This window comes from Gossypium arboreum, chromosome 7 (genome assembly GCF_025698485.1).
Source record: "Gossypium arboreum isolate Shixiya-1 chromosome 7, ASM2569848v2, whole genome shotgun sequence".
Taxonomy (NCBI): domain Eukaryota; kingdom Viridiplantae; phylum Streptophyta; class Magnoliopsida; order Malvales; family Malvaceae; genus Gossypium; species Gossypium arboreum.
This window is the reverse complement of record NC_069076.1, coordinates 99,388,183-99,460,271: the sequence shown is the minus strand read 5'-3', so window position 1 is coordinate 99,460,271 and position 72,089 is coordinate 99,388,183. Positions and strand designations below refer to the sequence as shown.

Here is a 72,089-nt window from a genome sequence, read left to right as displayed (position 1 = left end):
TTTTACATAGTATCTATTTATTGGTTTATTTCAGGTTCTATTATTCTTTTGTTTTTTTTTAGTTTTTACCTATTATTTTTTCCTTTTATAGATTCTTTGTTTTATTTCTTTATTTCATTTTATTTTCATCATTGTTTTTACCATTCGCATTACGCATTTGTTATTCTGGTATGTATTTTAGTACCATAAATTTTTTTCATCAAATTGCATTACATTAACCTTCACCCGATTCATGGAATTTTGTTTTAAAATAAAGGCAATATTCCGTATTTAGAAATTTGAGAAATTGTGCCCTAACGTACTGGGTTTCGGTTCTTCGTTTGATCTAAATAATCGAATACCCTTTTGAAATTGAAACACATGCATTTCAAATTAAAAACTTATTCTCGAGAATTCGAGATGTTGTGTCCTAACTTACTGGACGTGACATTTTGTTGTCTCGAGGTAAGAATTTCTAAGAAACAAAAGACAATCTTATTCTCAAAGGTTTCAAATGTCGTGTCCTAACTCACTGGGTGTGACATTTTATTTCTTCGAAATAAGAAGTCTTAGCATCATCCAATTCGATTTATTCAAGTTTTCTTTTAAATAAAAAGGATCGTATTTTAAAATCTTTTCAAATTTTCGACATTAAGACATAAGTTAATCAATTAGGTACCAATTTTGGGCATTACGAGAGTACTAATCCGACTCCCGAATCTGTTTTCTTGAATTTCGTAGGCTAAAATCGATGTTTTAATAAAACAAAATGTTTTATAAGGTGATCCGATCACACCTAAACAAAAAGTATTGGTGGCGACTCTATTTTTCATTTTAAAGTCGATTCCTATTTTCAAAATAAAAATGGTTTCGACACTTCCGATAAACAGAAAAGCTTTACAGTTTGGCATACTATACGCAACTGTAGCAAATGGGTAAAAAGAGAAATGGAAGAAAGTGATTAAGTAACAAACTATATACCTAACAGGCCTAAAACAATTAAATACATTAAACAATGGCCTAAACGCGTCTGTCCTCGAGTCAATTCATGCAAATTGATATAAATGGCCATATCTTAATGCTTCTTATTTTATATTGATTGTAGCTTTAATGGGGAAAACCGCTGATACTAGTTGACTTGAAACCAAAGCAAAAAAACCATTGTCTTCTTCCTGATCGATAACATAATAACAACCCCAAATTTTATAATTACCTTGGGAGGAGGATGCTATGGTAGTGGCTGTAAGGTGGTCGAAAAGGAAGAAAATGCCTCCCGAAGAATCACAGTCTCGTGCGCTTCCGGTTATTCCTTCCGTTCAGTTTTCTAGTACTGTGGCATCAGGTACCGGCCCGAAATTGGATGGAGCCGCTAGAAGGATGAAATTTCGGGGAAAGAAATTACTTCCGGTGCTTGTTTTCATCTTGTCGTCCCTTTCCATTCTCAGATTACTTAAAATCGCAATTACTACTACTACTTCACATTCTTCACCTCGAGCTGCTGCGTTGTCATCATCCATTCAACAAGAATGTTCATCTTCTGAATGCAGTGAGGTTCAATCGAATGCACCAGGGGTCGAGTCTGGTCCACGTAAAACCGTCGCCAATTCAGCCTTTCTCATCCCTAAGGAATTCGTTTTTCTTTCAAATCTCATTACCAACATAGCACCTTGCAATCTCCTTGTTTTCGGTCTTCAAACGCAGTACCTCAACCTATCATCTATAAACGCAGGAGGCATCACTGTTTTTCTCGAAGACGACCCTTACAAGATAAGCCTAAACAAAGCGGATTCTAATGGGACTCGGGTTTATAAAGTTAAGTACCAGGTACCAGCTAAGAAGGCATACAAGCTGCTCAAGCATGCCAGGGAAAACCCTGTTTGTGCACCGAGTACAAGTCTGCTCCAGCAATCAAGTTGCAAATTGGCATTGAGAAATTTACCACAAGAAGTATATCAGCTTAAATGGGATGTCGTGGTGGTGGATGGACCTACTGGGGACGCACCGGAAGCACCAGGCAGGATGTCAACCATCTACACTGCTAGCATATTAGCAAGGTCTGGGAAGACGACCGATGTTGTAGTACACGACGTTCATCGGATGATTGAAAAATGGTTTTCTTGGGAATTCCTCTGCGAAGAGAACTTGGTTTCAGCTAAAGGAAGATTCTGGAACTTTCGGATCTCCAATCAATCGAATGATACAAGGTTTTGCTCTTCTGAGACGGTTCGGATAGAGTAATAGCCTTCTTTTTATATCTAACCAAAATCAGAGTGCCACATGAGTGTCATCTATGAATAACATAATTATCCCTCCGCATAGCTAACAGTGGAATTCAGACGAATTGGATGTTGTCCATCCGTGTAAATGAAGAACAATAGACACACTCCGTCAGTCAGAATTGAAGGGTGTTTGCCCTGCTCCATTTTCTCTTTCATGTGTGTAAATTTAGATAAAAAGGAAAGAATATTGTATTATTGTCGAAAGCCGTAAAAAAAATAATAAAAAAAGAACTCACTCAAATAAATAAAGTTTTATAGTTGAATTCATAGAGACGAATAATAATTTTTCCTTCAATTAAAATAAATAAATAAAATAAAAGGTGTTTTATTTCTAAAAAACTTAAAATTAAAACTAAAAATGGAAAGAAACTAAATTGAAAACTTACAAAGAAAACAATAAATAAAATTTGAAAAAATTAATTAGATGGAACTTTAGTTTAAGCAAAATCTACGTTTGATTCGAGGGTTTGATAACTAATAAAAGATGATTTTCTATACTTTTAAATAAATTAATTATAGTTACCGATGATTACTTACTAAGCTAATCACTTCTTACCTTTTCTTCTTGATAATCAAGACAGTCGTCATTAATAACTTACTTTATTGGCAAATAACCTTATAATAATCTTTAGGATTTAATTTATCAATAACATTAAAGAAGCTCAATTCTAACCAACAAACAGACAATCAAAATTTATTTAAATTAAATCGCATTTCCACACTACCTGATCTTAAAATACAATATGAAAAATTACGCAATTTATCACAAATATTAAAAATCAATCAATCGACTAAATCTCTAACTGACAAGGTAACTATTCTAAGCTATCAAATGCCTATCAAATATTTAACAAACCTGAATAATTGTAATTCACCAAAAAAAAACATGCAAATGCTAAACAACGAATAAAAAATTTAGAAACAATTCAAGCTCACAAACTTTATACAATCAAACTTCAAAATTTACTTTACAAGCCATAAAATAAGAAAAACACTAAAAACAATAAAGCTACAAGAAGTTCCTCTTCTCTCTTGTCTAAAAGATATTATTTATAAAGTTTATTTGACTTAAAATTAGGGCTCCAATACTTTCTTGAAAAAGACAAAAATGACATTATTTTAGTCACCTTGTTTCCAGACTCTTGCACATACCTCAAATAATGTGAACATTGCGAATTTAGAAGGTTGAAACAAAGGCAACTTGAACTAACGACGCTAAAGTTGTAGATTTTGTCGAAGTCTCACATTTTTTCTAGGTTCGACATGCCAAGAGCACTTACTAGTGACTGAGGTACGCATTTTTTGCAGTAAAGTGATGGAGGCTTTAACCAAAAAATTTGACTACGGCATATCATCCACAAACAAACAGGCAAGCAGAAGTCTCCAACAAGGAAATCAAAACTATTCTCAAAAGAGCAATCAATCCAAATAAGAAAAAGGCTATAAAACTCATATATGTATGTTCCCTTACCGGCTAATATTTGGCAAACCATGTAACCTTCCTATTTAGCTAAAACACAAGGCATATTGGGTCATCAAGAATTGTAACATGAGGATGGGAGACTGCAATTGCAAGAGTTAGATGAAACTTGAAACGACGTCTCCAAGAATTCATATGGACAAAACCAAAGCCTTCCACGACCAAAAGGTTTCCAAAAAAGACTGGACAGAAAGTTTTACTTTTGTGGTTTCTAATGTCTCTCCTTATGATGCAGCGAACATTAAAGCTCCAAATAAAACCAAAATTTTCAAGGTTTAAAACCTTTGTATGGAAGTTTTGAGAAACACAATGTTGAGACCATTGATCTTAAAATCCTAACCTACAAGTCTTGATAGGAGCATTCCGTCTAGCCAAAGACATTAAAGAAAAGCACCTATGGAGAGAACTTCAGATTTTATTTTCGTTTTTTGCTTCGTTTCCATTTCAATATTTCTCTTTCATTTCACTTCGATTTTATTTATCTTTATTTCCTTTCTACTTTATTTTTATATTTTTATTTTTCGACTAGAGTTGAGGAACAACCGTTGACATCGATTTAAGGACAAACAATCAAAAAAATGGAAGTTCAACAAGACCCTGACACCAGGAGAGCCGTGCCCCAACTCTAGTCGAAAAATAAAATAAAAATAAATTAAAAAGGAAATAAAAAATAAAATCAACAATAATAAATAAATATATAGAAGGGAAAAAGGAAATGAAAACAAAGCGAAAAACAAAAATAAAACTCGGAGTTGCCTCTCCGTAAGTGATTTTCTTTAACGTCTTTGGCCAGACAAAATACCCCCATCAAGTCCCATAGATAGGGATTTCAAGATTAGCTGTCTCAACATCATGTTCCTGAAAACCTTCATAGAAAGGTCTTAAACAATGACCATTAACCTTGTAGATTTTGGTCTTGTTTGGAGCTTTTATGTCCACTGCACCATGAGAGACATTAGTAACTATAAAAGGTCCTTCCCATTGAGAACACAATTTACCAGTAAATAATTTTAAACGATAATTATGAAGTAAAACTTTTTGTCTAACCGAGAAATCTTTCCTGAAAACCTATGATCATGGAAGGCTTTTGTTTTATCCTTATAAATTCTCGAATTCTCATAGGCGTCATTTTGAATTTCTTCTAGATCTTGCAATTGCAGTTTCCAATGTTTACTCGCCTCATCCATCCTCATGTTACAATGCTTGATGACTCAATATGCCCTGTGTTCTAGTTCAACAAGAAGGTGACATGGGTTGCCAAATATGAGCTGATAAGGTGACATACTTATAGGAGTTCTATAAACCATCTGGTAAGCCCATAATGCATCAATGAGCCGCAAACTACAGTCTTGATGATTTGGATAGACCGTTTTCTCGAGAATAGTTTTGATTTCCTTGTTAGAGACTTCTGCTTGCCCGTTTGTTTGTGGATGATATGCGGTGGCTAGGGCTCCAGATTTGGTGCCGCGACTCCAGATCTAGGGCTGAGGCTCCACAGTTTTGAGCTGCAGCCCACTTTTCCTTTTAATTCTTCGTGTTTTGCTCATTCGTTTCACTTCCATGGGTCCTCAAACTTGCATCCCAAGTTCATATGCACCTAATTAGAGTCATGAAACACCAAATTAATTAATAATACTAAATCATATAAGATTAGATAACAATGCTAATATATGCAAATGTGACACTAAACATGCAAATGAAGCTAAAACATGATATTTTACTTGAGAAGCAATGAAAAGCAATAAGGATCCAAAATATATGAATTATGGGTACTTATCAATTACATGACACTTGGTAAGGTTTTGCCAATTATGTATAATCTGGGTGCCAAAGCTCGCAACCCATTGTTCCAATTCAAAACAGCACATCTAGTTGCTTCAGAAACACAGATATACATACATTTGTGAGACAGGTAAAAGAGTAGGGGACATGGAAAATTATTTATTATGCTGTAAAGTATACACTATTTTCAGAGTTGTGATAAGAATACAATGATGGAATAACTACAGTTGCTAAATATCTTAGGGTGAAATCACCATGAGTCCATGAGCTACTCTTCTCTTTCCTAAGTTTCGCATTGTGAAACTTTCAATTCACCATAGAGGAGTAAAACAAAAGAATACTTCTTGATTATTCAACCGTAAGCTTCCTGCAGTTGTCTTTCCTTTGTGCAATTACTAGTCATCATTCACCAATATCTTTTCGCTGCCAAAAGGGGAAAAGGTAAACAGCGTAAATTTAGAACCAATATAATACATAATGAAATCATAATTAATGCCATTAAACACCAGAGCTAGTTAGTTGCATCTATCCTTTTAACAAGAAGAAAGTTTCTTCCTAGCAAATACTCAAACTAAAGTCAATCATCAAGATGCAGTTAATAGTTGCAATTCTAAGCAACCTAATGACATTCTACAAACAGACCCTTTTGTTGCTGACAAGATAACTCAGAGACCACTTTGGCTGACTTTTTTTTTGCCATAAGTTCTGCACTTTTATAAATAATGCATGTTATTTTACCCTGATGAAAATCAAACAAACTGATGGCTCAAGTGAGAACGCAGAATAGAGCACATTTCATAATCACATTTCTATCTATTGAGACACTAGCCTTGAGAATGACATGGTATATGAAGATGTGTGCTTACCATTCGTTTACTGATGTAAGGCTGTATCTTAACTGGCATCTCAGAATGGCTTTCAACCTTGAGGAACTTATGTTTTTCAATATCAAATTCTTTTCTAGATTCCTTTCTGCTACCTGACTGCCAAACTCTACCAAAATTAGGAAGCCAGTTAGCATCACAATCACTCTCAACAATCTCCCCTCTCTTCTCTTTCTCCAGCTCCATCTTTCTCTTTTCAGCCCAAGCAGCCCCAACCCTTTTTGGGTTCAACTTATGGGATTTCTGTGACTTGTTTGATGAAATAAAACTCCTTAAAGCTGGCTTTACTTGATTGTTTAGCAAAGTCTGATCAGCAGCTTCAAGCCAAGGAGGGAGTGCTCCAGAATGCACATTTCCTCCAGCATCTATGGTTGAAATGGAAGACACTTGAGTTAAGCTCTGCAATCCTGAAAAAAAGAGATTGTCATAAGATAATGAATAAAAACTTGTTCCTTGGAGCATCCCTCCACTTTGCAACCAGAAAACCTTTAACCTAGTTTTAGTAGCATATTAACCATTTACTTTTTAGTTTTTACACTGATTTGGAATGGAAATAGAATTATATGAAACCAAAATGTAATTACACAATACCCTGGGAACTGCTTTCTCTGCTCACCATACTTGCATTCTGATACACTTGGCAACCCTGAATGAGAATAATTTGCAAAAAATATAATTAAATATCATGCAAGAGGAAACTACTTCGTGGAGACACAAAACTCAAAACAAACAATAAGGTGCCCCATAGACGGGCTTCTTGTACATTAGGCATGCAGTATTTTATTCAAAGTTCAAAACCATAAGATAATTAGCTTCACTGAAAATTTTAAATAGTAAAGACCCAGTACGGAGAAGCATGCATTCAAACACATTATTGAATGTATTGCAAAAGACTATGATACACAAGACCTACGCATGTTTTAAAAATTGAGGCAATTGATTCTCTTGTAAATAAATATTGAAGACAGCATAATCACAAATAAAATTAGTATTGAGGTTTATCTTTCTAAAAAAAACACACACACAAAGTGGTTAAGAAAACCATTCCGTTTCTTACTTTCCTATAAAACCTCTATTCAAACAACAACAAACAAAAAAGAAAGAACTTCTAAGATGGCACAGTCACATAACAATTTCTAGGGAACAATTAAATAAGATCAGCTGCAAGGTAAAAGTGTGGGAGAATAAACTTACGCCAACATCACTGAGGTAAGCATTTCCTGAGCATATTCCATTGTAAAGAAGATTTTGTTGGCCACTGCTATTAGCTGGAAAATCCCAGCACAACGCAGACAAACAAAACTAATAAGACAGTTTATTCTGTTTTTATACAAGAAACTTTCACTGAAATATCAACAAAATAACTAAAACTAGATTGAATGAGAAAATATATCAAATAACCAGATATTGATACCTTTCAAATCATTCGAGTTCAACAAACTTGTATTCGAAAAGTTGGCCTCATGAAAATTTGAACCAAAGTGCGAAACTTCAGGGAATCTTGAATTAGATATCTGATACTCATTTGTATTGTATTGTAAAGGCAAAACAACATTAGAATAACTTGGTTTGACACTGTTAAGAGTATTTTGTCCAAGATTATTAATTTTTTCAATGTTGACATTATAGTGGATATCATTTGAAGCTCCATATTTAAGTCCAGATCCTTCAGTAGGAGCAACCATTGCTTCAACCTTCAATGACTCACACTTCTTCTCCCACTGCAATGACCAAAAACGAAATCGTCACATGATTAACCTTCCAAGCTTTTGTTTGAACAAACTAACAGTCATACCTTAGTTAGATCAGTTTCCGATATCCTATATTTGTCCAGTTGGTCCATCTTACCACCATATTGCCAAAGAAAATGCTTCAAATTCTTCAGGTGATGCCCACCCGCCAAGTGATTAATAGCATTTTCACTGTTCAATGAACCAAAAACACTAAAGCTTGCTTACAAAAAGCACCATCACAATTAAATCACAAAAAAAAAGCAAATGAAAAGCAATGCGATCTTTTTTGAATTAATAAATTTGGTAATATGCCGCCAGTCCCTGTACTTGAAAAAATTTCACATTTAGTCTATATACTCAAAAAAGTAAAAAGAAAAAAAATCCTCCTACTTTTCCAATTTAAAAACCCTAGTGCAATGGTTGATATTGTTAGTATTCTTGGTTTAGATTTTCCATCCATGCAATCATACCAAACTCAAAATCATAATTATGATCTCAATAAGCACACTTGATAGTAAGCAAATTTTGACATAAAATACTAATAATGTCAGTGGTTGGATTAGATAAAGAACTTGTAAATCGAAACATAAGATCCAATGTTGTAACTTAAGTACATGAACTAAATATTAAACTTCGCCAAAATACAGAGACGGACAGCATATTTGAACCTAAATTTCACTCATTAAATCCAAACTTTTAATTTCCAATTTCCCTTGCGTTCTCTATGTAACTTGATCTTAAAATTGCTGTAAATCCCAAATTACTTGAACTAAGTTGAACCAAGCTTCATAATGATTCATTATATACAAAATTTTACAAAGCAATTCAGTTTTGTAATTAAAGGCCTTACCAAGCGAAAGAGCTATCGAGCTCGTCAACATCGGTATCGCAGAAGACACACCAAAACCGATTGCGATCCGCGTGCTCAGGTCGAAGAACTTTAGGGTTTCTCAAGAAGAAACGAACGTCATTGATCTTGTTTTGGAATCGAGATAGGAAAGAGGAGAGAGCGGTTTTGTGGTTAGGGAAATACTTGTGACGTGGCCCTTGGTTGTGGTTCAGCTTACAGACCTTGCAGAACTCAAATTCACACTTTTTATCCTTCTTCTTCTCCTCCTCTCTCTTTGTAACGTTGTGATTTTGGTTCGTAAAGCTCAATCTAGAGTTAGTGTTTGGTTTCACTGAATGATCCGCCATTGTTGTATGGAAACAACAATTGGTTAACTGATAATCCCTAATGCTAAAAGCGTTGCCACGATTTTGAGTAAGGAAAAAATTTGAACCGCCCTTTTTGAACTATTTAGTTAAAACGCACCGTTTAACCTTTGTAAGCTCAGTGTCATTGTTACCTTTGAAACCGAACAATTGATTAAATCTAATTCAATCAACCTAATTGTTATAATTGTTAAATCGATCTCAATTAAATAATTTATAAAACTTAATTTAATTGGTTCAATCATTAGTTTAATCGTATTTTATTTTGATTCAACTAATTCGTAAATTATCAAAATTTTTCTTTTATTCTAAATTAATATACTGATCAATTCACGTTTTAATCGGTTTAACCGTTCAATCTGATTCAATTTCAACAACCTTAATTCACTTAATTAAACAATTCACTTATAAAAATTTTGGTTGAGTTTAAACAAAAGTTTTTTTTTTTATTTTTATTTTAAATCAACTCAATTTTAATTCAAATAAAATATTTTTATTTAAATTTAAACATCAATGCCTAATTTTAGGCTTAAGAACGTAATGGTCTTAGCTCTCCACAATGTCCAATTCCTTGCTCTAAGTCCAAACATATTAGAGTCTAATTAAATGTATTGATTCAAGAGTTCGTAATAAGAGACCTTAAAGAAAGTTGTTTTAAAAGTTTAAACATTCAAAACTCTATTTTAAAGCATACTTGGCCCATGCAGGCTCAAAAGTTGAACCTAGTTAAAAATATATTGACTTTGGAATAGTTAAAGTATTGAAGTGAGCAGCCCAAACTCATACTCTCTTGAAGATTCGCTCATTTAGGTCACTTGAAAATTTAACTATTTTAATTTTTTATTTAATCTTTCAATGATGGAATTAGTAAATTTATTTTTATGCTTGAGTTAATTTGTTTTCTTGCAAATTTGGCCCATGGAGAATTTACATAAAGCTGACCAAATTCACTTACGACTAATATAGTGTGCTTGATGTAAAATATGAGTGTTATGTTAAAACTATATCAAGATGTTTGTTTGTTTAGAATTATGATTTATTATTATTATTGTTATCTTCTGTTTGCTACTAAGTAAAATGTCAATGTTATTTATGAATGTATAATCTTAATATTGCATGTAGTAATCATTTTCTTTTTCCTTTTTCTTTGTAATATGGGTTAGATCCATCATTTATTAAGCTTTTAAATGTGGAAACTTTTATAAAGAAAAACATATTTTAAATATATACTCAATTTAAAAGATAGCATTCATGCGAAAAATAGTTTCAATTAAATCAAGGGTATGTGTAATAATCTGATTTTCGTTGGTGTCAAAAAATTGGTTTAAGATTGAAATTTTTAAATTGAAAAATTTTAAAATTGCAAATCGGTTTTAAATTATTTGTCACATATAAAACAAATAATGGCATATAAACATGAAGAACAAATGGATTGCTATGTCAACAAAATTAATGTTTTAGTCAGCATTACTATTAAAAATTTAATTTCATTCTTTTTAAAAAAATTAATAGTTAAATTTAACTAAAAATCAAATTGATAAAAATATAAATATTAAAAATTAAATTTAATATTATTTAAATCCTAGATTTAATAGCATTAATCCAATTAATTTTTGGTGTCAATATACATCAATGGTATTATTTTCAATTGCGGATATGTCGGTTCAATCAACCAATATGATTTATATATATTTCATTCAAATGATAATATTCTTGACCATAATAAATTAAAGAAAATTATGTGACACCAAAGATTCTTCTAATAATAGCAGAATTGAAAATTTCCATTTTCAAATAAAGAATTTAACTTTATATTATAATCTATATCTATATACTAAAGGAATGTCCAAAGTACATTCCTCCTTACGACACATGGCTTACACCCATTAGCTCCTTTTGTTCATTTTCTAAAAACTGTTAATTTTCAATTTTGGTCTTTATAAGACGCATAAATTTGATATTTAATCCTTAAACTTTAATTTCTATCATAATTTGGTCTTTATATTTTTATAAATTTATTAATTAGTTGAAATAGTTAATATCGTTAGCTTTTCAATTAAAATATTACGTCGTTATATGTAATTTGGAAATGGATTTTTAAATCTATAAAGTTGAGAGATTGGATTCTTGAAAATAAAATTTCGAGGATTAAATTCTAAATGTACGAAGTGTAGAAATTTAGAGTCATGATTGTTTGAACCGGTTGGGATACCAGTCTGGAGAAAGGCATTAGACTGGTTAACCTGAAAACTGGTACGAGCTGGTAAAACTAAGCTGAAAATTTGAATCGTTTTTTTATTTTTTTAAATACTTTTATTTTAATATTTTTAATGATTTATTTAATCGAACCATGAAAACTAGTGGTTTGTCCAGTTCGACTATCATTTTGATTCTAAAAACTTTTCTTAGAATATGTTTGACCTTTAAATTTTTATTCTATATTTTAACACAACCAAAAAATTAACCCAACGTGAAGAATGAATGGACCATACTTGTTATTATTTTAAAGTCATAATTAGAAATAGGGTTGTGGGGGACATGGGAATTTTTTCTTTGTTATGATTAGTTTTAAGTCTTTCCATGCAGGTCCCCATCTTGTTTTGATATAAACCCTAAAATTCTCTCTACTTTGTATCCACTGATATGATATTAAACAATTTTTTTTTTTTTTGAGATAAATTTCAAAATTATACTTTATCTTTGATTCAATGTACAATATGATACATGAATTTTGATTTGGAGCAATTATACACAAAACTCTAATTATGGTTTAAATATATGCATGAAGCTTTAGTTTTGATTCAAATATACACATTTAAAAAATAAATATATCAAATTTTTTATATTAGATAAATATAATTATTTGAGTAAGCAATATATAACTATAAAATGATGTTATATTGATGATTGTGTTAACATCTCTGTGAATTGGATTAAATAAAATTTTATGTATAAAATCGCACAAAATTAAAATTATTGTATAAAATTAAACATTAAACTGAAGTTTATGTATAGTTCTGAAATTTATTCATTTATTTCTATTCTCTCTCCATTAAGCCCTGAATCCCTATACTCTTTCAAATTTTAAAATTTATCTCTACTTTTAATTTCGAGAATTCAGTCTCTTTATTTGTTTGATTATATTAAAGTCTAATTAATAATATTATTAATGAATTTCGATTAAATTTGAATACGTGACATTTTAATTATTCAAATTAAAAGTAAAGAACCAAATTTCAAAAGTTTAAACAGAACATAAACTATTAGCGTAATTAAACCAAGAAAAACTATGGTAAGGGTTCACTTTTGCTAATGTTTTCGAGTATAAGATACGATTACAAAACACTAAGTATATTTTTCTAAAACTCGAATAAAATCCGGCATCATAACCAGTAATACAATCATCTTTGAAAGCATGAAACTTTGGATATTCAAAAGCTAGAATGTTTAAAATGACACATATTCGAATATTCATGTTTGATATTAGTGTTCATCATGGTAAAAGTATTATGAAGGTCATTATATTAAGATTTAGATTGCATTTTATCCTCTTTACTAAAAATAAATAAATTAATTCCTATACATTAAATTAAAGAGTAAATCGCTCGTTTCTATTAAAAATTTCATCCATTTTACTATTAAAATTAAATTGGTATAGTTAATAGAATAACCAAACAATACACATGACGTGTAACGATATCTCAAGCTAACATATAAAATCAATTTTAATAATAATAATAATAGATATAATTTTCAATAAAAAGACTAATTTATTTTTAATTTAACATATAATAATAATTTATTACAAAATATGAAAACTCCTAATTTGATAAACCAATAAATTGATGAATCTCTTTGTTTATAGTTGATATTTAACAAAGATTAAGCAGAAATCTGCATCAAATCACTATAATTTATGATGGAAGAACAGGAGAGATAAAAAAAACAGTATCAAATGATGATAGTTAGTGGACAAATGTGAAAAGACAAATGTTAAGGTTTTGTCATGATGACAAGTTTGATTGTTTTGGGTAGGGATGACCCTACATCCTTTATACTGCACCTTCAACTTTATGGTTAAGACATTGATATGTGGTTGTTTTGCAATTCTATGATTGTAACCAAATAAGCAATACAAGACAAATGAACCTGTATTGCAAGTGGTCTTATGTCAGCCCATGGTCTCCCATCCATATGATTGTTCTCTTTCTCTTTCTTTTTTATATGATATAATCCAATCAAACTTCAATTTACAACTCATTTTCCCCTTCTTACCACTTTCTTATTCACTCCTTAATTTGCTCCATTGCCCTTTGAAATCCCATCACTAGAAAATTGTATGTGGATGAGTTGATTCGGTTGGATTCAGTTTGATTTAGTTATAAATAATTATTAATAATAACTTTGTTAAACCAATTCAACTTAAAATTATCCGTTAATTAAATTGATTTGATTCAATTTTTATTTGTCCCTCTCTCTTTATAAATGTAGAAGTTATATAGATTTTTTTTTTTTCATGTTCTAGTTTCTTATTACTAAATCTATGCTGCTCGAATTCAAGTGTGAGTATCGACATTATATTGTTTTTTTGAGTTTTCCATGTGTTTGGAATCCTTTGTAAGACCACATCTTTATACCTATATGCTTCGAACACATATGTTAAACGCATGGGCGAATTCAAGGGTAGGTAGGCAAAGGCCTTGGTGCCTCAAAAATGAAAGTTTGCCTTTTAGTTACTTTGTAAATGTTAAAATTAGAAATTAATATACGGTAAAATTATATTTTGAACCAAAAAATTATAAATTCATATATGATAAAATTACATTTTAACCTCTCAATAAATTATAATTTAATTCTGACCCCTTAACAAATTTTAAGCTTTGACCTTAATTGAACATAGATACTTCGAATAAAAATAAAGAGTCAAAGTTATGTAGGTTTCAAGCTATGTTACTTGGAGTTAAGTACAAGAATATGACAATCGAAGGATCATATTTTTATACTCATATCTAAAAATGCATCATATACGAGAGATGAACACAAATACTTTTAAAAAAAATGAGAAATCAGAGCAATATAGACTTAAACAACCAAAAAATCACTTTTGAGATTGCATTTGTGATCAAAGTTGCTTTTAGTGGCAAAAGAAAAAAAGGGAAGCTAAATTGCTTTTAGATCATAAATTAGGTTAAGTGGCATGGAAGATTCTTGCAACCAAAAAAAGAACTCAAAACTAATAATTAAATTAATCATTTAGGGTAGTTTTCTTTCTTCATGTATATATAATTTTCCTATCTCTTTGAAAAGAAAGAAAAGAAAATGTACTTTTCATGAGGGTCTAATTTTGAAACTCTAATGGTCCTTTGCCCCCACTAGTTTATGTCTGTAACACTGTTGATAGTCTTTTGAAACTCATCAAAGAAATCAAATCAATGCATTAAATTATTGAACACTGTTTTCCTTTTCTTTTTTCTTTATAATTTGGTTATATGAGAGTAATGTTTGGAGGTGGCTGACAAGAAACCAGCTAACTCCATTTTCACTGATATTAGGGTAAATTACAAATTTAGTCATTTATGTATGATTTAGATTACATTTTGGTTATTGAATTTTAAAAAGTTACGATATAGTCACTAATGTTATCAATTTGTTACATTCTAGTCACTGAACCGTTAATTATAATTACCAGTGCAACAACAAGCAAATGTGGCACGTTATATCATCATTAAAAAAAAAATCTTAAGTCAAATTGTAGAACTGATCCCTATTTTTTTCTTTTTGAGCATTTTAATCAGGGGCAAAGTAAAAAAAAAAATTGCTTTTAGGGGATTAGAAATGAATCATAAATTTGGGGAGGGGCAAAGTGTAAATTTACCATTAAATAACTTGTAATTTCTTACATTTTGAAGAGGCTACAAAGCAAATTCATCACTTCGATCCACGCCTCTAATTTTAAATAGAACACGTAACAGTGTTAACTATTTGTATCTACGATAGCATTATAATATAGGGACCAAATTATATCAAATTAAAGAATATGAACTAAATTTTAAAATTAAACATAGTAAAAAGGACCAAAACTATAAATTGACAAGAAAATGTCTGGTCAATTGTGTTGGGATCTCAGTTCCAGACATGAGTAGTGGGTGTTTGGTTTCTTTGAAGAGCAAAAAAGTTGAAAGAAGTTGAATATACAAATGGCATACAGGCTATTCTGTCTTCTTGTTGATGAAATTTACCTAAACTTTTTGTTCCCATTCATTTGCCTTTCTATCTATATCAAGTTTCTGAAAATTGACCTCTTTAATGCCAGCTTTGACTCATCAATATGCAAAATCTTGTGTACCCAATTTGTATACACTATCTTAAAAGTTTGATTAAATTACAGTATTCTAATTTATTTTCATTTTTAATTATCTAATTATAAAAAGTTATAAAATGATCATTCAATTATTTAATATGGTCTTTTTTTTGTCACCCAACTATCTTAAGTTATTTAGTGTATCCATTTTTACATTATTCAGTAGGTGACTAAAAGAGACAAAATTGAAAAGTTTGGTAACCATTTGTAAATTTTCATAGTAGGGTGACCAAAAAAAAAATACTAATAATTAGATGATTTGTAACTTTTTATAATTAAGTGACAAAAAAATTCTTAGTTAGGTGACATCTACTATAATATAAAGAGTTATGCAAGTTTTGTTAGCACAATGGCAGGTGCCTCGCATTTTTGTTATCAATGTTCCTATATGTTGCTTGAGTAGGTATCGGATACGAGTATTTTTTTATATTTGTATGTTATTTATAAAAAGGTTTTTTTTTTCATATATTTCACCAATATTCAAGTAAATGTCAAACATGAATATGAGTATACAGGGTAGAGTCAAGGGAAGCTGGCAGGAGTCCCAATCCCTCCTAAAGTGGAAAATTTCCTTTTAGTCTATTTATAGTTTATAAAATTTTAAATTAGTAACAGTAAAATTATATTATCATAGATCATTAAAATGATTAAATTATATTTTTACTATCATAGAAGTGTACAACTTAATTCCAATCTCCTAAAAATATTGAATTCACAATAATATTAAATATGAATATTAATATATTTAGAGGATTATACTTTACACATATTTTATTATGCAATAAAAATATTAAACATGATTATTTTAAAAAACCTTAATTTTTTTTGTACTAAAATCGACTCTCTTAACAAACCCTTACATTTTTGTTATCAATGATCACATATGTTGCTGGAATAAGAATTAGATATAAGTAGGGTAAAATATGCTACTGGTTTTGTATTTTTTAACTTAGAATTTAGTTTTATATTTTTACTTTTAGTAATTTAATCCTTCTGTTTTTTAAAAATTTTAAATTTTAGGTTCAATTGTTAATATTGTAATTTTTTTGTTACATTTGTTGATGTGATTTTTTAAATAAAAAATATTCACTTAGTAATAACATAATTAAGAAACTGACATTTTAATAAACTTGAATTTAACAAAATAATTTTAACAGTGTTAACAGTTGAACTTGTATTTTGAAATATAAAAATACAATGACTAAATTTCAAATTAAAAAATACAAAAACTTATAACATATTTTACCCATATAAATATTATCTGAATATACTTGAGTTTTTCGTATATTTAAAATATTAATTATTATAACCCTAAACCATATGATCATAACCAAAAAAAAATGCACCTACAGAGAAGTCAGAGTTTGATCTTATAATAAAAAATACATAAATTTTAGGATTTTCAGCTTTTACACATTTAGTAGTGGGAATAGCATCAGTGTAAACACATGATCCAATCTTACAAAATTATAGCAGATAAGATATGCCCTGCCTGTCTGTTGATTTTGATATCAGTAGTAACTTTTTTGCAACTTTCAAAAGTTAAAACTTGCTTATTCACATATATATATATATATATATATATATATCTGACATGTATGTGCAATTGTGCTATAAAAAGTGTGTTAGCAATTAGGACAATAATGTATATCATCACCAACAAAAATATTAGGACAATAATGCAACACTGTCTCTGCGTTTGATTAATTGATTCCATATTAAGCTATGCAAGTCTATTGATTCCTTACTGGGCTATGCAAGCCTACCATGATAGCAAAGCTAAAGAAACTAAACTTCATCTTAAGATCATGTATATGATCTCATGATTAGATAGTTAAAGCAAAACCCATTGCTGGAATCTGGTAAAATTATGAAAGTTTTTGTGTTAAAAGTAAGATTGTATTTTGCTTTATTTACTCAAAAAATTAGATTAAAGAGCAAATTGATCTTTTCTGTAAAAATTTTCATCCAATTCTATTGTTAAAAATTGAGGTTACTAACAGCATAACCAAACAGTTACACGTGATGTGTCACATGTACCTCATGCTAAAGTAATTGACCAGTTTTTAACCGTAAAATGGATGAAATTTTTAATAGAATGACCAATTTAATCTTTGATTTAATGAAACCAATTTTTTTATTAGAGAAAACAAAATGTAACCCGACTACTAATACAAAAACATTTATGAAATTTTTACCCTATATACATAATTAGATATTTCAAGCAAATCCCATTTGTTGGAATCTCATAAACATTGATATATAGAATGCAAGCAAAACCTATTTCTAATCAACAAATCATCTGTTTAAACTTTGATTTGTTCTTCACATAATCGAGTAGTAAAGAGTTGTATATTTTTAAAAGTATCAGCAGTGAAAAAGAACAACACTAATAGAGATCACGTCTAATCTGATTTCACCCGGATCAAAGATGAAAAGAAAGTAAAGTGAAAGAAACCAAGTTCATCTAAGGAACTTCATGATATATGCATACATGTATGTATGTATGTATGGATGGATGGATGTATGACAATTAGAATGAAAGGCAAAAACCCATTGCAGAAACTCAAATTTCTCATTAAATGAATTGAAAAATACACACTGCATATATATATCGTTCTGATCATCATTTTATTTATTGTGTTGTTTTTTTGCTTAAATCCAATGCCCCCAAAGTTTCAAACCCTTTTAAAGAACAACTCAACCAGCCATGGAAAATATATTTAAAAAGAAAAAAAAAAAAACTCAGCTATCTTTGAATTAAACAACAAGGGTTTGATTTTTCTTTTTTTGATATTATAAAATTCAAAAATTAAAAATTAATTTTTTTTCAAGGCCTAAACCTTTGCCTGCAAGATTGACAAGTGATCTCCATGCACGTAGAATCTATCTGTTTCGTTGCTCTTTCTTTCATCCTCTCAGCTTTCTCCACTTCTTCTCTTGCTCTTTGCCACATATGTCTCGCCCGAGCGAACTCGGACTGAGCCAACTCCATCTCCCGTTTCGTTAACTCCCTAACTCGTTCCGCGTAAGCCTTTTCGATAGCCGCCAACCGGATTTGCTCCGCCGCTTGCCATTTCAACGACTCAACGCTGACACAATTCGATGGTTGTTGGATTGGGGTTAAACTGATCGATAGTTGTAAGTCGAGTGAAGGGCCTCCGTATTGATGATCACCACCACCACCCATCGCCGTCGTGGCCGCCGCCGTGGATCGACGAGATGGAATCTGGGTTGGTGAAGAAATGGGGATTGGAGTTGGGAGAAGCTGAAGTTCCTTTTGATCATCATCATCTTCCATAGCTGTAAAAAAGGAGAGTTGAGAAAAATATAATTGAAAACGGAGGGTTATATAAACAAGTTGCCGAGGGCAGTGAATTTACCTTTTTACCCTTCTTTCCCATGCAAAATGGCTTAAACCCTTACTTTAATGCTTCAAATGACCGATCCATCCTTTAGTTAGCCTTGAATTACCGTAATAAACCCCAAATAAAATGAATTAATGTTAGATAAAATATTTTAGATTAAGTTTTGTTATTAATTATTTTGCGAAAGTTGTGAATTTAGTCTAAAGATTTAATTTAATCAATTTTAGTTATAATGCTTTTCGAGTCATTTAATATTAGTCCCAATTTAGTTATTAAACTTGTTTGATTAAATTCAGTTACTAATTTTGTATACATGTATATTTGTAGATCGAATCCAATTTCTTTAATTATATCATTCTAAATCTCTATATTTTTCAATTCAAATGATAATACTTGTTAATCCATTAACTGAATTTTAATGAGTAATATGTGAAAATAATAAATTGATATAACATATCTCGAATGATATATAATACATGTGCTGTATATCACATGGCTTTTAAACTTTTAACCATTTCAATTAAATCCTCATTTGATTTTAATATAAAGTTTTATAAATATATTTTTAAATAGTTTTTTCCCTCACATCGTGGACGTGTCATAATTTAATGTTAAAGAAAATGATTTGTTATTTCACCTATAAGCAATGATTGGGTTCCAAGACAATTTTTCTAGTTTCACCTATGCAAAAGGGCTAAAACTAGTATTTACTAGTGTCAAGGATGAAGTTAAAAATTTTGTATCGGGATTAAGATAAAATTGTGAAAGTTTTTATGCATTAAAGCTGAAACTTTTATAATATTTTAATTTAATAAAAGGTAAAATTATATTTTAATTCTTAAAATAATAAAATTTTAATTTAATCTTTTAAAATTATAAAAAATATAAGTTTTAAAATTACAAAATTACATCTTAACTCTCATAAAAATATACAACTTAATTTCGACTTAAAAAATAATTTCTAAAACCTATTAATTTCCTATTAGGTCCCAACCTATTCAATTATAAATTCGAGCTTATAGACTATGTAGTGCTTGTGACGTAGCGGGAAGTGAAGGGCATTATTGTGAAATCAGTGTAAAGGCCCGTTATAGAAAGAAACAAAAGCATGAGAAGTATAACGGATCACGTTTTAATATTAGGTTATGAGTATCCTTTTTGTACTTCTATATATATATAATAATAATAATGTACTTCTCTCTCTTTTTATATATTATATATAACATACCATTTTATTATATTATTACCTTTAATTAATGTGTTTTTACTATTTTTTATTAATAATATTTTTATAAAGATTTTTTATTATTATTTTTACCTTTTTGGAGAGATGAGATGGAGGCGTCATAATTAGAGTCGCACGTGCGTTAGGGGTGATAGATAGGGTGAATTTTGAGATTTTTTTCCTTTTAATAAAAAAATTAATAATTGAAATGTTAAAAAACTTTTTTAAAAATTTTATTATAAGATGATAATTTGGGCATTTAATTTACTTAGAATTTACTATTATTTTTAGTAGTTTAGTATTTAAATTTGACATTTTTTATATGGTACTTATATTATTTTTTAATTTAATATGATATTTGTATTTGATAAAATTTATATATTTTGACATGCAAGGTTAATGGTATTTACTTTCTAGTGTTTAATTGAATTTATAAAGTTGATTTAATGAAAGTTAAATTTATAATATTATTAGGCTTAGATTTTCATGATTTTGTTAATATAATAAATTTAATGTTAATTGTAAATTTATTTAATTTTATATTTAGTTTGTCAAATATAATATGATGGGTGTGATTTTATTCTACAAGTAATATTAAAAATTAACATGTATATTTTTTAAAATATTTATTTTTAATATTATACTACACCTTATAGGATACTTGTCAACTCTCAACCCTATTCGTTATGTTGAAAAACTTCGTTGACAATGTATCAAATATTATTACTTATTATAGAGTTTAGAATATCGAATGCAGGGTATTGCTTTGCGGTAAGCTTAAAGTTAATATTTTGCATTTAATCTGAATCTATAAAAATAAAACAGATTCAAATAGTGAATATTTACATTCGTCTATATCTTTTTACAAATATTAATTGAATTGTTTGTGTTGAGGCGAGTAGATTCCTTCAGAAGAAGTTTTAAAAGTATAGTCCGTTGAGTAATATGTTGATTCCCAATAATTAAAGGTATTGACCATTAGCGGCTATAGATAAAGTATAAAAGACAAAATCTCCATTGAGAAATAATAGCTTTGATTGCTGAAAGACTAATTGGCTACTCGATAACTGAGGTAAATCTTTACCTGCTCCTCCTCAAATAAAAATTATTTTTAAATTTCCTATAAATTGATTAAATAAAAAGTTAATTTATGGTACAATTGTACTTTGCCCAAAAGAAGAAAATTATGTTTAATTCATTTTAAATGATGAAATAATAAATTAATACATTATAAAATTATAATTTTACATCCACCTAACAATGGATGGAATTTAAAAAAAAAATTCGAAAAAGTGGATAAAAAAATTCGAAACAAAAATATTCTCAGAATTTGAAAACTGGAACTCGCAAAAAAAAAAAAAAAAAAGAGTAAATGGTGGGGAGGGATGAAATTTGCTTTAATGGTAGGGCAAGGGGATGTCGGGGGCATCCTAATCCAGGGTACAAATGAAAATGGAGAGTGGCACGTGGGATGGACACAGTGGTGAGGCAGACCATGATTGTGGATACTGACTCGACCACTTGGACCGTTCATCTGGTGGGTCCCACTCTTTTTTCCTCTCTCCAATCTCCATCATGTGGGCTTGATCTAACCACCTTTCTCCTCTTTGCTGATTGAACTTTGGTATCCATTGCTATTGGGTTTTTTTTTTTTTTTCTCTTTCAAATAAATAAAATTAAACTTTAAAGCTACAAAAATTTATATTATACTAAATTTTATCGCATAATAAAAAATTATATTAAAAAATATATTTAAAGATTATTTTATACAAATTTGTTGATTTTATGATGGATTGCGAAATATTTTTTTAATTGTTAATTAGGAGATTATATAAAAATATAAAAATATGTTTATAATAATATTAATTACACTTTAAAGTAAATATACTTTAACAACACTAACTTAATTAGCCACTTTATATATAATATAAAAATCTTTTAGTAAATTTATAATTGACTTTTATACTTCCAGTATAAGCAAATCACTATCAACTCACGCATTACAAATAAGGTTATTTCTATGATTCAAACACAAAAAAATAAATTTTGGGGATGAACACACAATACCACTAGGCCAAAAGTTGGAGTTTTATAGTAATATGGGATACTTATCGACAAAAGGATTATGGAGGCCCTTATATTAGGAATCAAATTGTATTTTACTCCATTTACTCAAAAAAATTGACAAATTAGTTCATATACGTTAGATTAAACAACAAACGAGTCCTTTCTATTAAAAATTTCATCTATTTCTATTATTAAAAACTAATGTGACTAACGAAATAACCGATAGTTACACATGGTGTGCCACGTATACCATGTTGATGTACAAAGATTAATTTTTAACAGTAAAATTGGATGAAGTTTTTAAAGTAAAAAAATCATAGTTGGGTGACTACTAATGTAGTTTACCCTTTATGTACAAAATGATTATCAACTCACACGCCACAAATAAAGTTACTTTGTGGTTTGAACTCACAAAGCGAGTTTTGGAGGTGAACATGCCAAGATAGTCAATATCGTATTGGTGGTCAAATTATTTTTATACTAAAATTGGTACGTACCAGTACAAGTCTGTTTTGGTGTATCGTTTTAACGTTAATTTTGTGAAAAATATTTATTAAATATTAAATATATTAAATGAATTAGATTAAATAATTTTAAATATAAAAATATTAATTGATTATATAAATGCTTGTCAATAAACTTCACAAATAAAATTTCATCATTTAATAAATCAAAAGAAAATAAGAAAAATAACAACACACATTATACAACAAAATTATCCACAATATTATTTTTAAAAATTATTTTAAATGAAATTTTAATAAAAATATACACAAAAAATTCTGTTCTGAACCATTTAGAAATTGTCTTTTTTCTTCTTTAGTTTGTGGTTGTATAAATTCTTTGTTTATTATTATTTATTAAATTTTTACTTTAAATTTTAAAATTGTTCCTTTATTTTGGTTAAATTTTAAATTTGGTTAATAAAAATTTTAAAATTGGTAAAAATTAATTTTATCAAAATTTTAACATTCATGCATCGAATGGAGCGTAATATTTCAGTTGGATTAAAATTTTCATTGGTGCGAAAAAGAGTAGTGATTATAATGATTTATTACTAAAATGGTGTATACTGATCGATACAATCGGAATCGGTGAAGAACCGGCTATATTGGAATGCGCAATGCCATAAGCCAAAAGCTAGGGTTTTATAGTATATATAGGACATTTTATCTTACCATGTGTGAACTGTCATATGATGGATTGGTTTTAGTTTGGATTGGTTTGATGATATTTTATAATTGTTTCTACATGTATTTGTGATTTGCTGTATCTATACTAGTAAAATTTCAAAAAAAAAAAAAATTACAAGTAATGATTTAGAAAAAAAAGCATTTCACAAGCAAATTTAAGATACTATTATATTTATTAATATTTTTTATATATTATAAGAACACGTGACATCTTAAATATGTTTATAAAATTTATTTATTGGAAATAATTATAACCTCTTTTATTTATATGGATAATTATTCTATCTATTTTCAGTGAAATTAAAAAACTTTTCGATGTTAGAACATTGATGCGTGTTCTTTAAATATATTAAAATTAAAAAAAAAAACATGTTCTGTCCTAATCTCACTTGCGGAATTTTTAAATTCCACCAGTAAACAGGTTAATAATTTAATATATATTTATATAAAATCATTCGAATTTAGTGATTGAAGTGAATTGGCACCAATTCGATTAATAAAATAAAAAAACCACCTCCGATTTCATCTCATACAATAATAATTATATTAATTTGTTTTTCAATTCCATCATTGGCACGCATGGAACTAATAATAACTTAAAAATATTTAACTAAAATTATATCACGAATCAATAGACTTCAACTTAATTAGTGAAAGTATAAAAAAAATGAAGTAAAATTAATTTTAAAAATAACCATATTCTTTTTGACCATCAATATGTTTGACCACACCACCAATAATTTTTCCTCTTTTATGTATTATTAATATGTACTTTTTATTTACATCCACATTATTGATGTGTCATTTTAGTTAGTATATATATATATATAAATATATATATAATTCACAAACTATATGTGAAAAATAATTTTTTGAAAAATAACACTCTTTTCTAAAACAATTATATTTTAAAAGAAAAAGTTGTAAAACTGAATGTATAAAGTAGTGTTCTTTAAAAGACTATGAATGATTATTTTAGCACTAGTTATTTATCAAAATTTAAAATTATTTTAAAATTAAAAGTCTTAAATGCCCCTAATTTCTATTATTATTATTATTTTTAAATTTTCTTTAACTCCATTGGTATATTTAACTCATGATACCAATCTCATTCAAAAATATATATTAAAATATACATTATAAATTTTAATAAAAATGTAATATACTACAATTAACCATAAGTGTATTTTTTATGATTAATATATATAGAGTTAATTACTATTCATAAATATAAATGTTAAGTAATTTTTTTATATCTCATTAAAAGAAATATTTGTGTATTTATATATATTATCACGATTCATGATTTGACTCCACTATCCATAGGACTGACATTTTAAACAAACCTTGAGCATATTGGGCATGTGTATCATTCTGGGTCGCCTAATAAATCTCGCAGCCCACCACATACAAACTCCTTGGTTATGTGCGAACTAAGTTCTTGAACTCCCCTCGACTCATGTGAGTTGATTACGTGAACTCCCCTGACTGTCCTCTTGCTATACGTCTTGCACACATCCATCTAACAAGACTGATCCGGATCGTGAATAGACGACTTGGATCTTACATGAATTTCGAATTAGTAATCATTGGTGTATAACAATAACTTTTATGATTAATATGTGGATGACATGTGAATATTAATTACCATGTATCAAAGTCCTACAACTTTGAACCTTCATTAGAATAAACCTTATTTTCTAATTTAATTTATAATACAATAAAATATTTTTTAAATACTAGAAAAAAATAAAATACTGAAAGGAATTTTGTTTTTTTTTTAAAAAGTGATGATAAAAAGAAAAGCTAAAAGTTAAGAAGACATGCAAAATATTTTAATACTTTTTAGTAAAAAGAATGTTGGGTTAGTAGTTGAAGTGAAGATTGAAGCCATGTGCCAAAGCTTTCTATTTAGTGAACAAGTTGCATGCATTGGTGTTATATAATATACAATGCCTTTGAGATATGGAATATTCAATATATATTGTTGTAATTTATTATTGGGCAAAAGAAGAACAAATCCCCCTTTTCAAGGTTTTGACATTTTGAATTTAAAGTAAAAATAATAAAAATAAAATAAAAACAATGTGACTTTTGTGTAAGTCACCTTTTAACCATGAATTCTTTTGGGTTTATACTTTATGTTAATTATAACCATCTTACCTTTACAGTCATATAAATGTACTTTTCTAAAATAAATATTTATGTTTCACATCAACTTTTTAATAAGGATAAACTATAAAAATAATCACTTTTATTTTTTTAAATTACATTTTAGTTATTTATTTTGAAATGCTATGTTTTGTTTATTTACGTTATTGTTTTTTATCTGAAGTAATCACTCTACCGTTAAGCTCCGTTATCTCCTTGACGGCGGTTCTACGTGGCAATTCAAATGAGTTTTAAATGCCAACTTGGATATCCTACGTGACAGTTCAAATTAAATTTATTTAATTAAAAACACATTTTCATCTCAGCAACTGGACATCCAAGTTGACATTTAAGCCCATTTGGACAGCCACGTAGGACTGCCTCTAGGGAGGTAACAGAGTTTAACGGTAGAGTGATCACTTCGTAACAAAATGATAACGTAAGTGACTAAAATGTAATTTAAGGCAAACAAAAGTGACTATTTTTGCAATTTACCCTTTTAACAATGAATAACTATTAATTTTATGTGGATTTAAAAATGATGTGATTTTTTTAAGTGATATGTTATGATTGAGTTTTAGCTCAACTCATATCAATATTGTTGTTAGTGCAAGAGGACATGGATTCGAGTGCGTTGAAACATATTATTTTCTTATTTAAGCATTGGGAATGGACTATGGATAGTTCTAAATGTTACATAAAAAAAAAATACTCGATTTAAGTTTTTAAACTACATTAATTTAGGTCATATTTTAATTTAATACAACATCATTTAGTTAAGTTCATCTCATAAAATTAACAATTATTTTTCAACTATAATTAAAAAAACCATTTTATTTGTTTTTAAGTACTTTTTTTTGCTAATGTTAAATGCATTTGTATTATAATACTTGTATTATTTTTTTAAATTCTAAGTTTTAGTCTCATTAATTAGTATAATTAATATTTAAGAAAATATTTGGTACATTAGCAATAAAGTTCTTAGACTCCACAAAGTAGAGTTAGGGTTGACAAGAGTTCTATAAGGATATTTTAAAAAAAGAGAAACATGTATAATTTTTAAGATTGTTTGTGGAATAAAAAAGTACACTGCTAGTGAAATTGTTAGATTCCAAAAGCAAGCTTAAGGGGTTGACAAGTGCCTTATAGGAGAATAATAAATTAAATATTAAAAAAAGAAACATAGGACAAATTTTTAAGGTTGCTTGTGGAATAAAAAAATGCACAGTATATCAAATACTGACCCTCTAATAAATTTGAAATTCAAATCCCAAACCAACAATTAATTTGTTAAGTCATTTTTTTGGCCCAAACTTGAAAACTATTCTCACATTAGAGCCTTTTTTTTTTTTTGTCTAAGTTAGGTCCTGAACTTAAAAAATTATGTCATATTAAGGCTTGAACTTTTTTTTGTCCAAGTTCTCACATTGGAACTTGAAATTTTTTTTGTCCAAGTTAGCCTAGATATTTCTTTGAAAACCCTAAATTTCAAGTCTCTATAAAAACAATTACCAAGTTAAGGGATTAACTTGGAAAAAAAAAGTCAAGTCCCTGTGTGGGAACAAATACAAAGTTAAAACCTAATTTTGATAAAAAAAGTTTAAACCCCAATATAGACATAATTGTCAACTTTAAACCACAAATAATGATTTAACCCTAATCTTTATATTAAAAAATAAGAAAATGACTTCAAGTTATAAAAAGTAAAATCTATGTTACCCGTTAATTAATTTTTTAAGTATAATTGATTGAACATTATTGTTATTTATATGGATTCGTATTTTAAAAAAAAACACTTTGTATATTAAAAAGAAAAAGAAAATCAACACTTATATATATCATGGTCCATGTATTCATGCCACAACCTGTTCATCTCTGAAATATGTCTTTTCCTTTTTTCACTTCGGTTCCCATTCAGATGTAATGGAGACACTGTACAAACAACTAACTAATTTGACTAGGTCATTGTCGAATCAAACTCGAGGAAGTTAATATTTAATTTATGTTACTACTGAATTCCAACTCAAAGCATAAATAATCCGAGTCTAAAATCATCAAGTACGAAAATTGAGCGAAACTTGATTTGCATATTTTTCTTTCTAACTTTCATTTGAAAATATGAACTCAATCAAGTTCGGACTAGACTTTAAGTCTCGAATTTCAAATTTTAAATTAAATTTAAACCTTTCACATATCAACTCGAATGTACCCTTATTTACAACCTTTTGCATTCTTAACTATCTATAGAAAGTAACTAGAGAAGGAAATGGTCTATTCCATTAAGTCTCATATTAGCTCAAGTATGGGTTTTATTTTATGAAAATTTCTTAATAAACTTTAAAAAAATTTAAGGCATGGATGGTTCATTTGCTTGCTTTTTGACAAGCAATAGAATCTAAAACAAGTTTCTAATTTGCAAAAGAAAACTATCTACCTTTAAACTGAAACTTGTGTTTTATTTATTTATTTATTTATTTATTTTTTTTTTTTGGGGGGGGGGGTGGGGAGGGCAATTAATTAGCATTCAGAGCTTCAAGTTGCCTTCGGAGATCTTCAAGTTCATCAATAGCCGTATCCGTGGCTCCAGATGTAAGTGACTTTACAAATTCATTTGCACTCGGAAGCTCAAGGGCAAGACCTTTGGGAAGAGCATTTGAACGAATAGAGAGAGTAGTAGTTTAGGGAAATGAAATAGAGATCAAACACGAGTGATATGGCTGCAACTCTGCAGTCTTGATGAGTTTTTGGTGGAGATTTAATCCTTATTAGGGTCAGAACGGCACACTACTCGAAGATGACAAGCAAATCAAAAGTAAAATTTTAACAAGAAGATAAAAATAAAGGGCAGAACATAGAAAAAAAAAAACCTGAACTTGCGCCATATGTACACTCCAGTGCATCATCATCGACGACACTGCAAAAACAAAACAAAAGAAAACAAACGGATAAACTGGCTAATCTCCCAAAGTAAAACCATATAATGATTATGATCCAGGAATATTAAACATGCAGAAACAATCTAAAACAGCTTGTAACTTCACATAGATTATGTTAGTCAATCATTACATTATTTGCTAATCTGATCAAATATCATAATGATATAACTACAACTATGGAAGAAAAAAACCGAGAGGGAATTTTAAGTCCAGGTTTTTATAACATGTATCAACCCCTTTCCAGAGTTGTGATTTGTACCTTATGTTCCATTCATTATCGGCATGAAGCGGGGCATCAGCTGCTGCAACCGTCGCCTCGGCTTCCATCCTGGCTTTAGCTACACCGATTGGCTTTGCAAAAAGGTATATTTTTCTACAAAGAAATTAGCCATTCCATCATCAGAAGAAAACCGAATAACCCAAAGACATAATTAAAAAAAAAAAAAACTCTTTCTCTTACCTGCCGCTCCACAGGCAGCATTTGAACATTGCGGATTTGGCTTCATTGTCATAGTTGGGAAGAAATCTATAAGAAAAACAAGAGTAAGCACAAGCAGACATTAATTTCACAATATAATTCTGCGTAAGAGCACATCACGGATCATCACACACAACTTCGAATAGAATCATCTATTCTCGGGCTATTATAGACGAAGATAAAAAAAGGATTAAACTTAGAGATGAAAAGAAATCTAGAAACCCTCGGGTTCTGACCTACCCCGTGCTATAGGGTGTTCTTTTAATCGGGTTATGAGGTGGGTAAGTCTGTTTTCCAAAAAAAAAAATTGGGTTGGGTAAGGATCAACGGATCAACTTCTTCAGGAAAAGTCTTTGAAGTGTCATTTGTTAGGCAGTTGATATAGTCTTCGATAATTGTAAGTATCATCCTAGGACTCAGGTTTTGTCTCTCGACTCTACGGAGAGTCTCGAGAGTTCATGGACTGGGAGCGTCTCGATTGGTGGAGAGAATATGTATATGAAGGACGCGTAGATAATTAATTAAGGAAGTCGCATACAATGTGGATTGAACCACCAACCAAGGCATAACTAGCCTTTTCAAGGAGACATGGTACTACTTGACACTTTTTTATTGTTGAAGGAATTGACTCCTTCAGGAGAAGTCTCCAAAGTATTGTCTGCCGAGCAATTGATACAACCTCAACAATTGTAGGTATTGTCTCGAGACTCGGGTTTTGTCTCCCGACTTCACGGAGAGATCAAGGGTTCACAAAATGGGAACGCCTCGGTTGGTGAAGAGAGTACGTCTCCGAAGGACATGTAGATAATTAATCGATGAAGTCGAGCGCAATGTAGGTTGAACCACCAACCAAGGTATGACTAACCTTTTCAAGGAGACATGATACCACTTGACTACTCGACAGGCGACACTTTGAAGACTTCTCCCGAAAGAGTCGATCTTCCTTAACAGGATCGGTTTGGGTAAATTCCACCCCAATATATTTCTAAAACACCTCTTTTAATTTTATAACTATTATTAATTTTTAATTATATAATTTCTTAATCTTATAAGAATGTGTTTCGTATATTTTAATTATATAAATAATATTTTATATATTTTTATTACAATTGCTTAATGTTATAAGGTTTTACAACATATAGGGTTTAGTTTTGTAAAAATTAATAAATATAAAACATCATGTAAAATTTCAAGGCAGGGGAAATCATTTGGAGGCTGAGGTCAGTGTCGGGTGCTAAAGTATTAAATAGAAGCTCAGAGCAGGGTGGGTTTGGATGTGTGCATGCATAAGTAAAATAATTGGGTCGGGGCGAGTAAAAATAGTCCCCCTCCATTGCCATCCTAATATTTAATCTAAAGATGGGAGCATGCAGGGAGAGTTGATGAAGGATTTTACCAAGTAGGGAGAAACGTATCCAAATTTCAACAAGACCTTGAGTGTACTTGGGACCAGAAGACCAGCGACAACTCTCTGAAAAGTTAGTCCACACATGTATTCATGTGTCAGTATAGATAGAATCATTCATATTGTAAATTCATGCATACATATGGGTAGATAGATGCATTTACGTCTGTAAGTTTGTGCAGACGTGCATGCATGCGTCCTAGAGAAACAGAAAAAGATGAAGGAAACCAGAAAAGAAGAAAGGCTTACCATGGTAGTTGGCAAAGATGCGGCACAAACCCCTTTACGCTTGAGTGTTCGTTCATCCACTCCAGATGTTACAACCTACGAACGAATAAGCCGTGTTGTTTTCATATTTCGCATTCTTGATTGTGTAACTTTAAAACACACATGCACTATAGATTTCACATCTATATGAAGCTAATAGCATGTATTAATGGATTAATGTACCAAAGGAGGTGCACAGGTGAAACAAACAGTTCCTCCTGGAATCAACAACTGTATATGACCTGAAATTGCATCTCGGAACACCTGTCAGAAATTAATAAGCAGCAGAGGGGCAAACCAAGCATGTTTTTATATCTTTACTTGGAATCTTCTAGCGTATTCTTAGTGAAGTTTAATATACATATACATATGTAATCTACAAACCACTAAAAGGTCAAATGGACTACTGAAAAGGTATTACACTGCAATTTTCGTAAGTTAGATTATGTGCCAATGGTAAGTTCTAGTTTTCTCATAATTTGTGATGCCATTATAAGAATACCGAATCGATCTACTACTCAATACTCAATATGCATCCTTAAATGTGTTGTAATATTATAACCAATTTACTGTGGAAATGCATGAGGTCAGATTTCTTTAGGCTTTATAATCAATACAATAAGTCTATCAGATTCATGGAATCACAAGCATCCTTGAAAGCAAACTTCTTGTCAGATTGCAAAAGTAACAATAATAGAAGACACTTCTACCAATGACTTCAATTAGCTAATGAATTAATAAAAAAATAAGTTCTCACCAGAGTCCATCCATGTTTGATTCAACTCTGCTTTTTTATAAAAATAATCCTAAAATTTTGATTAATTATAAAAATATTCATTTTTTTTAGTATGTATATAAATGATCAGAAATGAATAATGAAAATTAGTTGGTAGAGCTAAAGAGATTGGCACCATCCACTTCTCAACTCAACTAATCATTAGCTGCTAGGATTAAAAAATTAATTTTTTTGGGTGGAACCAATTTATTTAAGGCCACTTATATAAATACCAATCTAATACCAATATATTTTTTAATATTTTTAATGATTGATTTTTTTTTAATTTAAAACTAAAATTAGTATTTTATTTGGTGGAGCCATAGAGGATGGCACCACCACCGTCAGACTTTTTATTTTTAGTTTATTATTATTATTTAAAACTAAAATTATTATTTTATTTGGTGGAGTCATAAAGAATGGTGCCACTACCTTTAATGTGTTAGATGTTTTTTTTGTACTGATTTTTTATTATGCGCCACCACTAAGTAGCAATTTCGCTTCTATACCCTAAACAAACTCCTCTCCCTTTAATTGTTTCCCCTCGAAAGCTTAGATGTAAGCTAAGTGACTATATAATAGGCTCTCTCACTTACATACTCTAACCTAATACAAGTCATGCATATATGAATAGTAAATAGGCTTGTTAAATTATAATAAATAATTATAAGTTTTTTCTGCATAAGTAGCCACATGTTTAGGTCTTCAATTGTAACACCCTATACTCGATCCAATCTTCGAATCCAAACATGTGATGTCATATTATATCGTCAAAGTAACTCAAGCTACTATAACAAAAATACATTCAATTCAATCATCAAAATAATTCATATAAAAGCATTTATACTCTCATTGATTTCATTTCGTCAATTTAGGGGGTTATACAAATTAATTTCAAAGTTAGGACTCAAATCCTAACTCAAATGTCAAAATTCAAGGTTATGTCTCAAGACACCTATCTCGAGACAAGCCATAAATTATTTTGGGATTTTTTGCTTCGAAGTCAACATGTCTCAAGACCAACCTACTTTATTTTCCTATTTTTGCTTCGATGTTTGAATGTCTCGAGACAAAGGGTTCCTATCGCGAGACTTAAGAATGATTGTCTCGAGACTATGCAAGTATGTCTTGAGACCTTTGGCTTTTGAATGCAAAATTTATGTGAAATTTGTTCTAATAGTCTCGAGACATGTTCTTTCTATCTTAAGACTCAAAGACCAAATTGTCAAAATCCCGCACTTTTAAGTGTCCAAAGCCTTTGTCAAATGAACCCAAATATACCTAAAATATACCACAAAAACATATTCAACAAATTGATCTATTTAAACATAATCAAACATTACAAATGATTATCTCATTAGGTTTAGAGATGAATTTTATTGATAATCGTATATACCATAAGTTTAGTGGGAGTAAGGTTCTATATTTGGCTTTGATATGTTAATGACATTCTAATTGTCAATAATAAGTATAGTTTCAATCAATGCCCTAACAATGTTTTTGAGATTACAAAAATGCATTAGATTTTTTACATTTTAGCAGTGGAAAGTCTAATGTACGTTCAAGTTTGTATACATTGGAATATTGTGTACACTATTGGGATGTTAGGCAAATATTTTAAGCAACCTTGGTTTGGACCATTGGATAGCATCCAAGAGAGTTATAAGGTATTTTTAGAGAACAAAAGATTATATACTCACATGCCGGAGGTCTAATCAGTTAGAGATCATTAGGTATACAGACTCCGATTTTGATGGAATATGGATACAAGATTTTGTCACTAAGGTACAAATTGTGAAAGCAAATTGCAGTCTTTTATTCCAATAGCAACAAGAGCACATCAAAGTCAAAACACATAGACTTTAAGTTCCTGGTTGTTAAAGTAAAAGTTCAGAGTTGTTAGGTGTTTATAAAGCATATTAGGAAAAACTCTATGATTGCTGATACGCTTACTAAGGGACTACACCCAAGGTTTTTCATGAGCCCATTGCTCATATGGGTGTAATATCATTTAAGGATATTTGGTTTTAGTGGGAGTTTGTACTTTTAAATGCTTTTATGTTATAGACACATTTTTAGTTATTTCAATTTAAAGATATTAAGTTTATTTTCTGCAGAAATAAAGTTTATTTGGTTTATTCACACTCTGATTTTGGTAAGGCTTGATCTCACTAAGGAGGACCAGTTGAAAATAGACATGTTTAGATTATATTGCATGTAATTTCCATGCTACACACCCATACTTGATATATGTCATTTGGTTGTGTTAATATACATGATCATGGATGGATTTAGTTACTATATATGTAACGAAAATCGCCTTGGTTCTATGTTAACATAATTAATGGACGAGATTGTTCGGAATACCTTTTGGATATGATAGTAAAATTTTGAGCTTATAAGGTTATATAATGACATGTAATTATAGAATAATTAGTATATATATGTGGTCCAAGTGGGAGATTGTTGGAAAATATGGGCATCACATATATAATAAGGGTTATTACATGTTATTATTTACTATCATGGTAGGTTAGCCCAAATTAAAAGTGATCTAATTTGGTTAAAATTTGGTTATAAATATTAGGGTTATGGTCCCCAAATTATACAAAGATATCTTTTCTAATATCTCATCATTAGGAAAGTGAGAGCAGATATTCTCTGAATTTCTTGTGTGCTAATTTGGGAGATCAAATCCCCAAGATCCGGTAGAACTTCAAGAAAATTCATGGATTCAGGTACGCTTCCGCATCTAGTTTTGTTCTTGATTTTTTCTTAATTTATTATTGATGATTTGACATTATAGATCCTGGTTTATTAAGTTTTATTTCAAATTTATTTTACAAATCTAACATATAACATTCACTTCATCATTACTAAACCAACCAATTTGCATATTCAAACTCATGTAATCAAGCATAATTAACTAGTAATCAAAAGATAAAATTCAACCAAGATAACATTATAGGTCACTTACCAAGAGTGCCAAAATTAACTTAGGCTAAAAGTCAACCAACCTAGGTGCATGCCAAAAGACTTTAAATATGTATATACATACAAAATAGGATCATAATGGCTTCCAAGCTAAGCTTGAGAGTTGGATGCTTGAACGTGAAATTTCTTTAGTTTTATTTGAGACTTGCACGTGGAAACAAAAAAATATGTATGCTAAGTAATGGTTAATCAATGGTGCTAACATAATTCTAATTTAAATATAAACATAACAAAATCAAATAAATATAAATAGCATGAAAATTCAAGTTAATGAGCTAATCATTTCACATTAATATTATAGATATGTGTGTATATATATATCAATAGTTTATTTATCATTTCATTGTATTCACAATATGTAACAGTCTAATTTAGACTCTAATCGGAATGGTGATTTCGGGACCACGAATTCGGGTCAGAAAAATATTTTAATATTATTTTTCATGTTTATTATATGTGAATTTGCATGTGTGAAAATTTCGTACAAAAATTTGATTGTTTGTGTGCTTAATTTGATAAAAGGACTTAATTGTGTAAGTTGAAAACTTGATAGTCTAAATTATAAAGGTTGGATTGATAATGGCTTTTTAATATGGAGTATTTATGTTGCAAATATTCCACTATCTAAGTGATGGCCGAATGTACCCTTATTGTATATGTTTATGTTATTATTATTATAAGGTTAAATAGGTAAAATATGTTAAAAGTTAACATATAATATATTAAAACATAAAAAAAAAAAAAAGAAAGCCATGCATTCATACTTGTTATTGCCGAAACTTGAGAAAGAAAGAAAGAAAATTTAGCTTAGGGTATTCGGCACTTTGGAAGCTTGATTCAAGGTTAGTTTTTGTTCGGTTTTTTATAATTTTTATGTTTTTGAGATCGTTGCTTCGAATACTATCTGACCCATGTTTAAATTTTTTATTTTGATGTGTATTTTGAGTTATGCCATTGATGAATATTTGTGTTTTGTGATGTTTGGTGATGAAATGTTAAAAATATGTTTTAGATTAACATGTTTTGTATTTGAGTTTTTGAAGATTTTGAGTAATTAGGACTAAATTGCAAAAATAATAAATTGAGGGACTAAAATGTGAAATAGATGAAATAAATGGATTAGTACGAGTATATAAAAGATTCGGCTCAACTACAAAGATTTTGTGTAATTTGTGTTTTATGCAATGAGGACTAATTTGTAAAAATATGAAATATCAGGGGTAAAATGGTAATTTTCCCATTCATGTGTTGTTGGATTAAATTGAATGAAATTGTATTTAAATGAGGTTAATTTGAAATTTTATAGATCAAGAACAAAAGAAACCGGACTTGGATCGGGGAAAAACAAAAATAGTCGAATAGCCGATTCGTAACGTCCGTCGATATCCGAGGTAAGTTCTTAAGCAATTAAACATGGTTTATTTTGAACATAAAATTATTTACTATGATGATTCAAATTTTATAATGTATTAATTGATAGCCGAATGATATATGTAAATGAATTAATGTGATTAAGTTGTATTTGAATGATATCGAAGCCTCTGAAAATGTGTATGTGTTACATGGAATATTATACGATTTGATATATGTGAAATGATGTGGAATGATTTTTGTATTTGTGATATTCGGGCCTTGAGCCGAGCAAGCCTTGTGCTGGTGACTTTGATCGGGCTTTGTGCCTAGCATGCTTTGTGCCTAGCAGGCTTAGTGCCAGTGAATAAATATCAGACTTCGAGTCTAGCAGGCCTTGTGCCGGTGTGTGATTCAAGCTTATGCCTAGCAGGTTTATACCAGTGATTTGTTTTCAAGTTTAAGATGATGAGAATTCAAGTTATTGTGGATATTGAGCAAGTGAAATTGAGCTAAATTGCATTGTATATATTTGGCTAAAAATGTAAGTACAAGTGAGCTTATATTGAACTTGAATATTCGGTTATATATGAAGTTATCTTATATGTGCATATTCGGCCATAAGTGATGTTATATTGAATCTGAACTACAGGTTATATGTGATGTTTTATTTAACTCATAAATTGGCCACATATGAAGATATAATGAATCTTGTGTATTTGGCCATATATGTAAGTGACTATGTGATGAAAGATTTGATCTTGTATAGTCAGCTTATATGAAATATTTATCTGGTATTATATAATTGGTTGTGAACATTTGGCCAAGGTAATTTATTAAGATGAAGTATAATATTATGGATATAATTTGGTTAGGTTGAATGTTTTGATTATTCATTGAGTTGCTTAATTTGCTTAAGGCTTACTAAGCTAAGTTAGCTTACTCTGTGTGTTTTTGTTACTTTGTTTTATAGATTTTGCTTGTAAGTTACGAGCTCGGGGATCGTGAACGAAGTCATCCACACTATCGTCAACTTTTGGTATTTTTCAAAGTTTATCTTCGAACTTTTGGCATGTATAGGCTAGGTCGTATTTTGATCAACCTTGAATATGTATAACTTTAGCCATGCGAAAATGGCTTAATTTCCATGATAGATTTGTTCATACTTGGATATGGATTGAGCTTACTTTTAGTTGATATGTTATATATTATATGCGAATGAAATATGTGATATATATATGGTATGATTGAAAATGATTTATTGATGTTAGATATGAAAATGGATTGATGTAATGATTATATATATATATATATAAATTTCATGATATAATTATTTGTTTTGATTTAGGTTTTGGTTTGGATAAAATATATTTGAATGATAAGTTTAGAATATGTAACCTATAAGAGGTATATACATGATTTCATGTGCGAATGTATATTTGTTTGTGACGTAATAAAGTTGAAAGGAATATGACGATAAGGATTTGCCTATTCGGTTAATGAGAAGAAAATTTACCAAATGAATAGTGTTTTGTATAATAATATATTTGGTAATAGTTTATTTTGTTTTGATTATAAGGTTAAACATGATTAATGTAAATTTGACAATGCATAGTATGAGACATGCATATGTTCGATTATGCATAGGTTAATTTAGTTCGGTTTGCATGAAAATGTATGATTAATAATGATTAATTATTAAGATTATTTTGTTTAATGAGGCTTGTAAATGAAATATTGATAAATGACCATTTGAATAGTGAATTTATGTAATAGTTCACCATGGAAATTATATGCATTTTTGCAAAAATGATAATTATGTGTACACATATATATGTATATGTTTGTGAATTCGAATGATGTTTGGTTATATATAAAGAAAGTATTTGTGTATGTAAATATATATTTGCTAATGAATAAATGATTCATGATAATACACTATGTTTAAATTTGTGAAAGTTCGGAATTATGTTTTTGTACTGTAATGCCTCGTAACCCTAGTCCGGCGATGAATACGGGTTAGGGGTGTTACACAATAATTCCTTACTCACTTTCTCAACATAATTTTCGATGCACTCTTAGGGTAGTTGCATCTAGTTTAACATGTCAAAATTATATCTCATGTTAACATAAATATCTCATACCAATTTAATACATGTTCAATATATCATTTGTATAGTATGATCCCTATTAACCAAATCAAATATAATAACGGATACTCAGATCAATTCACCATCACACTAAATACACATCGAAGTGCTAATCAAGCAGAAGTGCATCAAGCCCTCCAACAACATTAGAATATGCTTGTACCCTCAAGGTATTTGAGTTGGTGATACGTTCTTGACCCCCAGGGTATTAGAGAACTATCACGACATGTATGCACATAGTGCTGAATCTCCCACCTATCAAGACAGACCCTATGGCACGCCATCTATACTCATGACTCTATTCGATAACGTTTATAGGGAAAATATCATTACTATTAATTGCATTTCATCAATAAGCATACATTCATGTATTCAACTAACCAAAATGATCACAAATCACATAATTAAGAATATATGCTCTTTTCGAATATTTCACATTGTTAAATTACCATTTTCAAACATTTAATGAATCAAACATATAAATATATTTATCTAATGAACTCGAATTATGAGAGCACAAACTAGATTAGCTATTCATCGACGACTTTGCCTTTCCTTTTGCTTTTCTACATCCCAGCGTCATCTTTAACTACATACGATAAATTTGAATACGAAAAATCCATTAGTTAAATAATTTGAACATAGAGATATGATGAACAAATATGAATGTGCATTATTTGATTTAGTCTCTAAACATCTAATATCCGAAACACTTGATTCTCACAATGTACCTAATCGAATTTAAATCCGGCTTAATAAATATAGTACAAGGACCTCTTACAACCATTACTCGCTTTCAACCCTCAAAGTTTATATCACTTACAATTTGGTCCTTAATAATACCATGATTAACTATTTAATCTAAGTTTAATTCAAGTTCAATTTTACACTTTTACTTACAATAGCAAAATATTTTCCCATTAACTAGCTAGTATTGCGCATGCATGATTTTTAAGCTTAAACATTCAAATTTCTTTAAATTTTCAACAATTGTAATTTAATTTAACTACACTAATAGAAAAATCTAAGCATTGGATTAGCCTAATCTAGCTTTCTATTACTTGAATTCACAAAATTTACCAAAAGAAATTAACTTACCTTAATGAATTATGGCCGATTATGAAAGAACTTAACCCTTCTTTTCATTGTCTTTAATTTGGATGGGAGAGAACAAAGATGAAGATGATGGTAACATTTTTTTTATCTCCCACTAAGCCACTTTTATATATATATATATATATATATATATATATATATATATATATATATTAATTTAATTAATTTAATTCTCTAAGTTAGTGAAAAATGATACGCTGACATGAAATTTAAAAATTTTAAGGCACTTTCTTTTCATTTAAATCACTAATCAATTTAATTCTTGTATTATTTTTATTAATCGTTTTAATTCAATCACACTCACTAATTCAACTTTTTGAACCCATATTTAAACTTAATTATTCTATTTTAATTATATACTAATTTAACTCAATTAATTTAGCCCAAAGTCAACTTTTACTATACCATCGAAAACCAAAACGTTACATTAATTTATATACATAATTGTTGAGATATCCTCAATATTAAACACTCATTATAGATCGATATTCTAAACAAAGTAACTTGGATTGTATTGAAAGACTTTAATTTGATTATTAAATTCATCATTTTAAATATTTTTATTAGTTAAAATATTTATCACATTGATAAATAATAATTTTAATTTATTAAAATATTTGATTAAAAATTAGATAAAATATTTTTCATACATATAAATAATAAGTATTGTGGTCAATTTATTCACTATTTAAAAATAAAAAATATATATAAATAGTGGAGAGTTTAATTTACAATATAACAATTTTTAGAGTTTATACAAATACTTTAATCATGATTTGAAATTCTTTTATTAGTACTATATTTGAATTAACAAAATAATTTTTATATATTAATTTATTATTATTCTGTATAATTCAACCTTATAAAATATGTTAATATATTTTATTTATGTTGAATAATTCCAACAATGAATATTGCTTTACATCAATTATAGACAATAAAATATATTATTCAAAAATTAAACACATAAAATTACATACTAACACATGTGATATTAAAAGGTTAAGATATGCTACAGGTCCTAGTATTCTTTGTACATTTAGAATTTAATTCCTTTATTTTTTTAATTTAAAAATGAATAGTTTTTTTTGTAATAATAAAATGTTTAATTTGGTTTAAATTATGGTTGCCATTACTCCATATGCAAAGCCCCTATCTGAGAAAAGTCAAAAGAAAAGTTGACAACACATTAAATTGAAATCAAACAAAACTAAAAAGAAGAAGGGAAAAGGAAAACAGTTGGATTTAATTGAGAAAAAAAATTAAAACTAAATTAAATAAAAAATAAAAAATTAGAAACAATGGCCCATGAGACGCTTGGATAGCTCTACAACACCAAAGTTCAACAATGTGGGCAACCAATGAATATTCATCTCCTTTGGACCTTTTATTCTTAATTCAATGGTTCAACCTTATCTAAATTAATTGTTTGTCATGGTTTTGTATTTTATTATTATTATTTTAATTGGACTATAGTGGAGACCATAAATACACAAATTTCAACCATCAGCAATCATATCTATTCAGACTTTGGGATTGGATTGAATTAAATTTCAATATTAAAATCTTTATTTTTAAAAAAAAAGTGAATTTCATTGGTTGTTAAATTATAATTTAGATTTTAAACTTATCACTAAATTATAAAATGTTTTAATCGAGTTTTAAAGTATTACTATTGTTTTGGTGACTCATTTCATCTATTTAGTTATCGATTTAAGAGTTAATTCAAATTTATCATTCTAGTCATCGGCTTGTAAGTTTAATGTCAGTTTAAATTTGATCTGGAGCATATTTAACAAGGGTGAGTCCATAATTTTTTTTTAGGTGAGACTGGAATTAAATTATAATTTTTTGTGAGGTCAAAGTGTAATTTTATCTTATATTAATTTATAATTTTATCACTTTTAAAAGGATTAAATAAAAATATTTTTATTTTTGAGTAATCAAAATACAAATTTATCATAACTTTTAATTTTACCATTTATTAGGGGATTAAAAGGAATTTTTCATCTGATGGGGCCCAAAACCCCCACTTCCCCTCTAAGATTGCCCTAATATTCAAAACATGTGAATTGAATTTTGAACACGTTCACAGCTATAGATAACAAAGATATGACTTGTAATTCCGAGTTTTTTTCATCATTGATTTTTTAATGTTTTTATTTAATTAACTAATATTTTATTCATTTTGAATCTTCGGCCCAATATGCTTTCGTGGAAAATTTTAATTGATGGAGCTTAACAATAATATTTTTAAAATTGGACCAAACATGTTGAATCGATAATTGATTAGTACATTGGTATGAAATAGAGTAAAATGAATCGGTTAATTTGTGAATCGTTATGAACCTATGGAATTAAAGTTGAATTGGATTTTATATTTTGTAATAATTGATGTAATTTTAATTTATTGGATAAAAATTAATAGTTTAACCGATTCAATTTCAAAAATATTTTTTGAGTCAAAATTAAGGTATCTATCACCAACAGCGGTTACTCATACCCTCACCGTAGATACTTTTTGAAAAGGTAAATAATTAATCATAAAATATCCTCCGTTTTCACGAGCAGAAATTAAACATCTAGCTGCATATAATTAAAAGACAATGTGAGCAATCATCATACTCCACCGTACCTATGCTTCAGTTCCTAAAACATTGGTCAAAGGGCAAAGAAGAATGTGTGGGCATGGGGTGGCAAAGTGAGGCGCATGCAAGGGAGGGGTGGATTTGATTGAATCAGAGAAATTCTAAATCAGGCAAAGTTATAATTCCTGTTTGAAAAAAACGCAACCCAACCATGGAAATGAAACAGCACTCAACTCACACACCCGTTTCTCCTCTCTTGCCTATGTATCTAACAAAAAGCTGTTTTGCTCCATTCAGGAAATCCTTCAACTCTCAGCTTCCTCCACGCTTTTTGCTTTCTTTATGTACACAATTCCTCATCCTCATCATTCCATTTCATTTGCAAACAATTTCTATGTGTTGTGTTTTTATTTATTTTTGTTTTAGAACAAGGTGTTCCTAAGTGTTTTAAGAATCCGATTAGATTGGTAGGTTGGCTCAAAAATCAGTTGGTACATTGGTTTAGAACAATATTAAAAATTGATTGACCTATAAATCGGTACGGATTGATTGAATCATATTTTATAGTTTTTATTTTCATTTTTATTTTTTGATAATTTATTTGATGTGAACCGGATGGGCTGATCGGACTCGGAACCAGTGGCCTAACTAGTTCAACCACCGGTCTAATTCTAAAAATATTGATGCTGTTTGATAAGTTAAAATTTTAATTACCGAATCTAAGTTATAAAATCAATTTAATATATTTCTTAAAAAGGTGATGCATTATTTAGGGATTGAACTTGTCAATTGTTGCCATATTAAAACCTGAACTCATATAATTGTTCTCATATTGGGGTCTGAACTTTTTTTTGTCCATTTTTCTAATGGAATTATTAGGGACTAAATTGGACAAAAAAATTAACCCCAAATGTGAGAACAAATGCTAAGTTTATAGACTAACTTGAATAAAAAAAAGTTCAAGCCCTATTATAAGAACAATCACCATGTTCAAGCACTAATTAGTACATTAACCCTTCTTAAAATTAAGCACAAAATATAATTAGACTATTTGATAAATGTATTATTTAAAATATTAAATACAAAGTATTTAAATGATAGTGTTGAAAGAAATAAATAAAATAAAAGAATAAAAATTATACATTAAATGATAAGGAGCTCATTATTTATCATTTTCACACTTTTTCATTGAAATTTTTCTATCATTTTTCATTATGGATTAAACATGCGATTAAATCATTGAAAATATTAATTTATAGTTGATTTATTTTTTCAATGAATTGCGAAACAAGGCCTAAGATATAAGTACAATTATAATTACAATTATATTAATATATTTAAGTAATTATAATCATAATCAACAATTACTATATGCGTAAATATATTCCATAAACCCATATACTTTTCGAAAATTTAGAATTTAATTCATTTATTTTTATTTTTAGGAATTTAATCTCTTTACTTTTTATATTTCAAAATTCAAATCCAATGTTTGTTGGGAAATGTACCCATATTGTAGTAAATATGTAATTATTTTCTAAATATTTGAACGACGAATAAAGCTAATTTCACATTTCTCTATTATATCTTTTATGTTTCTGTCTTTCATGTTTTGCATATATAGTGAAATTATGATAAGCAAATATTAACTCATTGATTGTCTAAGTTCGAACTGATGATAAGTGGCATTATAAGAACATTTACATTGCAAGAAAGACAACTTATTTCAATAGATAATCTAAACAAGTCTGTAAAAGAGTCAAGGTGAGCATTTGATTTAAATACTTAGAAGAATTATTATGTCTTCTACAATTCCAATTAGGGAGATAGTTAGTATTGCCTATCGGAGCACATGACTCCAAAGGTAGAGATATAAATGTACTCATTAGAAATAATGATACATTGGACTAGACTCAAGTTAAATTAATTCTGAATATGTTTGTGAATTAATTCACTTGTGATGTCCATGGTGTGACTTACCTAAACCCTGAGTTAGTTACTGACCATGCGTTACTTACTGACCATACATATATAACTCATGTGCTTTGATATAAGTGAAGGTTTATACTTCAAAAATGATTGAGCTAATAGCTGTAATGTTGGGTACATGACTTATGTATGACATGACTTTATTAGCAACAATGAAATTCATAGCTCGATTAAAGAGTTAACGATATCCTCTCGTTAATATTGAGTGGATTGATAAATATGGAACGTGGGCACGGGTTACTTGTTTTCGAACTAGCAATTTATCATAGCCATTAGTTGACAGTGAACATATTAATTATTAAGAAAACACAATGGTGACAATGAGATAAAATAGGATTGTATTGAGTGAACGGATTTAATTCAAAGAAATCTAGGATATCATATGAGGGTAACACATATGGCGAGGTTATTAGACAAAGCAATTGGTTGAATTGCTTTAGTAAAGAGTATACAATAAGGAGTTTTCAATTATTGTACTTTTTGTGGACTAACTCCATGATTAAGTAAATTGCAAATTATAGGAACAATACTTTTGGACATAATTACAATTACTTGAGCCTAATTATATATGTCCGATTGGTCCATTCGCTAGCTATACAAAAGCTCGACAGGATTGCATTTAAATTAGAAGAAAATTTTACGACTTTGGAAATAATTTAATTGAGTTGATTTATTCGATGCGAAATTAAATTATGCAGTCGTGTGAATTGTTCAACCGGAGAATTTGATTAAAGAATTTTCTTAAAAAATTAATTTGGAAAATCTCAAAGATTTTTGAAAAATTAATTTTGATCAAGTAAAATTAAATTAATCAAATTAACTAAAATAAATATGACATTTTTGAAAATTATTTTTCAAGTCACACAACTAGCCCAATAAGTAATTGAACTTGAAAATTAGACCAGAGATCAAAAATTTGACTCGAGAACCAAAAACCGAGATCGAAACTTAAAATTGGTTGAACTGGGCTCGATGTGTGAAACAGGGCTGATAGTCCAACCAATGGCTAGACTGGACCGGTCAAGCCATCATTGGCCTAAACCGAATCGACTGCCGCACTGGCCAGGCACGTGAATGCTTGACCTATAGTACCCGACCATCGTAGCAAGCTGTTCTAACATCCTGCTAGGGGTTTCAGCTAATCCCGTCAGTGGCATCGGGCCAAGCATGCGAATGCCTAGCCGAAGGATGCTGCAACCCTGTGCGGTTGGTCATGCGAACTACTGACCTGGGCAGGCACCTGCCAATTAAGGAAAAGGGGAGGTTGAGCGTAGGACCAGTTGTTTGGAAGACCAGCATCACCCCAGCCACGACAACGATGATCTCTGAAGGAGGCACTGAATCGGTCAGGCCCATTTGGGCAAAACAACAACAGTTCAGGGTGCCGGGGAGAAGTGGCGCTGGCAATGGCATCGTTGGGCACTATAGCTATTACAGCGGTTGGCGGACAATTGATCGTGGTGGTTCTTTTACGACAGAGTAGTGAATAATTATACTTCTAGTGGGATTTACCAGGTAACTTGATTTCAGATTAACTATTTCAATAACAATATTTATCCTGATAGTATTTTATTCATTTAATATTAATGTGAGATATTAAATTAAATTAAATATTTATCTTGATAATATTTTATTAATTTAATATTAATGTGATTAATTTTAATCATAGTTGAACTCTCTCTAAACTTTCTCCATATAAAGAGAGAGCTTGGGTCATTATTCTCACACATTTGAATTCAAGTTAAGTTGTAGAGAAAAAAAATTCTAATACAAAATTTCTAATGATGTTTTTATTTACAACTTAACCCAAAAGTTTAGATAAATTACGAAATTACCTCGCTGGTAATTTTGTGAAAATTTTTCTGATTCAAAGCGAGTCCACACTTGGCAAATGTGAGCTTGAAGATAGCAGAGAAGATTACTCGATCAAATCATTCATTCTAAACAAATAATAAATGTATGATTTTAATTGAGTGTTTATTGCTTTAGATAACACAACCAAGTTCTTATTTTTGGAAAACTTTTAAAACCTTTATTTATTTTTTCATTAAACCTATTTTCCACTACGTTTTTTCAAACTCGGTTTTCCAACATTGTTATTTTTAAAAAATTCAAGTTCATTTCAATGTTTTTGAATTACATGACTACAAAGTCACTATTTTGTAATTTCAAAATACTACACCAATAAATTTAACAAAAATAATATCAATAATATATCTAAAAATAAAAGATTAAATTTCAAAAATAAAAATTTCCAAATTTTAAAACTACAAACACTTTTGTTAAGTAAATTCTTTAAGTTTTTTTAACATTAATCTCATCATATGTTTTTATCATGTTTACTCTTTTGATACGATACCTAAAACTATCTATAGTCCTCGTCAACCCTCAAATAAAAGATAAATTATTTCAACGTACTCAAACCCATACTTTCTTACACTAATAACAATACAAATACTTATCAATTAAAACCTATTCGAACTTTAAATGTCTAGGCTTCAATCAATATTAATTTTCATTCAAACCATTCATTTAATTGAATCTATAAAAAATACTATTTGTAACACGTCATATCATAGATTAAAAAGTAGGTCACATCAATTAGTTGATTCAAATAGTATCAATTTAAAAATATAAATTATAGATTTAATTATTTATGCATTATTTAAATTACATTTTGATCAATAAAATTTAAAAATTACGATATAATTATTATCATCTTAAATTGTTAATCCTCGTGAATAGTGTAATGATAAATTAATATAACATGTTTTATTATCATTTGAGAAAAAAATAGGATAAATTAATTTTTTTCTTTTGAGTACATTATTATTTTTCTTTTCTTTTAAGATATTATTTAAAGAAATTATATTTGTTTGAATTTAAGATTTATCAGTGACAAGTCATATTGTACTGGGATAGACATTGAAGTCATCTTAATGCCAAAAATAAAATATATTTTAATTATTTTTAAATAAAATTTGATAGTTTTTCTAGAATAAATGAGTTTTTCTTTTAAGGTAATTATGGACTGTTTAAAAAATTGAATTAAATGAGAGAAATATTTAGAAGATATTGTGAAAGAGGATAAAAAAGAGTCAGTGGTTATGTGAAAAGCGGAGTTTCTTTTGGACTTTTATTTGTTTGTTTTCTTTTCAAATAATTGTGAGTTTTTTTTAATTGAAACTTATTGAATTTTTTTTGTTGGAATTGGTGTTACAAGAAAACTGAATATTAATTTAATTAGATAATGATAAAATATTATTATTCTATAAAGTAAATTATATTTTTTAAAGGATTTTTGTCATTTTATATTTTTATATAAAAAATAAACATATAGAGGTGGTAAGTTTTTTTTTTTTAGCTTATTTGAGCACAAATGAAAAATTGAGTAGTCAAACCCTCTAATTACAGTGTTTGGTGAATTGAGGTTTGTAATAACTTGTCAAGCTAAAACATTCAAAACAAAAAATTGTAGGGATGGACAACTTTTTTCAACAACTGATTGGAAATGAGATATGTAGAATGGTATATCTGATCATATTTATTAAAAAATTACTCCATTTACCACATGTTGCCAAGATATAAACTAAAATTTATTTATTTAAAATTTTAAAAATATTCACTTAATAATTTCCATAATGGATGTTTTAATCCATTGGTAATAGTGCTTTATTTCACTAATTTCACTCAATAAAGACTAAAGTATTATAAACAAATAATTACTTAATAATAAAATATATCATGTCCTTATTTATCATTTTACACATATCAACTATCAATTAAGTTTTACAAAATCAGTTAAGTTTTACCAAACACTTTTAAATAATTAGTTAATAAAATCAGTTGGTCAAATCAATTAATACAATCAATTACTCAAATCAACCATTGCAATCAATTATTAGCCAATTACCTATTTTATAATTTTCAACATTTATATTTTATCTTTTAATCAAAACCTCTTTATTTATATAATTTCTTTATAAATATATTTATTTGATAATTTTGTTTTGTGGAATAAGTTAGTTTCGATTTAATTATCCTATTATTTTTTTTGCATTTTTATTTTACCAATATAATGGTTAAAATATGCCATAAGCCTCTATATTCTTCATAAATGTGAAATTTGATTTTTATATTTTTATTTCTAAGAATTTAATCTTTTACTTTTTAAAATTCAAAATTCAAGTTTATTTGTTAATACAATAATTTTTATTAAATTTATTGATATTATATTTTAAAATAAAAAATACTCACTTGACAGTCATGTATCTAAAAGAAAACGTTATAATGACTTAAATTTAATAAAATAATTTTAATAATATTAATAGTCAAATTTTAAGATTTGAAATTTAAAAGTAAAAGAACTCTTTTGAAAATTAAAAGTATAGAGATTAAATTCTAATTTATAAAAAGTATAAGGAGTTATAACATATTTAACCTATTTTATAATTATAATAAATAGATACATGGAATTTGGCTTTTAATGTGAAAAACAGCAAAAACCAGAAAAAAAAAAATCAAAATCATGAGATTCATATAAGCAGTACAAGAAGGAAGATAAAGAGGTAAAATTTGAAATTGCGTTTGCATTTTCTTTCTATTTTCTTATTTATTTTATCGCCAAGAAAAATCCAAGAAAATGGAAGAAAATGGTAGAGGAATCTCACCGAGGAGATCAAAGCGAAGAACCGTTCATAAAATCGCCGCCGCCAACGAACCAAATCTCTTCGATGAATTACCTGACGATCTCGTTGTTTCCGTTCTTTTCAAGCTCAGCTCTTCAGCGGCTTCTTCTTCTGATTTCATCAATGCTCTCTTAACGTATTTTAATTATCTTTCTTCTGAATCTTTTTCTTTATTTTTTCCTTTCATTTTCATTTTCATTTTATTTTTCTGAATGGAAAATTCAAAATTTATTCAACAGATGCAAGAGATTTAAGAGTTTAGGGTTTCATCAACTCGTGTTATCAAATGTTGGATCAAAAGTTTTGGCGGTGAAAGCTAAAAATTGGTCCGATTCCGTTCACCGGTTTCTCATACACTGTGTCAACGCGGGCAACGTTGAAGCTTGTTACACTCTTGGCATGGTCCGTACTCCGTTACTCCCTATACATCCTATTTATCTGAATCTTTTTAGTTTGTTTTTTAAAAAATTGCAAGTACCCTCTAAATTGGATATTGCTCTTTCAATTTACTCCTCAAAACTAAAGTATTACTTTAATAGGTTGAAGTAACTGGGAATTTCTTGTATTATAAAGATTGGATCAAATTACCCGTCTAGAATCAATTTAATTTTTATATTATAAAAATAAAAATATTTTTAAAATAATATAATTTACATCTTAAAGCAAGAGTATTTTCGATGTCTTGTTGAATAGTAATATCAAACCTAATAAATGAACAACAAAATACTCTTACAATAAATAAATTTATTTTATAAAATAATAGTATTTTGTCGTTACTTGAGATGATACTTTGATGATTAAATTGCAATGTTATGAAGTTTAATTTAAAATTATATTCCTAATTGAGGGATCTATGATGGAATTAACCCGAAATTTACTTTAGTAAATATCTTTAACTTGCGTTACTGCCGTTACAGATTCGATTTTACTGCTTACAAAACCGAGGAAGCGGGATGTCGTTAATGGCCAAAGCAGCAATCAAATCCTACGCGCCAGCTTTATACTCGCTAGCGGTCATACAATTCAACGGCAGCGGTGGCTCCAGAACCGATAAGGATCTCCAAGCCGGAGTAGCTTTATGCGCTCGAGCAGCTTTCCTTGGCCACGTGGACGCACTCCGTGAGCTCGGCCATTGCTTTCAAGACGGTTACGGCATCCGCCAAAATATAACGGCCGGACGCCGGTTACTCATGCAAGCCAACACGCGAGAACTCGCGTCGTTGCTAAAATCTTTAGTCAAACAGCAACCTAACGACCACCACCATCACCGCGGTTTAAACTATGAACAATTTAATTGCATCTCCTGTTCGGGATGTTCGTCGATGAGTAATGAACCGGCTTCGGAGGGGCACCCGGTCAATGTGTTTTTGAAAGAATGGTTCGAGTTAGGGTTGGGTGAGATGGGTGAGGGCCTAAGGCTTTGTTCTCATAAAGGGTGTGGGAGACCGGAGACGAGGGCGCATGAGTTTAGGAGGTGCTCGGCTTGTGGGACGGTGCATTACTGCTCTCGTGGATGCCAAGCGCTTGATTGGAAGTTGAGGCATAAGTTGGAATGTGTACCTATTGAACGGTGGTTGGAATAAGGCGGCGACGGCGGTGGTGCTGGGGTTAGGGAAGGTGATGACCGAGATGTTAATTGATATGATTTTAAAATGAAAAGTAAAATCGTAAATCCAAATCTTTCATGCAGTCCATTTCTATTTTAATATTAATTCTATTTGAGTTTTACCTTTACTATTAATCATAAATTTATTGGGAAAAAAAAGGGACTTTCAACTAATGTAGTGAGTTTTGCATCGGTTTTGGTCATATTAATCGATGCATATTATTTCAATAATAAAGGGATGTAATCAATTTATTTAAAACTTTAATATGTATAGATCGTATCTATCCATTTCGTTCAATTACGGTTACACTGAAAATAAATAATTTTTAAAAAATAAAAATTTCTAACATTTTATCTTTATGGTAATAAAGAATAAAAAATTATTCAAACATTGTACTGGTACATAAATACTTTATATTCGAATTTTATTTAATATAATTTATTTGATATTAGTAAATATTTTTATATACATATATTAAATATTTTTCAATAATATTAAAAATCTAGAGATAAATCTTAAAATTATACATGAATTTTGATTTAATGTGTAATTGTATATATGAATTTTAATTTGGTGCAATTATACACGTGAAACTCTAATTGTGATTCAAATGTATACTTGAAATTTTAATTTTGATTTAATCATGCACATTTAAATAAATAAATTCATCAATTTATTTTATATTGAATAAATATAATTATTTATGTATGTAATATATAAACATAAAATTATATTATATCAATAGTTGTGTTAATAATTTACAAGAATTAGATTAAATCAAAATTTTATAAAATTATATAAAATTAAAGTTCACGATAACGATTACACATTAAACCATAATCCATTTATAATTTTAAAATTTATCCCATAAATCTAAAATAATATATCGAAATAAATCTAATTCTAATAAATAAATAAATAAAAATACTTCCACTAGTTTGATACACGTGGAGAGGTGAGTATGCATCTTGCTCTCATGCTAAATTTGTAATTGTACTTTAGAGAAAGCAGGTAAGCTAAAAAAAATTCAATTTTAGGGTCTTTAGTTTTTTTTAATTATCTAATTATTTGATGTTTTTCACCAGCTGGTTAATGTAATATGAAAATATTTAAAATTTAAAATAGTTGGGTGACTAAAAAAAAATTACTAATAGTTGAGTGATATTTTATAACTTTTTATAGTTAAATGATAAAAAAAAATATATATATATATATATATATATAGCTAGATGAGTTCTAATGTAGTTTACCTTGAAATTTATAATTGTTCAACATTGCAGTGATCTAAGTTAGAGTTGTTTATAAGTCAGGCTGAATCTAAGTATGATATTAACACATTTTATATTTATCCAAGCCTGATCAAACTTGAAATATGGGCCTAAAATTTTGCTCATATTTGCAAATGGTTAACCCAAGCTCATTTCAAGATCGCATCTATATTATTTTATAAAAAAATATTTAAAATGTATATTTATATTATTTTAATTTAACTTAATATTTAATGATTTTATATCATTTTTATTTATTATATATTTATCTTAATATTTTTAATGTTTCCATTATAATATTATTATATATTACTATAGATTTAATTTTTATATGTTATAAATTGCATAATACATATAAATAATATAGCATTAGAGGTGTCCATGTGCCGGGCTGGGCCCAACTAAAAATTTAGGCCCGTTTGCTAGGCCCAAACCCGCCTGACCAAAAATGGGCATGAAATTTTGCCCAAGCTGGACCGGATAAAATACTAAAACTCGGCCTAACTTGGCCCTCCCAGATTAATTTCATATTATTTTTATATAATTTTAAAATATATATAATACATCAAAATACTAAAAATATCAAAATAAATATTTCTCAACAAATTGAAAATAAATTTTAAAAATATGTATACTTAAATAATACTAAGATAGGATGCAAGTGCAACTTAACAAGCAAATGTCTCTAAAATAATAACAAAATTAACAAATGTCTTTAAAATAATAACAAATTAATAATAAAATAAGTTTTATGCAATATCCAAACAATAACAACAAAATACTAGCAACATAATAGAAAAATGGTAGCAAAATAAGAAGAAAACAACAAGAAAATAATATTTAAAAAAAAAAGTAATTTTTTTTGTCCTTTAGTGAATTCGGGCCAGGGCTAAGCAAAAAATGTCTTAACCGAGGCCCGACCCGTTTTTAAAATAGGCTTTATTTTTTTGTCCAAGCCTATTTTTCGGGCATATTTTTGCCCAAACCTCCTCATATTTCGAGTGCCCCGACCCATGATCAGGTCTATATAGCATAAAATATTCCAAATTTAAAAATGGTCAAGTCAGGCCTAGGTTTGAATATTCAAGCCCAAGCTCGACCCATATTTTAAATGAGACTACTATTTTACCCAAGTCCATTTTTTAGACTTAATATTTTTGTTCAAACCCTTTCAAAATTCAAACAAACCTTCGAACCTGGGTGAATAGCTCGACCATTGAACAAGTCTATGTCCAACCATGGACAACTAAATATGAATCACATGGTCATTGATACAAAAGCTAACAATTTTTTATCATTATTAGTTGTTTTTTACTTCCTTAAATGGCAAAAAGTAAGATTATATATAATTGTTCTTGTTATACCTCATTCTCACAAGGACACATGGCAAGTCAAAATGACAATCAAGCAATAAGCCAGATATTAATAAGCTAAAAGGTCACCTTCAAGCCTCTCACCCGGAACGATCATCCAAACAAGCGTGAGCCATCGGACATCCAAGTACCCAAGCTTTTATCTATAACATGAAGTTGTTGGTTTTATCAAACACCACGTGGGCTCAACTGCCCTATACCATCAAGTTTGAACAAATAATGTGATTTGTCTCATCACAAACATTCTTATCCCATCGAAGACATCTGTCCCACCTATTCCATAATGATGGCTAGATGGCAAGACCAACACGTTAACATCATATTACACGGGACCCTCAACTATAAATATCTCCAAAAGTGACGAAGAAGGTATCGACTCTCCTATAATCCCAAACCTATACTCTGCCAACTCACCTTCAGCTCTCAACCCTAACACTCTCCTTAGATTCGTTCTTTATAACCTCCGACTCTCCGTCCTAACTAGGTGAACCGACTTTTGCAGCATCCACCACTCTCTCCTCCATACTTGTTCCTTCTTGTATCACTATATGAATAGGTATAATGTCAAATTTAGCTTTCAATGTTTATACCTTTTGTCAATTTTTTTTTAGTTAAATTTAACCATTAACATTTCAAAAAAAGGAATCACTTTTTTTATTGGAAATGTTAACTAAAATATTAGTTTTTAATGATGGTAACATAACAACTATGTGGCAATGTATGTATACTTTATGTTGACATGACATTGTTTGTCTTACATATCATGTTAACAAATAATTTAAAAATAGTAAAAAAATTAAAATTTTAAAAGTTCTAAAAAGAAGTTAATAAAAGTTCAAAAATTTAGCATAAAATACATTTGGATTACCATATTTAAAAAGTTTTAGTTAGTATTTATTTAAAAAATAATAATTCGACTCTTTTTAAAGATTAATGATATATTTTAACTCTTTTAAAATGTTGAGAGACAAGTTTAGCTTAAAAAAAGAACAATGGTCAAATTGACAAAAAATATAAACATTAGGAATTATATTTAACATTAAATAATATATCATAATTGTTTAACTTTGAATATATTATTACAAGTAATTCAAATTTATTAATATATTTTAATCAGGATAAGAAATATAGAGAGAGACAATTTAATGACAATATAGCCATATATATATATATATATATATATATAAATAACTTGCAATGAACATGATATTTTGAGGTTAGCAAGATTTTCTTTTTACATAAATACTATTTTTAGCTCTAACGGTAGAAAGAATCAATGTTAATTTTAGGTTAAAATGTACGATTAGTATTGAATTTGTTCAAAATTTAAGATTTAATCCTTATACTTTAAAAATTAAATTTTAATTTTTCTATTTTTGAAATTTAAAATTTTATTCTAATTATTATTGTTGTTTAAATTTTCTACAAAAATTGTCAATTTAATATGTTTATTTTTATCAATCATGTATAACATCACATGAGGGCAATCTAATCAACATGCCAAATTGGTAAATTTTGATGGAAAATACTGACGATGTTAAAAATTGGACTGAAATTTTTAAATGAAAAAGTAAGAGGACTTAATTTGTAACTTTTTTTAAGTATAAGGACTAAATTTCAACTTTTGTCTAAATACTGGGACTAATAAATATTTCATACCATTTCTGTATAGAAAACAAGAAGGTGGGTTCTTATTTTATTTCAATCAAGTTCTTTAAGACACCAAAATTTACACAAAAATTGGAACCTAACAAACCCAGAAGCAACTAAATTACAAAAGTTCAGCCTTACATAACAAAGTCCGCATGTCCGATCCGTCTCAAACACGACAGCAAACCGGAATAACCAGAATCACGAAGAGAAGGGAAGTCAGTCGTACAAAACACCAAGCTTCGGATCATTCTTAAACCCTACAGTTCTCTGGTAGAGGCAACACGCCGTCGAAAAAATCACCAAAGTATCCAAGTGGTTCATATACTAACCTCGAAATGATGTCCCGAAGCGTGATCGTTCCTTCCAAATTCCCGTCATCATCAACGACATACACTCGTTGGATCTTCAAGGAGTCGAGCATTTGGATCAACTCTTTGATGGTTTCATCTGTCTTGCAAGTGATCATGCCACTCAACATTGGCGATCTCGTGTCGTGTTTCTCCAAGTAGTTTTTAACTGCTAGTAGAAAGTTCTTTGCCGTGATCAATCTACGATTCACAAAACGATTGAAATATCAACGCAGAATAGTACTTTTAAAAATGATTAAATGAAATGTTGCAGTATAATTTATTCACGGACCTGTAATCATGGTAGATCTCCGGTGCAGTTAAAAGGAACTGTACGTCTCTAAGGCTTATGTTACCAATAGCTTTTTTTCCATCACCAGTGACAACAGGTACGCCTCCAACTCTCTTTTTCCTCATTAACCTAAATGCCTGAAGCACTGGTTCATCTTCATGTACCTAGCATAGAAATATAGATTGCTAACATCTCGATTCCGATGAGCTCTAAATGCAAAGAGATGAAAACCGGAAGAACATGAAGAAATCACAAAACCTAGCTAGCTCTCGTGAAAGGTAGGGACCTGGGACTATCAAGCATGATGAAAAAACCAAACTAAAGATCGAATCGGTTGAACTCCAGTCCCGGTTCAATCGATTGAACAGGGCACCTCAACTGATTTTACAGGTTCAACTAGGGTTGAACCGCCAAACAAACCGGTTCCTGGTCAATGCGATCCGATTTTAAACCTATGCTCAAGCCTTTGAGTAATGGCAATGGATAAGAAAATTACTGTAACGAGTTGATTGCGTGATATCGTAGGAAGACCAATCTCGGAAAGTTTCTTGGTTCCCCAGCTTTCGAACCATTGAAGCCCAGTACATTCCGCTAACATGTGAATCACAGCAGATTGTGTGATGATGTTATTGATATTTCCAGCACCAAGATCAACTATGGGAATACTCTTCATTTTGTACTTTGAAAGCAGTAACAGCATGGTCAAAAACGAGTTTGATTGCTGCAAAGCTAGGAACGGTGCCCAGCGGAATGATCCTGAGATATCCCGGACCTATATGGTCTCATGAGTTAACATGGATATTACAAGCAAAGGAGAAAGCGAGCAAAAGTCCGTAATGGGAATTAGAAGTACAACCTTAGTTTTCTTATAGAACTCGGAGGATGTTAGAGCCTCAAAAAAGTCTCCAGCAGTTATTGAAGCATCTTCAGAGCCTAAAGTCCTGAGCTCGGCAGAAGAGGGCATTCCGTTAGCAGAAGCTACTGCAGATTCAGCTCCGGTAGGCAAATGGTTTGTAGGTGAAGGTGGTTCTGACTGTAAAAAAGAAGGAAAATTTCACTTTCAATTTGGTAGATGAAGGGAGCAAAGCTTGGATGAAAAATATATATAGTTCATTTTAAAGAGTGAGCAGTTTAGTCCCTTTTCGTTCTATTTCGAAGCAAAGTAATCAAATTCAACGTTTTGTAAAACACAAGAAGAACAAGTTGCTTACTTTTTCTTTCATGTCATCTTAATACACAATAAGTTAGCATTTCTTTTAATGATCTTCCATTTTCACTCTTACTTATTTGCTTCAAAATTAAAAGTATAAAGACTAAAGGGACTAATTTGCTCCTAAGCCTATATAGTAAAAGGAAACGCCTGAGTCCCAACCAGGTAGTTTAACCATAAACAAAGATATATCAAATTCAATGCATTATAGTAGGCAATAAAGAGAGAAAATCACTACCAAGTTATGTTATTTGGACTTTGGTATATGTTTCTGAACACGGGTATGTTTGGAGGGCAAAATCCCCATTCTCATGTTCGAATATATATCAAGTACAGATAACTTAAGAAAAACGAAAAGTTGAAGCAACACAGGCACGAGTTTTGATATGGCACAATTTCAACATAAACATCATACTCATGAATGGATGATTACAAAAAACTAAAAAAGAAAGGTTAAATTCTATCTTATTTCTTGTTCTTCATGCTATTTTCAAAATCCATGGCAGATGAATGAGATGCTATCGAGATACTATATGATATTTCCCTTGGAAAAGAAAAGGCTTACACCAAAAAGAGATTGTAAGCGGTTTTGATTTTCAACCTAAACATCATACTCATGGATGTATAATCACAAAAACTAAGAATGAAAAGATTAAATTTTAGATGAATGAGACATAATCAAACTACCATTCAATATTGTCGTCGAAAAAAAGGGTTATAGTGAAAAGAGATCATAAGCAAACCGTATCATGGAAGCCCATGTATTAGGAGTTAGATTGCATTTTACTTCATTTACTCAAAAAATGGGCAAATTAGTCCTTATACATTAAATCAAAGAGGAAACTTGTCCTATCTATTAAAAACTCCATTCATTTATATTGTTAAAAACTGACGTAGTAGATGAAATAACCAGATTGTTACACCCAAATAGTTACACCTAATGTGCCAAGTGTAACTTATGTTCATCTGTAGAAACCAGTTTTTAATAGTAAAAATAGATATAATTTTTAATAAAATGTCCAGTTTGCTTCTTTGATCTAACTTACAGGGACTAATTTGTCAATTTTTTAATAGAAGAGGCAAAATGCAATCCGATTCTTAGTACAAGAGCTTCCATGGTACTTTTACCTTTTAACCTAAACATCATAATCACGGATGCGTGATCATAAAAACTAAGAAATAAAGATTAAAATCTACCATCTCCTTTAGCATGCTATTTTCCAATTCCATGACGGCTGAATGAGATGTTATCGAGCTACTATTCGATATTTTCCTCAATAGGAAAGAAGCTTATAGAGAAAAGAGATCGTACATTGTTTCAATTTTGGACCTAAACATCACAATCATTTATGCATGATCATAAAAACTAAGAAGTAAAGATTAAATTCTATTACATTTCTTCATTAGCATGCTATTTTCTGAATCCATGGAGGATTAATGAGATGTTATCGAGCAACTATTCGATATTTTCATCAATAGAAAAGAAGCTTATAGAGAAAAGAAACCTTAAGTGGTTTCAATTTTCAACCTAAACATCATAATCACGGATGCATGATTGTAAAAACTAAGAAATAAAGATCAAATTCTATCATATTTCTTCTTCAACATGCTAGTTTCCAAATCCATGGTGAATGAATGAGATGTTATCTAGCTTTTATTCGATATTTTCTTCACTAGAAAAGAAGCTTATCAAGAAATGAGATCGTAAGAGGTTTCAATTTTCAACCTAAACAGCATAATCACGGATGCATGATCTTAGAAGCTAAGAAACTAATATTAAATTCTATCATATTTCTTCTTCAGCATGCTATTTTCCAATTCCATGGTGGATGAATGAGATATTATCGAGCTGCTATTTGAGATTACCCTCGAGAAAATAGAAGCTTATAGAGAAAAGAGATCGTAAAGGGTTTCGATTTTGAACCTGTTGGAGAATCCATACAGCAATGCCTGCAAACTCTACAATGCCAAGATATCTATCAATCCAACTTGCATCCTCCTCAGGTGCATCAACATTGACAACTGGTGCACTAAGAATCTTGTTTTGGGCAAGTATTTGAACAGCCTCGGCCAAACTCGCATCCGATTTTATCTCGATCCCTGAAACATAATTTCAATTCTTTTAACCAAGAAGAAACTAAACTTAAAAGCATCGACAGCATTATCAAATTAACACCATTATACATTAAATTTTGATTTGATTCAGTTTTCACAAATCATTGACAAAATTATCGAATTAGCACCATTTTACATTCATATATTACATACACAAACAATTATATTAATCTAATATAAATATTATTATTCATTTCTTTAAATATGTGCGGTTGAATCAAACTTAAAATTTCATATATACGTCAATGTATATAATTGCCATTATATCAAAGTTCGTGTATTAATTATATATAAATTTGATAGTTATCCATTTTAAAAAAGATTAAGACAATGGTAACCCAAGAAAGAATTACCTCCTACAATTCCAAGAACTTGTCATCTTATATTATGTTGTTCAAACTTTTTCTTTTTCATTTTTCAAGTAATGGTGCCTCGCACATTCTGGGCAGGAGTGCATATATGATCGAAAGACCCTCCAAATATACGATAATCATCAATTCAGCACCATAGCTCATACAAATTGGTGATACAATTGAAAAAAAAATTGAGTTTAAAAGGGAAATTATTGAAATTAAAGCTAAATGCTAGTTTTTAACAACATTGATTTAACTAGGGTGAGTCCGATTTGAAAACATGGAATTTTTTAAATTTCGAATTGATTGAATCGTATAAATAAGTAATTAATCAAGTTGAATTTTACTAAATACCCCCTTGGGTCCCTAAAGGTTTCAAAAATGAGCAAATGTATCCTTTCCTAAAAAATTGCAAAAAGGAATTCAAATTATTTATAATTCTTATTCCAAATCACACCCACACTCCAGAAAAAAAAAAAACCCAGAATTCTTGATGATTCTAAGAAATCAAACATAAGCCAAATCAAAGAGAGCAAGATTAAAACCTTGAGGAGTATGAGGGAAAGCAGAGACAGGGATGTTTTCAAAGCAAGCGTTAAGTTTCTGCGTAGGATTAAGCTTTGATTCTTGAACATCCCATAGATCTTCCACTTGCATCCCAATGCTAGTCTCTCTTTCCAGTTGCAAATTCGCCATTGTTTTTTTCGCCCCAAAAACTCAAAAATTCAAAAACCAAAAGAATAAATGGAAATTGATCATTCAACAGTTAAGACGTAAATGGAAGGTTGTGGGAGATATTGGGGGCTGGGGGTATGTATATGAGAATCATAAGTCAAAATTTCGATTTCTTTGGAAGGTACCGTTGGCTGTCCCTTGTCTGGGTTTTATTATTTAAAGGGAAAAATGAAAGTGAAAAATGAAAAGGTGGTTTATCCGGTTTTTAATGGCGGCCACTCTAATGTGAGCCGGAGAGTGCTTCGCGCGCGCCTGGTTTTGACGCTATTTATTGTATTTTATTTTGGAAAGAATTATTCTTTTATGGCCAGATTATTCACCTGACTCTGAATATTGGTTCGAATTTTGTGAGGGTTTTGATAAAATTATTAAGCTCAAAATAAATTTAAATAAAAATATTCAATCCTTTTAAAATATGATATGAATTCAAATGTGAATATTTAATATTTAAGTCTAACTCAATCCAATTTATATTTTAAAGTTTATAATATTATATTATATAATTTTTTATATATTATGTTATTTATAATATATAAAAATTAAATTTATAATAATACATTTTTTTAGATTTCTGGCAAATTCTTTAATTTGGCTCATTTAAAACTTTAAAATGTGATTAATAGAATATTATTGTTTTAAAAAGATTTCTCATGTTAACAATATTACTTTATTCATAAGTGAAATTAGGATGATTCATGCTTTGAGAAGAGCATGGAAGAAAGAGATTTTGATAATTTTAATGATACATGTTTAGTTTTAGATGATGAAGAACTTTATTAGAGACCAACAAATGATGATAATAAATATATGTTAAATGTTAAAGAGGGAATAGCCAATGCTGAAGCAATTAGATAAAATGACATATGATAGTTTATTTTTCTTGTTGTTTTTATTAGTAATTATATTATCAACTATTTTATTAGCTAATATACGATGAATTCATTTCAATTTTTATTACTATTTTGCAGTGATAATTTTTATAATAGTTAATATTTTTTAAAATATAATAGTTAGTATTTGGTAGACTAGCAGATATTTTTTTTATTTCACAAACAACCTTAAAAATACTATGTTTTGCTTTTTTTAATATTATTTTTAAATATTTTATTATACTTCTACATAACACTAGTTAATCCTCTAACTCTGCTCGTGGAGTTAAAAAAAAACTCTATTGACAAATAGAGTTGTTCATTGGTCGAGTTGAACTTGATCTAGACAAATAATTTTTTAACATTCTCTGTTTTAACCCTTCTAAAATATCAATCTAATGTATTATCTGAGCCCAACCCTATTTAAATATGGATAATTTGGGCTTGTTCCAGCCCCACCAATAAGTTTTTTTTAAAAGAAATTTTAAAATGTACAAAATGTTCCAAGCCATTCAAATGTTTTTACCAAGTTAAAAGTTTAAATAACACTTACAGCAAAAACTTTGATGCTTAGTTGAGGAAATTGACAGTAAAGTCAACTAAAATTTGAGATTGTCGATAAAAAGAAGAGTAAAATTTTATAGTTTTAGTTCAGTTTTTTACCCCTTTTTACTAATAACTAAATAAATTTAACTTTGAAATCAGAAGGAATAAAAGTAAGGACATTTTGACTTAATTTGGGAAATTTTCTTTTTGATTTATATCTAAAGAAGTGCTTCCGAATTTGAAGGATTGTGATTTTAAAGGCCATCATTATGTATTATTTAACCGATTCAGATTACAATTTTCTTATTATTGATTCTGTATTTTGATTTGTTTTATCAAGATGAACCTGGCAAACGCAATCATGACAAAAGGACAAGCAAACTGAGAGTTATTTGAGTTTGGGTTGGGTCTTGGGTTTTGTTTAGGATGGGTTCCGACTTTAGATTTAAAATATTTGGGTTGGGCTAGTTTTTATATATTAATTATTTATAAATGTAATTTTTATAATATAATTTATATGTAATCAGGCCTTGAGTTTCAAAAATTTTGTGGACTTCCAAGTTAATTTTCTGAGTTTTATCTACTTATTTAAACCTTCTCATATTTCAAGTGAACCATCAAATCAAACTTAGATGCATAGCTTAACCCTGGACAACTCTATTAGTCGTACACTAAATATTATTCCAAAATATAAATTATAAAACTGTATAATTACAATTTATACTACCAAATATGATATAGAGAATTACAATATAATTACACCCTTTAACTAAACATGTCTAGAGAATTGTAACTCTTTGTAATTGCAAGAAAGTATAATTATTTTATTCTGTATTATTTGAACAGATCCATAACGTTAGAAAAAAAATTTCCTTGCAAAGCAAAATTTTCCAGCAATAAGGAGGTATCTTCTTCCAAAGACTCCAAAAACTTGTAAAAAGAAAAGAAAAAAACATATATGTGTTGGGGATATATATATATATATATATACACATGCATGCATAACACAATCACATTAACATTGTCAGTACCAAATGAGTTTTAAGTAACATTGTCAATACCCAATGCCATTACCATGGTCAATATGTAAGGCAAGCTATACGTTAAAAAATTAAAAGTTGAACATATTCGTGTCGATTATATACCTATATTTGACAATCGCACTCATAATTTAAGTAAAATAGTTCGACTCCGATCCAAGTAATATAGTCCATATGTAAAAGTCAAAGTTAAGAAGAGTTTATTTCACTAGCTGAAGAGTTTAAATCTCTTGCAAAAGCAATCAAAGTCTTGAGGAGCAAACCAATCTTCCTTCATCTGTAGTTTACCACGAAAAGTGTTATACGTATATATTATATCCAATGTAATACAGAATTTCCCAGAAAAATGAAACATTGACAATTTAAAGGGAAAAAAATCCACTAATGGCATGGTGCCTAGAGATGTTAACTGCATAGAATCCACCCGGGTTAGAGTCTTCAGGGGAGCAGTTGGAAAGCCCATTTTAAAGGCAGCTCTTTAGTGGACATGGTGTGTGTATGTCCCTAGAGGTGTAATAACCCTAGCAAAACTCGAATATTGCCAAAATCGAGCTTGACTTAAAATTGAGAGCTTGATACTCAACTTAAGCTCGATTGAACATTTGTTTTTAAATTCGAGCTCGATTAAGCTTGTTTACCTATTTTTGTACTCAAATCTGGTTCAATAATTAAGCTTAAGGTTAATAATATATATTAAGGCCAGTAACGTAAATTATTAATATAAAAATATGAAAAGCTCGATAAGGCTCGCAAACCGTTTGAGTCAAGTATTACTAAGCTCAAATTCGACTCTATCAATAGCTCGAGCTACTTGAGTTCGGCTCGACCAATAGCTAGAGCTCGACTTGATAATTATCTAATCAAGTTCGAATATTTTTCAAGTAGAACTTGTGTAGCTTGTGAGCACCGCTGTCTCATTTACACCCCTATATGTCCCTACCGTGTGTGTAAGTACTAACCCTCTAATTACAGAGTACCAAAAATGAAAAAAAGAACTTACAAAGTAAGGATATCCACCAGTGATACTGAAGTTTTTAGGAGCACTTTCCATAAACAAACTTATGAAATAAAGAACAAACCTACCACAATCTTCACCATTTTTCTGTTGGGGAACCTGATTGTTTTCATTTGCTTCAGCCACAAAAAGCCAATAAAAAGTGGGAAAAATGAAAAAAAAATGATTTCAAGACATCAAAGAATCATCACCTTTGGTATCAATAGTGGAATTTTCGATATTGCCTGTTTTGTTACAGGCCTCTTCTCAGCTTCATATACATCTAGAAGAAACCTGGAATTAAAACCAAGAAAGTAGCAATGAAATAGATATGCAACAAAAAAAAATATGGATTCCGACACAAGTTGCAGACTCATACTTTCTAATAGTAGGTTCGAGCCGTCTTGGGCCACTCATTTGCATTGAATCAAGCAATAACATACAAGTTGTTTGAGTTTTAGATTGCAAAGGTTTATCAAAGTTGCAGAATATCAATAGATTCCAGTGTCTCCTACAAAGTATCACAAATTCATATAAACCAAAGAGGGGGTACCTTGAAAATTGCATAATACCAATATGTTTAGCAGTCGGGAAAACGATACTCACCAGTGCAATATCGGAACGAAAACATACTTCTTGGTGAAAATATGTTTCCTACTGATCCATACCAACACTTTTTCTTTAAACAATTCATCCATGTACCATGAAAACCACAAGCAATCGAGGTAAGTAAAAGAAGCCCTCTGATTATCCGGGAAGATCTTCCATATTTTCCTAAAAACAATGCATGAACTCAAGATTATGAAGAGGGAAAAAAAAATGAGAGGGACAGGAGATTCAAATAAGAAGGGCATACTCAAAGCAATCTGAAAACTGTTTGCTATTTAACATCCCTTGTTGCCTGGTGTTTCTGGCGTTAACTCTCCTCTTATTACGTAAGAAACGACCTAGCAAACATCGATGAATCAACTTAAATATACAATATTTTTTCCACTTCACAAGTTGTTTTCAAATTTATGTTGTTCCGACTCTTCATTTTTACGAAGTATTTGTGTCCTATACCCATGTCTGGCACAGTTACAAACTTGAGTATAGGGACATTGCTCTCCAAATACATAAAATAAAGTAAAATAACTTAAAGATACTCAAGTCAGATGTCCATATATCCAAAACTCAAATTAGAGTCCGAACAACATAACTTCAAGGACGAGCTAATGCTCAAAGTAGATTATAATATCAAAGTTCCAACAACTACATCTATACTATAATAAAAGAACTAAATGAATTGGTGTCAGAAGTCAATTATATACATCAATTTAGTTAAATGCTTAAATTTTCTAAATTAAAATCACAATTACAAAATCTTGAGAGGGTATTTCGGTATTTTAATTTCAATAAATAAAAATTTATATCAAATACTTATAACACTAAAGAAACTTAAGCATAGTTTTCTTTAAAATACTTGCATGTCCAACACATTCACTCAAGTAACTCCAAACATAAGAAAAACTTACAAAACTAGAGAAACTTAAGAATAATCCATATCAAATGCTCATATAAATTATTAAATAAATACATAATGGGACACACATTATCTAAATGATTAATAATAAAAGTCCAAATAAAAACTATTTAAATATAAAATTTGATCAGAGAAATTTTTTATCTAAAAATACTTAAACATCCTCCAACTTATTTAGCTCTTACTATAATTTTATAAGGGTTTTAAATAAATTAACTTTAGCTAATGTAGGTTTAATAAAATGAATAACTATAAATGGTTAAAATATATTATTAGTCTCTGTAGTTTTATAGATTTGAAATTTAATCCTCCTAATTTAAAAGTTCAAAAATCAATCCTCCCACGTTTTCAATTAAAAATCCTTGTCTAATCATTATCATTGACATTTTCTATCAAAATTTGTCAATTTAATATAATTATTTTTTGCCAATTATATGTCACATAATATGCTGACAGCCTAACCCATGTGCCAAGTTGGTAAATTTTAACAAAAATACTAACAATGATTTAATTAAAAATTTTAAATTAGAAAAAAGTAAAAGATTTAATTTTTTTAACTTAAAAATATAGAGACTATATAGTAAATTTTATCAAATTAAAAAAAATTAACAGCATACTGTAACCAATATAAATTAATTAAAGCATAATAATAAATTTAACCCTAACATCTACTCATTTTGTTACTTTGGCCCTTAACCTTCAAATTTTGGTAAAATGCTTCCCATTGGACAAAAAAAAACTGGTTAAAACTTTAATGTATCAAGTTGGTCGTCAATCCATTTATAATTCGTAAAAATTCAACGAATTCCAAAAAAGTTCACAAAAATATTTTAAAAAGTTATTCATATTAATAGTGAAGTATACATAAAATTGCATGCAAGCAATCACCTCAATGCTATTCAATTTTAATATTTCAATTAGTTTTTCTTTATTAAAGCCGAAGTGACAAATAGCTAAATATTAGGGCTAATTTTGTTTTTATACAATTAATTAATAAACCCCTAAAACTAACAAGTTACCATAGTATTCAAATGCAATACCACAGATCTACACTACTAAACAACTGACGCCTGACGGAACCTGATCGCATAAACCATTTTCATATAATTACACAAATCGATGAAAGACCCATTAGAAGAAGTAATAAAAAAAAAAAACGAAACAAGGTAGTGGATGCTTATAGCTTCTAAGCTGAGGAGATACGGGGAAGAAAAGAGTAAATGAAAAATATTTACATTACCTGAAGCTGAAACAGTGGAATGAGTTACCATACAGGAAGTTCCTTCTTCATCTTCGCCTATAAATTGTATTTCAAGTTGCTTTCTCTTCGCCATTTCCGGCAACAAGTGAAATCCCGCATTAATTAAGGATCGAATTTTTGAAAGGGAGGAAATGAAGGCACTTCTGGGATTTTCATAAATAGAGTCAGCTATAGAATTAGTAGCTTTCTACGTAAGGGTCGGGTCGGATCAAATTGGGTTTGGATCGGGAGTTATGAAATAAATTAAGTAAAAATAGTATTTTTGAAAATTTTGCTGTGGTTTAATCATTTCTATTAAAAATATATTTTGAAATGATAAAATGTGAATTTAAAACATGATGACGTAGAAGATAAGATTTAATAGAGGATAAAATGTAATTTTATTAAAATGCTATTTTTCAAAAGGTAAAAGTTTAATATTTTGACTTTTGTCTTGATTTAAAATTATGTAATATTGTTACATCGATAGACACATTAAATTTATACTGAAACTAATACGTACTTATACTAACCTATTTCGTAAGGAAGGAATTTTTATAAATACATTCAACTTTGTGTTAGTAGCATCTATAGAAGAGTCGGCTGGAGTTAAGTTGGGTTCAAATCAAAAGGGTAAGTGAAAAGTCCGTTAATTAAGTAAATTAAATTCAGTTGAATTGATTTAGAGTAAATTAACTAGTAAGATTGAAAAGTATTTTTGAAAAGTGAGGTAGAAAAATACTTTTTAAAATATTTTATAGTGTTTATCGTTGTTGTTATATCCCTTCGACTTAAGACACGTGGTACAACAAGCTACTTGAGAAACACTCACGAAGACCACTCTATCCATCGATGGCGTCAATTCTAGCATATTAAGCATTTCAATATAATAGAACAATCAATCAATCAAATATAGACATCAATTTAAGCTAACAAACAACTAAACAATCAATCATCCAACAAATTTAGCACATATTCAAACTCAAATCCCAAACAGACATTTTATCAAACATATTGTAGGCATAAAATGAAAGCAAAGGGTTTAAGAAAATGTTCACTCAATTGATGAAGTTCCATTGAAGTCCAAGAGTTTGTTCATCGTTGTTTACAAAATCTTTAACATTAATGATAAAAATAAACACAAAACTAAAATCTAACCTAAAAAAAGAAAAAGAGAAAACCTAAACTAAAAATGAAATGAAAAGAAAAGAAACTCTAAGCCTAATAACCTAAAACTAAAGAAAAAGATTATAGAAACAAAAGTGAAAGCTCGCTTTTTTATTTTAGCTAAAAGTGGCTTTAAATAGATGATTTCAGTCTTAACTTTTGAGCCAAAATTCTCTTAGGTGCCTAATTTTTATTTGTGTAGTCGTTGGACAAAAACTACTCATACAAACATTTTTTGTTGCGTTAGCCTTGGGTATCGCGATATTTGAGTTTAGGTATCGCGATATCAAATTCTGTAACACCACACACCCGTACCCCACACCGGGACAGAATACAAGATGTTACCTAACTTGCACACATACATTCACACGTTTTCGAGTCACCAAAATTAGGTCAAATTTAAAATTTTTTTGATATTTATCAAGAACTTCATAACAAAGGCATAGAGGCTCCAAACGCTTATTCAAAACCATTCGGGAATGATTCGGATCTTCCCACAAACTCTGAGAAATATTACTAGACACAGGGGCACACGTCCGTGTCCTCCCCCCGTGTGGAATAAATTTTAAATTCACACCTACAGGGGTTTTCGCACGGCCTGATGCATGCATGTGTCCTTCACACGGCCTTGACACGCCCGTGTTCTAGCCCGTGTGCAAAAACCTGAACATTCTGTTTCTGACGTCAGCAATTCTTAAGGGTCACACGGCCAAGGCACACGCCCATGTGCTTGGCTGTGCCCTTCACACGGCTGAGACACACGGTCATGTCTCTGCCCGTGTGTTTACTACCATACATATTGGCTTGCAAATTTTACGTGCATGGGACACACGACCGGATCACACGCCCATGTGGTGTACCATGTGTCACACACGGCCTAGACACACGCTCTTGTATCTACCCGTATGGACAAAATGAGGCTATTTACCAAACCTCTTTTCCACCCTTACATACATAACCTGCATAAAATCAATCTATACCAATATAAGGTCACATCACATAGCCAATATAGCCGCAACGGACAACATTTCATGTAATATCCCCTACCCGTATTCATTGCCGGAATAGGGTACGAGGTATTACCGGAGTTTACGAATTAAATTTTTTTTAGGAAAACTCAATATAATCCCTTTACAGATATCTAACCTTCCCTGCAATATTATATCGAGACCAATCCAAATCAACCAATCCAATTCAACATATTTTCAAGATAGATTCATGCATTTTTATAAGATAACCTCATCACGTAACAAAACCAATATTTGTTAACCATACCATTGGCTGACCTTACATCCATTTCATAGAATCATTTACTTTATTAGCTTATACATGCCATTAATTTCCAAAATAAAGTTTCTTTATATACCGAAGTCCTGAGGTTGATAGTGTGATATATCTCCGACCAAATCCGACCTCCGAGCTCTTAACACTACAAAACAGAGGAAAAAAAAATGGGGTAAGCACTTTGTGCTTAGTAAGCTCATGTAACAAGAATTGTACTTACCTAATATTTTCAATACAATACAATAAATATTCCTATATCCATTCAATGCATTATTACCCTAATATGCACAAACTCAACATTCAAGTTAGTACAATAATTTCCATGTACCAATATTATATACCATGATTTTCATTCCCTTATTATTTTCCATATTTATCTCGTTGAATTTATCGGAATTTCGATGGATTTTCAGAGGTACACTTTTAGTGTACAATTCCGGGTCCGTCAATTCATATTCATGTGCGCCCATTTCCATTTCAGAGAGCACACTCCCGCGAACCTCATCCTTACAGCGGGATTACCAGTCCAGGCTAAATCCCCTGCAACGACAATTACTCTAATTAACTTGGATTTGAATTACCAGTCCAGGCTAAATTCAGACCCTAATTCGGATTACCCGTCCGGGCTAAATCCATTTTACACATATTCTTCGGGAGGGCTATATCAGGATAGGATCACCCGTCCGGGCTAGATCCTTTTTACCGTTAATTCCTTTTCAGAGATCCATCAAATTTTCCTTTCATTCAAACGGGATTTCTTCCCATTTTATCAAATATATCAATGTTTCATTAATTTTCATACAATGAACATTCAAATCATATTCACATCAATAACATACAACTCAAGCAATTTAAGAATATAATTCAAGTTACACGAACTTACCTTGTACTTGTTTGTAAAAAAAATCTACTAATCCCGAATTTTTTCCTTTCCTCGATCTAGCTTCGTATTTGAATCTTCTGGATCTAAATAAATAAATTTAATTATCAATTTATACATTTCATGTTCATATGCAACATTCTCTATAATTCAACTATTATTTATAGTTCATTCAAAGCTGTCTACTTGAGTCATAGTCACTAAATTATTTTTATCTTGAGCTACAGAACTCCAAATTAGGATCCGATAATTTTCTCTGAAACTAGATTCACATATATTCTTACCATAAAATTTTCACAATTTTTGGTTAAGCCAATCAGTACAGTTTATTCTTTAAATTCACCCCTGTTCTGCTGTTGACAGTTCTGACCCTTCTTCACTAAAAATTAGTTATCTCTTCATACAGAATTCAAATGATGTTCTCGTTTATTTCTATTAAAAACAGACTCATTAAGGATTCTATACATATAAATTTAAGCCACTAATTGTTTTTCTTCAACTTTTTATGATTTTCAAAGTCAGAACAGGGGAACCCGAATTCATTCTGACATTGTCTCACAAAATTCATTATATCTCAAAATTTACAAATCCATTGCTTACACTATTTCTTATATGAGAAACTAGACTCAATAAGCTTTAATTCCATATTTTGGTCATCTTCTAATTCGATTTCTACAATTTATGGTGATTTTTTCAAAGTTAGTCTACTGCTGCTGTCCAAACTATTTTTGTACAAGCTGTTTATTATCATTTTTCCCCTAAACTTTTAATAAATGATAATTTCGTCCCTACTCAATAGAGGTGTGCATGGGCCGGGCGGCCCGACCCGAAATCCCGCCCGAAAAATGGGAGGGTTTGGGTAAAAATATAGGCCCGAAAAACGGGCTTGGACAAAAAACGAGGCCTGTTTAGAAAACGGGCCGAGCCTCGGGTAAGTTTTTTGGCGGGACCTATTTTACCAAACCCGATTTTAATATTAAATTATTTTAAATTTTTTTATTTTTAATTTTAAATAACTTTAGTACTTTTACTTTACTTTTTTGTTGTTTTGATGTTATTTTGATATTGTAAAACTTTTGTTATTAATATAATTTAATTCTTAATTTAGTTTTAATTTGTTTCAATTTTTCAATTTTAATATAATTACTTTTTATTATTTTTTAATTTATTATTATTTTAATAATTATTTTAGTCCCATTATTTATTTATTTTTGTTTTAATATTTGTTTTTATGTTTTAAATGTATTTGATTTATTATATTTTAAAGTTTTTATTTAATAAAAAAGCAAAAAAAAATTAATATGACCGGCCAGGCGGGCCGGGCTCAGACCTACCATTTTTTCTCGGGCTAGGCTTGGACAAATTTTCAGGCCCATATTTGGGCGGGCGGCCCGGCCTTGAAAACTGGTGAATTTTTTATGGGGTACCTACCATGCACACCTCTACTACTCAATTAGCCTCTCAATTGAGATGATTTTTCTCAATTAACATTTTATTCTATCACCTTAAACTAGTTTACAACCTTTAGGAATCATAATTTCAACAATAGACTTTAATTCCAAGCATTTTCACAATTAGGTCCTAAAAATCAATTTCTATTGAAATTACCTGATAAAATCATCTCATAAACAAATTAAAGCTTTAATTTCATTCTATTTCATCATAAACTTACAGAAATCAACCATGGTGACTTTCAATTTCATCTATGAAATCAAAAACTAATGAATTTAATAGTAGGACCTAGTTGTAAAAGTATTAGAAACACAAAAATTACAAGAAAAAGGCAAGGATTAACTCACTTGGTACAAAAATTATGAAATACCAGCTTAGAGAACCCTCCTATGGAATTTTTAGCTGCTGGAATTGAAGAGATATGAAGAGAAATCTAGATATTTCCTATTTAGTCCTAGCTTTCTTTAGTTAATTTTGCAATATTCTAATTTTACCCTTATTTTATTAATTTTTCTGCTGATTTCATACCCTTGACGTCCAGCCCAAATAACGTTTGGGTCTAATTTCCTTTTAAATCCTTTCTCATTATACTCTTAAGCTATTTAATCATTCTAGCAACTTTTACACCTATTACAATTTAGTCCTTTTCATTTAATTGACTACCCAAACATTAAAATTTCCTAACGAAATTTTAATACCATATTAATAACATTTCATAAATATTTATAAAGTTATTTTCGACTCGGTTTTACGAGATAGAAGTCTCGATACCTTGTTTTTACCCAATTTCTTCAATAATTTCTTTTTCTAACTAACCACTAAATCGGTAAATTTTTTCTATCAATATTTTCATACGATTTTCCTATCATATCAATTTTCATGCAAAAATATTGAAATAAATTTCTCTTTAAATCGGATTTGTGGTTACGAAACCACTTTTGCGATAACTTTGAATTTAGGCCATTACATTTCATTTGTGCAATTTACTCATCAATGAAAATATCATCTTCGATTTATAAATATCAAAATGAGTATTGACCATTATCTAATGCCTTATACAAAATTAAAGGTATTTATCCCAAGCCAACACATTTGGTTATTTCTCAACGACACCAAAACATTAAGGGCATGTTTGGTTGGATGTAATGGCTATGCCATTACATGCCTATTACCACCCTATTCTATAGCCCCACATAAACCAACGTTTGGTTCAATGGAATACCCTATTACGGAGATATTCCATTCCAGGCTTAAACAGAGATTTTTAGGGATTTCTATTCCCTTCCCCCATCACCGTTTAGCTAATCGTTGCTTCAGGAATCCTATTTTGCCCTTACTAAAACTTCACATCAAAAACACTCTCAATCGACAGCCATTTCACGTACCCTTCAACTCCGGCATTCCTTCCCCTCATCCAAGGTCAGGTAAATATTTTTGCTTCTGCTTCCTTCATATCATCTTCATTTTTGCCTTTTCATTTTTTTTATGATTAAACGAGTTTCTTCCTTACTGATTCATCGAAAGAAACAATGGCAGAACCTTGTAGAGTATCTCAACGATCTCACTCAAATCGGTAAAAAAATCAGCGTTTCGAAGCCCAGGCAAGTCCCTTCATTCTTTTCCATTTCTGGATTATCTGTTGTGTGAACATGATGATTCTGATCTGTTGGCTTCTTTTTTTTTTCTGTA

General features: G+C 29.6%; 7 protein-coding genes and 1 long non-coding RNA gene across 10 annotated transcripts; 3 read left to right on the top strand and 5 right to left on the bottom strand.

Annotated features, from left to right (window-relative positions):
• The first annotated feature begins 1,013 nt into the window (after nucleotides 1–1,013).
• Nucleotides 1,014–2,507, top strand: LOC108481918 (glucuronoxylan 4-O-methyltransferase 1). The gene has a single exon (XM_017785001.2). The coding sequence runs from the start codon at nucleotides 1,210–1,212 to the stop codon at nucleotides 2,215–2,217; it is 1,008 nt and encodes a 335-aa protein (XP_017640490.1). The 5' UTR covers nucleotides 1,014–1,209; the 3' UTR covers nucleotides 2,218–2,507.
• A 665-nt stretch (nucleotides 2,508–3,172) lies between these two features.
• Nucleotides 3,173–9,435, bottom strand: LOC108450746 (TITAN-like protein). The gene is made up of 7 exons (XM_017748537.2): nucleotides 8,988–9,435; nucleotides 8,200–8,326; nucleotides 7,819–8,125; nucleotides 7,599–7,672; nucleotides 6,996–7,050; nucleotides 6,387–6,811; nucleotides 3,173–5,943 (listed from the first exon to the last, which is right to left on the bottom strand). Exons 1-7 carry the CDS (start codon nucleotides 9,332–9,334, stop codon nucleotides 5,923–5,925), a joined length of 1,356 nt encoding a protein of 451 aa, XP_017604026.1. The 5' UTR covers nucleotides 9,335–9,435; the 3' UTR covers nucleotides 3,173–5,922.
• An 8,834-nt stretch (nucleotides 9,436–18,269) lies between these two features.
• Nucleotides 18,270–19,034, bottom strand: LOC108486156 (zinc finger protein SHOOT GRAVITROPISM 5). Its single transcript, XM_017790023.2, has one exon. The coding sequence runs from the start codon at nucleotides 19,012–19,014 to the stop codon at nucleotides 18,544–18,546; it is 471 nt and encodes a 156-aa protein (XP_017645512.1). The 5' UTR covers nucleotides 19,015–19,034; the 3' UTR covers nucleotides 18,270–18,543.
• A 9,327-nt stretch (nucleotides 19,035–28,361) lies between these two features.
• Nucleotides 28,362–29,388, bottom strand: LOC108488332 (ubiquitin-like modifier-activating enzyme 5). Its single transcript, XM_017792616.2, has 3 exons — nucleotides 29,114–29,388; nucleotides 28,913–29,026; nucleotides 28,362–28,631 (listed from the first exon to the last, which is right to left on the bottom strand). Exons 1-3 carry the CDS (start codon nucleotides 29,212–29,214, stop codon nucleotides 28,538–28,540), a joined length of 309 nt encoding a protein of 102 aa, XP_017648105.1. The 5' UTR covers nucleotides 29,215–29,388; the 3' UTR covers nucleotides 28,362–28,537.
• Nucleotides 29,389–35,314: 5,926 nt separating this feature from the next.
• LOC128295195 (uncharacterized) lies at nucleotides 35,315–37,157 on the top strand. The gene is made up of 3 exons (XR_008285536.1): nucleotides 35,315–35,414; nucleotides 35,879–35,963; nucleotides 36,896–37,157. It is a non-coding gene; the product is annotated as an uncharacterized LOC128295195 (long non-coding RNA).
• An 11,074-nt stretch (nucleotides 37,158–48,231) lies between these two features.
• On the top strand, nucleotides 48,232–50,318 carry LOC108483331 (F-box protein At1g67340). Its single transcript, XM_017786671.2, has 3 exons — nucleotides 48,232–48,589; nucleotides 48,693–48,855; nucleotides 49,371–50,318. The coding sequence occupies exons 1-3, from the start codon at nucleotides 48,408–48,410 to the stop codon at nucleotides 50,034–50,036; spliced, it is 1,011 nt and encodes a 336-aa protein (XP_017642160.1). The 5' UTR covers nucleotides 48,232–48,407; the 3' UTR covers nucleotides 50,037–50,318.
• Nucleotides 50,319–54,362: 4,044 nt separating this feature from the next.
• On the bottom strand, nucleotides 54,363–59,709 carry LOC108453539 (SNF1-related protein kinase regulatory subunit gamma-1-like). The gene is made up of 6 exons (XM_017751732.2): nucleotides 59,217–59,709; nucleotides 58,128–58,303; nucleotides 55,850–56,026; nucleotides 55,490–55,765; nucleotides 54,994–55,157; nucleotides 54,363–54,902 (listed from the first exon to the last, which is right to left on the bottom strand). The coding sequence occupies exons 1-6, from the start codon at nucleotides 59,365–59,367 to the stop codon at nucleotides 54,605–54,607; spliced, it is 1,242 nt and encodes a 413-aa protein (XP_017607221.1). The 5' UTR covers nucleotides 59,368–59,709; the 3' UTR covers nucleotides 54,363–54,604.
• Nucleotides 59,710–61,860: 2,151 nt separating this feature from the next.
• LOC108467546 (ubiquitin-like-specific protease 1D) lies at nucleotides 61,861–65,867 on the bottom strand. 3 transcript variants are annotated; one of them, XM_017768214.2, is made up of 7 exons: nucleotides 65,618–65,861; nucleotides 63,712–63,802; nucleotides 63,462–63,629; nucleotides 63,235–63,366; nucleotides 63,068–63,149; nucleotides 62,862–62,975; nucleotides 61,861–62,138 (listed from the first exon to the last, which is right to left on the bottom strand). In XM_017768214.2, exons 1-7 carry the CDS (start codon nucleotides 65,709–65,711, stop codon nucleotides 62,070–62,072), a joined length of 750 nt encoding a protein of 249 aa, XP_017623703.1. In that variant the 5' UTR covers nucleotides 65,712–65,861; the 3' UTR covers nucleotides 61,861–62,069. The 3 variants fall into 3 exon arrangements, with proteins under 3 accessions (XP_017623703.1, XP_017623726.1, XP_052886431.1); XM_017768237.2 differs by lacking the exon at nucleotides 62,862–62,975 and having other exon boundaries at nucleotides 65,618–65,867; XM_053030471.1 differs by lacking the exon at nucleotides 63,235–63,366 and having other exon boundaries at nucleotides 65,618–65,859.
• Between the last annotated feature and the right edge of the window lie 6,222 nt (nucleotides 65,868–72,089).

Excerpts from the sequence above, each read along its gene's own strand:
- LOC108481918 (XM_017785001.2), top strand. The coding sequence starts at position 1,210 with ATGGTAGTGGCTGTAAGGTGGTCGAAAAGGAAGAAAATGCCTCCCGAA.
- LOC108450746 (XM_017748537.2), bottom strand. The coding sequence starts at position 9,334 with ATGGCGGATCATTCAGTGAAACCAAACACTAACTCTAGATTGAGCTTT. Across the intron at positions 8,327-8,987 it reads CTCGATAGCTCTTTCGCTTG|TGAAAATGCTATTAATCACT; the intron begins GTAAGGCCTTTA and ends TTCATTGAACAG. Across the intron at positions 7,051-7,598 it reads CTTACCTCAGTGATGTTGGC|GGTTGCCAAGTGTATCAGAA; the intron begins GTAAGTTTATTC and ends ATTCTCATTCAG.
- LOC108486156 (XM_017790023.2), bottom strand. The coding sequence starts at position 19,014 with ATGGAAGATGATGATGATCAAAAGGAACTTCAGCTTCTCCCAACTCCA.
- LOC108488332 (XM_017792616.2), bottom strand. The coding sequence starts at position 29,214 with ATGTCTGCTTGTGCTTACTCTTGTTTTTCTTATAGATTTCTTCCCAAC. Across the intron at positions 29,027-29,113 it reads TGCTGCCTGTGGAGCGGCAG|AAAAATATACCTTTTTGCAA; the intron begins GTAAGAGAAAGA and ends ATTTCTTTGTAG. Across the intron at positions 28,632-28,912 it reads GATAATGAATGGAACATAAG|TGTCGTCGATGATGATGCAC; the intron begins GTACAAATCACA and ends TTGTTTTTGCAG.
- LOC108483331 (XM_017786671.2), top strand. The coding sequence starts at position 48,408 with ATGGAAGAAAATGGTAGAGGAATCTCACCGAGGAGATCAAAGCGAAGA. Across the intron at positions 48,590-48,692 it reads TTCATCAATGCTCTCTTAAC|ATGCAAGAGATTTAAGAGTT; the intron begins GTATTTTAATTA and ends TTTATTCAACAG. Across the intron at positions 48,856-49,370 it reads CTTGTTACACTCTTGGCATG|ATTCGATTTTACTGCTTACA; the intron begins GTCCGTACTCCG and ends CTGCCGTTACAG.
- LOC108453539 (XM_017751732.2), bottom strand. The coding sequence starts at position 59,367 with ATGGCGAATTTGCAACTGGAAAGAGAGACTAGCATTGGGATGCAAGTG. Across the intron at positions 58,304-59,216 it reads TTTCCCTCATACTCCTCAAG|GGATCGAGATAAAATCGGAT; the intron begins GTTTTAATCTTG and ends ATTATGTTTCAG. Across the intron at positions 54,903-54,993 it reads GAGATCTACCATGATTACAG|ATTGATCACGGCAAAGAACT; the intron begins GTCCGTGAATAA and ends TGTGAATCGTAG.
- LOC108467546 (XM_017768214.2), bottom strand. The coding sequence starts at position 65,711 with ATGGCGAAGAGAAAGCAACTTGAAATACAATTTATAGGCGAAGATGAA. Across the intron at positions 63,803-65,617 it reads TTCCACTGTTTCAGCTTCAG|GTCGTTTCTTACGTAATAAG; the intron begins GTAATGTAAATA and ends GATGTTTGCTAG. Across the intron at positions 63,367-63,461 it reads TTCGTTCCGATATTGCACTG|GAGACACTGGAATCTATTGA; the intron begins GTGAGTATCGTT and ends GATACTTTGTAG.